Source organism: Lissotriton helveticus, chromosome 6 (assembly GCF_964261635.1).
Source record: "Lissotriton helveticus chromosome 6, aLisHel1.1, whole genome shotgun sequence".
Taxonomy (NCBI): Eukaryota; Metazoa; Chordata; class Amphibia; order Caudata; family Salamandridae; genus Lissotriton; species Lissotriton helveticus.
In genome coordinates, this window is record NC_136067.1 from 1,510,415,721 (window position 1) to 1,510,487,809 (window position 72,089).

Here is a 72,089-nt window from a genome sequence, read left to right on the forward strand (position 1 = left end):
AGGCTCTGCGCATTGGAATAATATCTTCAATAGTATAGATCTAGGGCAGAGGTTAACTAGGTCTTCTACTGACGATATTAGACTTAAAGTTTTTGGTTTTGCCAGCTAGCTCAGAGTGCACTAGAAACTTTCTCGAATAGACAAGGAGGAGTTTAACTTCCCTGGATAGACAAGAAGGGATTTAGTTTCTGACAACCATAGAACATGACAACTTTGCTCTCCCCCAATCAAGAGTGTATCTCTAGAGTCGTGTGAAAACAAAAGACAGCTTATTTTACTCAGTCAGTACGTGCATTCTTAGTTTCACCAGTTTGTAGAGAAAAGGAAGAGACGGGCGTGTTCAATAAAAGATGTTATTTATTGATCAGTCTCTTTTCTCGTACAAGAGAAATGAATCGATATTATTGCGATACTTATGGTTAAGTAAAGTGCATACAATAAAAGCAGAAGTATAAAATAATACTGCAGAAGCATTGATATGGTTTCTAAGCCATATGATAGTTAAAATTGATAAAATAGATACATACATATATACATTTGACTAATCGTACTCAACTGGTGCTTCTAACCACGCCTACCCCAGTGTACCTGACCTAAGCCTAATACGTGGGCGGGAGTAGATAAGTAGCAGTTTAAGTTAAGTTTGTTTTGCCAAGTGACTGACTCAAGAATTCTCTGCAAGGGGTTGTTCAGTTCTGTACCTGAGATCTAGAATGGTTGAGGGCTGGTATCTCTCGTCTCTGGTCTTGATATTCCAGCTGCCTGCGAGGGCTGCTTGGAAGCGCCGGAGCTGGATTTCTCGGCAGGAGAAAAACAGCGTCTCGTTCTCAGCGCGTCAGGAAGGCGGGGCAGCGCGTGTGGGCTTCGCTCTCTGCTGGGCTCCTCAGCGCGTCTCGCTGCTCCGATCTCGTCACCACCGCGTGTGTTTGCTTAAGGCAATGTCGGTAATATTTATACCTGTAAGGTGTCGAGATTGACGTAAGGCTGGACATGGATACGTCAATAAGGATGTCGTACGAACGGGCTTGTTCGCACATTCTTTTGCTGAAGTTCTCGGTGAAATCAAAACAATGGCCGCAGGGATTTTCCCAGGTTGTCATAGGTTTGATTTGTTTTGAGAACTCCGTATGCCTTATCAGGGGCTGGAGGAAGAGTGCTTGTCTAATTAGATGGCATGCGTTATTACCTAATCAGATAACACGTTTCTGTGCCGTGGTGTGGCTTAATCAGATAACGTTTTTTTGCACCGTGGGTCGGCTGCTAGTTAAGTATTAACCAGAACAGGGCCGGGAATAGGGGAATCGATACAGAACCTATAGGAATACATCACAGTGTCACTTCCTTCTTCTGTTCTTCCTTCTTCTCAGCTAATTTCTTTGTCTTGGAGGACCTGGTACCTGCTTTCTTTGGGCCCATCTTCTTCAGATGTCAGCAGCAGCACTCAGTTGCACAAGTTGCTGAGAATGATGTCTGGTCAGGTTAGTCACACCACACGTGACGTAGTACAGAAGGACTTCCGTCTGGCAGTAGAACAGGCGATGAATGATGACACCTCCTCTTCAGCACCTACAAGCAAATAAGGCAGAAGTTAGTTAACAACATCAGTCAAATGTGGATTTTTTTTAGCTTTAATTTTAAATACTACTAGAAGTATTAGTACAACCAGTAAGAGTAAGAATAGCAAAGAACTAAAAAGCTAATGTAGTGGAAGTGGAACTTGTTTATCCTTAATTTGTGCATCATTTCGGATGGATGCAGCATCAGTGACCTGCAGCAGATAGCAATGGGGATGTGAACAGTAGTAAGCCAACAGGAACAATGGCAAGACACAGGCCAATTTTTCAAAAACAAAACAGCACACTACTACTACCACCCCAGCTCCACATGGGCACTCTCATCACAGGTACATGGGTAAAGGGCAAAGGCCAGAAAACAATAAAGTCAAGCAGGCCTATATCCCTCCCTATATGGCCAGAAAAAGGAGGATGCCTGCATCACAGCTTAATGCAAAAAAGAAAATCCCCATGGCTACAAGGTTTGAAAGTTACACAACAACACAAACAACAAAGGCATTTAGAGTTTTTTTCACCCAAACAAATAACACCCCAAACACCACATTTGAAAATTCAATGCATTGCCACCCATGCCCTAAATGATGTTAAATTCAACAGACAAAATGGACAACGCTACATCAATCATCCTGCTGACTATCTCTGGGACTCTAGGCCTACTGGCAGAAAAAAATCACACAAGTTTGTAGGCCTGCGGCAAAAAAACTAAACCACGATGGAAGGTCACACAAAATGGCCGCCCCCACATGGCATGGCCACCCACAAAAACATGAAAAGAAAGAGAAGACAGACAATACATTCCTATGGCAAAAGGACAATGGTTGGCTGCTTGACAAAATGGCCACCAAGCCACCCACATGGTCAGGCCACCCTCAAATAATAACAAAGTACATAGAGGACAGAAACAGTAAGTGGTCCATGCTCCAAAAACTACAAGCAAATGACAACCTGGAGAGTTTCTTTTAGCGAAATGAACAGCATCTACATTTTCGGGAACGTTTTAGGCAACTCGGGAGATATAGCTCTCGAGAATGCAAATTCGGCGTGTTCGGCAGGGCGCACTGTACAAAACGTCTTTATCGCGTGCCCGAGCACGCACATTGGGCGCGCGAAGAAGACAAAAACTGTATGGTCGCGTTGTAGCACTGTGCAAAGTTACCAAAACTACGCGAGCTGAATTCTAGGGTTACCTAGTGTGCATATTATCCAACACACACTCAAAACCTGCAATTCAACACCAAAAAACATTTTGCTAATCAATCTAAAGCCATCCATGACCTATGATGTAACACTTACAATTTAAACACCCAAAATCAGTTGAACAACTTTCATGCACCCACATGATGAGGACTCTAGTAGTACCCTTGGGCCTACTGGCAGAGTAGGCCACAAGCTTGGAGGCCTATGGCTCCAAACACAAAATGGCCACCACCACCTGGCCAAGCCACCCACAGAAAGTAAATGAACTCAAGTAGGCCTACACTAACTACATGAACTACTAGGGTTACCTAATTTTAGAAAAAAATTAAATTCCACTACAACAGAGTATGCAATTAAATCCAATGCCACAGACACAACAGGACCCTTGGGTACCCCTAGGCGTACTGGATGAAATTTCAAACACATACAACTTGGCCCCTCATGAAAGTACAGGCCTCCCTCAATAATAATTTTTAAGAAAGATTGAGAAGCACAGAAAACTGTAGTTAAAAAAAAAAACCAAACCAAACAAACATTTACAGTACAGCAATTCTCAATTCTCAAACTTACTTGTAAAAGAAAAGTTCAAATCCAAAATTCCTCAATAAATCCAATTAAATGCTATGATGCAGCAGAGATACACAAGGAGTGATCCTTCCAGCTCTAAATCCAAATGAAAGTGAACAACACCACATGGACAAAGAACTGGGAGGAGCCTGGTGGACAGGAACAGGAAGTTGGAGACTCAGGGGTACTTCCTTTCTCTTGAATAAAAGAGTAGAAACAAAAAGAGGACTCCTAGCCAAAACAAATACAGCCAAATCACAATCTGAGGGGTTAAATAAACATTTTTGAGAAGATTTTAACATGCTCGGTAGATATTCTGTGCCAGATTGCAGTTTCTGCGTGTTCGGAAACGCGATCTTACCAACATGGCGCTGCAAGGAGGCTTGCACGTCCCAATGACATGTTCGCGCGTCCAAATGACGTATTCGCGTTCTCAAAGTCGCATGGGATTGTGCGGCCGGATTCCAAACATCGTAGCGAACGCGACGGGAGAGAAAAGCGAGAAAGCGACCGGAGAACCACGGTAAGTCATTACCGCGCACGCGAGAATGCTATTGAGCGTGCGAGGTAGAAAAACGACTACGCTACGCTGTTGATTGCGAAGTAGTCGACAACTTCGCGCTCGCCACGAAGTGCGAAGTTGCAGAAAATTCGCAAACTCCGCGAACGGAGCGTAGTTCTCCGCCCAGGGTTACTCTAGACCAAGGTGCTATTTGGGTTTTTTGGGCTACTGAGGGGATGGAGTGCATGGTGTTAGTGGATTCTGTGTTGGAGTTGGCTGGCCAGCAGTTCAGGATAGTTTCTGGGCTGTTTCTGTCTTGTCTTCAGAATGGAGGACTGTGAGAGTGAAGAGGTCAGTTGAGGGACGAAGTTATATAGAGGGTTTACATTTTTCTGAGAAGTAAGTGGATAGTTGAGTGCAGTGTTCCAGTGGGGGGGGTGACATGGTCATGAATCTGGCAAGGAGGAATGAGAATCCTTTCCCCATAGTAAAGATTTCATTGCTGGAGTTGGAGCGGTGGTGAATCCGTTCAATGAGGGCTAGGTGTTTAGTAGTTTTGAGGCACTTCTGGTAGATCTGAAGGCCAAATTTATAGATGTCTTGTTTGGTGTTGTGAAGTGCATACAGCAAGCAACCCTGGAGCTTACAGTGACAAGATATGTGATGCCCGGGAGCATCCCACAACAACCTTGATCATTCAGCATCAAGTAACTCCCATTCGAAAGCAACTTGAACACCGGAATAATCATGGCAGCTAGGTATCCTTTCAATTGACAGGATAAGTTAGCAACTGAACCATTACAGGCCCTGTGAAGTATGATATCCTGGCATATGAGAGATCCACTTAAGGAATTCTCGCAGTTGGTACCGCTAAGAAACACTTATGGGTCCCCATTCCTGCATCAAAATCTGTAAAGCAATTCCCAAGATTCCGAGATTAATTCCCTACCTATCGCTTCATATCTGCCCGCTGTTGTTGTTCTAGGCAATATTGAAACTTAAAAGTTGTGATCGGTAGTGTTATATGGCCATGGATTAACCATTCTGTGGATGGTGACACTGCCACAGTAAAAGGTAACTTGTCTAGTTTTTCAATACGTACCATTCTATATTTTGCTCCTCTTTGTGCCATCGTAACCTGTTTTTCTGTTAGATTGTATGCAGAAAATAAGGACACACTGTTCATGAATCGCCAAGGCACATAACCAGCGTGCAATGATTGCAGCGCCTAGTGTGGTAACATAATAGAACATAGTTAAGATTGTCTCTGTTATGGAAGGGACAAGTCCTGTTCTAGTATATCAATAGCAAAAGATACAATGTTGCCCAGTGATTAAAGCCTGGATGTTAATGTAGTCATACCATTGTCAACTACAGCTAACGCATTTTCTAAGTTAATTCTATCTATTTCACAAAGTCTCTCCGCAGCTTCTTGTTGAGAGTTTTTTCACATTTAATTATAGACAGCGTAATAGAAATGTATCTGATGTGGCTTTTGGGGATGTAGTAAAAAATCCCTTATAATCCACCTTCTCTGAGAGTAAGGATAAGTGCTGTTTCACCTGGGACAGTGTCAAAGTTTTTAGCCAATCAACGCACAACTTCCCAACATTGTATGATGTCACTACCCAGGATGTTCTCTTTATCTATAGCGTTGGTCTGGCCTATGGATACTAAAACCTTCGTTGGTACCCCTGAATCTTGACTGTCTGTGGGCCGAAATTACCACCCCTTCCAATTGGGGTCTGAAGTATTGTACTGCATGATGTCATCTATTGTATCTCCTTCATGTGATGTAAAATTGATGTGTGAAGGTGTGGGAATTCGAGGTGTGTTCAAATTCTTGTTCTTGGCTAGTTCAAGACAGGAAGTCTGTTGCACAGTTTCATTCAGAAATATTATCTGTTGTGGAATGAGGCACACTCTAAATAGTGCTTCTGTTCCCTGAACTTGCCATTCCTTTGAACCACACACTGATTTTGTGTCTATAGTGTCATTCCATAAGCCAAAACCAACCCTGTTCAGACAGTTGGGCAATAAAGGATGCAGAATAAATCTGTTTGGTGTTAGTCAGCCTATTTTTCAGTGCAGTTGTAGGTGCAACTGTATAGTAATGAGGTCGGGGCATACGTGTTAAACCCTGAAAATATGAACATTTCTGTGCAAACGTTTTTGAACTACCTTTTGGTGGTATTGGGCAATGTTCCCATTGGTGGTATGTGAAGCCATTATGTGGGATACTTTATTTGTGTAAAAAGTCATGACCATAATGGTGGTAACAGTACATGCTTTTTTAAGTCAGATGTGACCTCTAACATTTCATTGTTTGAAAATGCACCAGATTTTTTTCAAATCAGACAACGTATTATTTAATGTTTAAAGTCCCAATCATCAGAAAATGTACTGGAGGTAATGATATCATTCAGAAATATCTTAAATAAATGTGGTATTTTCAAAAGTTCAGTGGGCCAAATACATCATAATCAACCTTGTCCCATCAGGAATTGGAACAGCTGTAATGTGCACAGAAAACAAGCCTCTTTGCTCACAAATAGATGATGTATAGGTTTCAGAACCAAGTACACAATTGATACTGGAGAGCATTCTGGGAGATATTTTCCATTCACAAGTAAGCAAAATACAGTTACTAGGCCAATCCAGAGTAGAAAAATCAATATTCCAGTTATGATCCATACATAACTGGAGCCAAGGTGATAAGTACGTTTGTTTATTCAGAAAAGTGTAGAATTCACAAATTTGTTGCTTATGGGAAACTGGAGCTGGCGTTGTTTCAGGTTCACTGGGATCAAGAGAGAAGGTATCAAAATCGATGAAGTAGCCAGATGCAGTTCAATCAATCTTTGGTAGATCAGCAGATTTTGTTGAAGTGGCAGGTGTCTCTTCTTGAGGCATATTGATGTAGACTTCGGTGGTAGGCCGAATTGATATTTGTCTTTCACTTGTAGTTTGAAGTTCTGTTTCCAGAGGAATGAGTTCCATTTCATTGATGGAAATTCCATCATTTCGAATTGGTGACTCTTCGAATGTTATGAGTCTTTCTATCTTAACTTCCTGTATGGTATTGAGAGGAAAGCGGCGGCTACCCAGGAGCCCATGAGGCCTACTATACAGTATTGGCCACATTGTGGTTTGATCAGATCAATGGAGACAAATCTCTTTTCTTTTTTGCTCCTAGAATTTGAGTATACGGAATGTTATTTGCATCTAACTTGTAGGAGTACTTGAGTGGAAAGCCTTTTGGTAAGGCTGTGCTGTTTTTCTATGAAGCAATGACAATTACCATTATCTGTCCATCTATTCTAATTTTTTAACAAAATAATGCAGCTACGGTAGCAGTGCATAATGCCCCCTTCACAGCTTCATCATCCACTGAATTCCCTTCAACGTGAACATGATCACGTTGATGACTCAGCATGTGTATCACGTGAGCTCTTGGTAGTTCCTCTTTCAACTCAGCTAGCTGTTCCCCCATAGCATTTTATGATTAATTGTGCTACCTTTTGAGTCTTTTAACCCATTCTGACCCCAGTAGTGGAGATATTTGATGTATGACTGGACACAAGAAAAAGTATCGCACACAATCAGTGTGGGGAATTCTCGATCAGTATTTATTAGTGCCAGTAATAGGGCTTTTAGTTCTGCCAGCTGAGCCGGGCAGTCTCCTAGAGACTGTGTCTTCATATCACTGGGATGGAATTTGCCATCCCGCATATGACCTTTGCCAATTGCACAAGTGGCACTGTATTTGCTGGTTACTTCCTTTGGCCAGCTGAGCAGAGCCGTCAGTGTAAATGATATATTCATACTGATCTAGAGGCATTATTTCATTTGGTAGAGGATATTCTTGTTCATGTTGCAGGAATGCTTGTGTTTTTAGCCTTGGGTCATATCTGTATTCTACATTTGTTGCAGTCAGTGAATAAGCCCATTGTATCCATCTTGAATGTAAGGCTTTAGCATTAGGAACGCTTGCCTTTGTAGCAGCCTCTAAGGCTAGTACCGGAGTTACTACTATTATTCTTTTCACCAGATCCAGTGCTCTTTCTCTCACTACAGCAGTCTGTACTGTTGTCAGGATTTTCTATATAGAAGCAAAGCACATTTCAGCGTTTGTGTACAAATGTGATTTGCATGCTAAGGGTACTGTTTCTCCTTCTTTGAAGGTTAAGTAAGTGTACCCAGATTGACCCGATATAATGCGGATCACTAGATTGCGTACATTTATGTGTCTCTGCAAGTGTTTTGAAGCTATCATGTCAGCTTGTAGGGAATGGATGATATCTGTGTGTTCCTGTGTCCGATGCATAACTGAGTAATCAGGTCTGATCAAGTTGTAGAAAGGTTTTACTTTTTCTGCATAATCCAAATGTATGTTCAGACCAAACTTATAAATCCCAATATGGATATTAAGTTCTTTAAAGATTTAGGAGGTTGGAGCAGCGCACACTTTTCTAAAAAGTTAGCTGCCAGGATTTTTCCTTCATTTGATAGCTAGAATCCTAAAAATAGGGCACTGAGGTGGTTTAATTTTGATTTTTAAAGTTACATTTGTAGCCCTCAGAGGCAAACCCCAAAATTATGGGGCTCACCCTGGTCAAGTGATCCTGTAAATCATCATCCGTCAGATAAGTATCACATCACCTAAATAGGACTCTGCCTCTTCATCCAAATTCTGAAGTAACTCTGTTACCTTTGCAGAAAACAACCCTTGGCTATTCTTATGCACTTGGGGGAGCCGACAAAATTGACAATGAGAACCTAGCGTGGAAAATGCGGTTAGATACCTGCTTTCAGACGCTATATTTTGGAAGTAGAAATATCTAGTGTTGTTTTGTATTTTTTCCGCACAATGTTACTCATTAATGCGGCAGTGTGTGCATTCTGTACGGCAAATGTTTTTGTCCGTGTGTTCAGATGTCGGTGGTCTTAAACTAGACGATATGAATTATAGGGTTTCATTATGGGAAACAAAGGATTATACATTGGAGAGGTGAAAACGTCTATTACACCCTGGTATTCAAGTTGATCTAAGATCTCCCTGACTTGTTTTTTCGCTTCTTGTTTTATTGGGTACTGTCTCTGTGGAGTTGGAGTAGTTTTTACTGGGATTACATTTTGTGGTAACTCAGCATCCTACCCAACATGGTTGTGATATAGGGCCAAAGCAAGTGCTACCTCCCACTCCCATGCGTATGTGTGTTTTAAGTATATTGGAACATGGTAGGAAAAGGCTGGTAAAATTACCATTTCTCCCTTTGGGCAAGTCATAACAATTTCAGGCGGCCAATCTTTTTCAGCTAAAAGGATGTCTTAGTCATAAGTCAAGTTCTCCCAAAAGAGACCTATAACTTTTCTGGGTTTGTCCCCCTTCATTTGGAGTGTTATCTCATGTAACCTTTGTGGGACACTTACCCTCGTATCAGGTGTTTTCACCGTGATATGCTCATTCAACTCTGCTGTTACCAGAAATTCCATCAGGTTCTGGCGCGCTACTGTTACTTCTGCTGTGCTGTCTAGCATCATCAGAGCCCATTCCCTGATCAGTAGTTGAGTCCTCAGAATTCTGGGCCTGTCTAACTTTAAGACCTGCTACGTTCTCCTTTTTAAATTGAGGTTTGTTTGGCTTGTCTTCTTTTTTAGAAGTATATTCTGAAGTGCGTTGCATTTCTTTGGACTTTGTATGTACGCTCTTCTTGACTGTGTTCTAACCGTCCTTGTCTCTCAGAGTTTCTTGGTGAACCCTGAAAGGAGCAAGAGGAACGTGTATCTCTATCCTGATCCCTGTTAGTTTTTCTAATGTTATCTCTATTCCTAATGTTGCATCTCTTTTTGGAGGGCTCCTGTTGAGGAGACCCACTCCTAGATAGAGATCTACTTTCTCTAAATGTTTGGTTTTTGTTGTTATTATCCCATTTCTTCTTGGAAGAATCAGGGACTTGATTGGTGTTATCCTTTGTGAGTTGAGGTGTTGTTGCTCTAGCTCCCAAACTTTCTCTACTTAACTCAGCATAGCTGTCTGTGATAATTTTAGGTAATTCACGTTCCTGTTGTAAAGGAGAGAAATCCTTCAGGCGTTGGCGTATTGCCACTGCTGCTGCCTCCCCTTTTATATTTGCTAATATTATAGATGATACCTGGGCAAAATGACCTGATAATTTCATCCCTAAGTTCAGAGCAGGTTCTGCGCCATACTCAGTTTGTATTTGTCTTACTACGTCTGGTATTACTGCTAATGATGGGAAACCATGTGTTCTGGTATATATGGCAGTGAAAACTGTACCCCAAGTGGTACAATCCTCTATCTGGGGAGCTATCCTCATTGGCAAGCAGATTGGTAGCATTCTGTGTATTTCTTGTGGGCTTGTGTGTGGAAATTCTGTCTCTAGCTGTGTTATTTTTTTAGCTATCCAGAATGGCATTTGCTCACATTTAGTGGGCATTTTATCCATAACTGCGTATAGCATTTGTGGTGTAATTTTAGTTGTAGAACCCTGAATTTGACTAGTTTGTGTGGCTCTTATTGGCTAAAGTGTGAAAGTTCTCATCACAAAATTTGTCCGGTTCCTGTAAAGTTTTATAATTTCTTTCTGAAGTGGACGTAAGTCTGCTACTGGCATTGAGTCAATGTCTGGATGCAGTGTGTAAGCTGCAAGGACTGGCCAAGTGGCTCTGTCTCTTCCGAGCAGACCTAGTCTTACTTTGTCTTTTGTATTGGGGAGGGCGCGGTTAAACCCGTTTATGTACTCCTGGTAGGTGAGCGGAATCTCAATTTCTTCATACGGACACTAGTCATTTGGTGTTTCATCTTCAGTGTAAGAATGAAATCGATTTGATTGTGCATCTGCTTGTGGGAATTTAACCCATGAATAAAATACCTCGGTTCTCTAGGATTCGTGTGCCTCAATCATGAAAGTTACTGTCTCATGCCTAGCCGTGACTCCATAGTCTATTAGCTTTTCAGTAAGGGCATTTCTAACATTTTCTGAAATGTTGATTTCACCTTCCTCTTCTTCTTCCCTGACTGCATCAGGCTGTGCTCGCCCAGCTGCATTTTCACCAGCCATTTGTTGACAAATGTTTTCTCAAGGAAGAGTTTCAAGGAAACTGAGATAAGGTTTATGCACAATAGGAACCATTTGTACTTTAAGCTTGATAAAACTACAGCCAATAAACAGGAAGTTTGCCACTCAGTTGTGGCGGATAGTTCCCTTCCCACTCCAGACGTCTCTGAAGAAATGTGAGTAGGTGTCTCTGAGAAAGCCCAACTGAACTACTCAGATTTGACTGTTAAATAAGTACCAAACCAACGTTGGTGAAATTGAAATTGAAATTGAAATACTTATAAAGCGCACGTTCACCATGCGGTTTCTTGGCGCTAGGAGCACAGACCATCGGACAGTGGGGAGGACGAACTACTGGTGAGGGAAAGCTTGGGCAAAAAGAAAAGTTTTCAGAGCTTTACGGAACTCAAAATAGTGGGAGGAAGACCTGAGGGGAAGGGGAAGGGTGATCCAGAAGGTGGGTGCAAGTGTAGAAAATTTTGCACCACCTGACCTCTTCTTCTTAAAGCGAGGAACAATCAGAAGGGATTGTGAGGAAGAACGCAGGTCCCTGCTAGGGTGATATGCCTTAATCTCAGAAGAGATAAAGCCCGGGGCCGTCCCCGCCCTCGCCTGGAAGGTGATACAACCCATTTTGAACAACGCTCGTTCCCGGACAGGCAACCAGTGCAGAGCTTTGAGCAGCGGGGTGACATGGTGAGATTTAGACAGATTATACACAAGTCGGGCTGCCTGGTTCTGCACCAGTTGAAGTCTCCGAAGGTTATACGCAGGGACACCGGTATACAAGATGTTTCCGTAGTCTAAACGGGAGATCACCATCGCAGACAGAATGAGTTTGAGGGCACTGAAAGAAAAAAAACGGGACACCTTACGGATAGTGCGAAGAGTGAGAAAGCAGGAGGAAACAACTGAGCTAATCTGAGAGTGTAGAGTGAGATGAGCATTAAGTTTGATTCCTAAGGTTTTAACTGAAAACGAGGGGTCGGGAGGGGAACCCAGGGAAGGCGGCCAAAAGGAAGAATTCCAGGGACTGGAGGTACCACCCGTCAGAACCAACTCGGTTTTGTCGGAGTTGAGTTTTAGATGGTTAACACTCATCCAGTCCCTGATGAAAAGCATAGTGGAGTGAAAATTGTGAATGGATTCTGAAGAGGAAGATAAATTAAAAACCAGTTGAAGATCGTCGGCATAATTGTAAATACTGACATCCATCTGCTGAAGTGCAAAAATAAGAGGGGAGACATACAAATTAAACAGGAAGGGAGACAATGAAGATCCTTGTGGGACTCCACAGTGAACCCTTTGAGAGGGAGCGGAGAAGTCGGCCAGATGGACGGCCTGGGTGCGGTCCCTCAGAAAGGAAGCCAGCCAGACCAGGGCGGTCCCCCGATGCCAGCCACCTTGACATGGGAAAGGAGGATGGAATGGTCTACCGTGTCAAAGGCGGCGGACAAATCAAGGAAAACCAGCGCCTGGGGCCGGCTGGCATCCATGCGTTCTCTGAGGTTGTCCATCACCGAGAGGACTACGGACTCCGTGGAATGTGCCGGGCGGAAACCCGCCTGGTGAGAGGCTAAACAGCCGTTTTCCTCCACAAAGGCACTGAGAGTACGGGTGATATGACGCTCCAGGATTTTGCTTAGGAAAGGGAGAAGGGAGATGGGACGGTAATTAACAAGTAAAGATGGGTCTGCACCAGGCTTTTTCAAAATGGGGATAATATCAGCAGATTTGTGGGGCTGGGGGACAATGCCATGGGCCAGGGAATTGTTAAGGAAAGTGAGCGGAGGGGAGGGACAGGCTGAGTAAATTTGTTTTAGAATATGTGCAGGGCAGATGTCTGATGGGGAACCTGACTTTACCGTTGAAAGAAGGGCACGAAAAGATTCTTCAGTCAAAGAGGGGAAGTGGTCGAGATGTATTCGGGGAGAGAAGGGCTGAGGATCCAAGAAAGAAGGGGAAGGGGGGGCAACATTAGACTTAATGACAGCAATTTTCTCTATAAATTGACTGTTGAGTGAGTCACATAGAGTCTGGAATGGGGAAGGTTTAAGAGTGACTCTATCCGAGAAAGCTAAATCATGCACAACAGAGAATATCCCTCTCGGCTGATTCTCGGCGAGCAACATTTTGGATGAGAAATATTCTGTTTTGGTACGGAGAATGGATTTTTTATATTTATTTAAAAGCGTGAAATATTGAGTTTTAAGAAGAGGGCAGTAGGCGCGGCGCCAGGCACGCTCTGCTTGCCGGAGAACCAGTTTTTCCTCTTTAAGTGTGGCATTAAACCACCTATTGGCGTCGTAATTGCGCCTGGCGGTGACTCGTGTAAGTTGAGCCACCTGGTCGCAGCCACTGCTGAGCCAATTATTTAAAGAGTCCATTTGAGAATGAAAAGGGAAATCAAGAAAATCGGGACAAGAGACAGAAAGGGAGGAACAAAGAGATGTCGTGTCCACATGAGTCCAGTTGCGGGCCCAAACGTTCCTGGGAAGGGTTTGTTTTTTTAACAAGGCTGGGAGAAATAGAAAAAGAAATAAAAAAATGATCAGACCATACACATGGGGAAACCACCGGGGGAGAGACGGGACAATTGAGCGACCAAACCTGGTCTAAGATATGACCGTGAACGTGAGTGGGGGTATGAACATGAGATACGAAATTGAGGGAACAAAGAGAGTCAGAAAATTCTTTGGAGGAAAAGTCCTCAGCCGGATCAGAGGACCAATAGTTGAAATCTCCAAGTACCAGGATGGAGGTATTGTTCACTGCCAAGGTGGCCAGCAGGTCTTGGAAAGCGGGGAGGAAGTGCGAAGCAGATTGTGGGGGACGGTACATAAGCAAGCAAGTGAGAGGTGGCGAAAAAGATGCAGATCGGACCAATAAATAGTCGGCTGTTGCAATAGGAGAGGTTGGAAGTGACTGAAAATCAATATCGGCACGGGCAATGATGGCAACACCGCCACCCGCCTTACCACCCGGTCTGTCGGCGCGGATGGCATAATAAGGGGAGGGAAGGGCAGCCAAAAGAGTAGGAAGTGAGTCTAAACAGAACCAAGTCTCCGTAAGGAATAATAGATCAGGTTGACGCGTGTCTAACAGAACAAAAAGTTAATGAAAATGCTTTACCGCCGATCTGGTATTCAAAAGGAGGACGGAGGTTACAGGGGTCACAGGACAAGAGAGGGGCGGCTCAAAGGGGCCACAGGCAAGAGGAACCGAGGCCAGACTATGGGGGTAAGGGCAGACGGCATGAGGCCGAATTTAGAGATTTTGGCAATGATGGAATCTGCCAAAGTCCACGGGCCCTGCAAGGAGTAGAGTTGGGCGGGTGTGAAAGTTAAAAATTGGGCAGAGTGGAGTGCCCCTGGCCCCGGCCGGCCGCGGACGGGCGCAGACGGGCTTGCCTTCGGCGCGCCTTTGGCGCACCCGCTGCGCGCGTCCGCTGCGCGTGCGCATGGGGCATTCCTTTTGAGGAAAAGGGAGCGCGAAGGCTGCAGCGCTCACCTGTAGCCCACCACTGCCCCACCAAAGATGGAGCCCGCAACCCCGTCAGCCCTCCGGAAACAAGCGGCACTCAGCCGTGCCGGACCGGGGCTAGGGGAGCGGGGAAGGCGGCAACAGATGGCGGCAGGAAATGAGGCACACAAACAGCAAAAGAGTAAGTTTTAAAAGTTTTTAAAAATGAAACATAAGCCAGGCGAGCCCAAGCACCGCCAGCGTCCGCAAACCCACTGCCACTGGGCTAGAGCGTCTGCTGCGCGTGCGCATGGGGCGTCCCTTTTGAGGAAAAGGGAGCGCAAAGGCTGCAGCGCTCACCTGTAGCCCACCACTGCCCCACCAAAGATGGAGCCCGCAACCCCATCAGCCCTCCGGAAACAAGCGGCACTCAGCCGTGCCGGACCGGGGCTAGGGCAGTGGGGAAGGCGGCAACAGATGGTGGCGGAAAATGAGGCACACAAACAGCAAAATAGTAAGTTTTAAAAGTTTTTAAAAATGAAACATAAGCCAAGCGAGCCCTAGCGCCGCCAGCGTCCGCAAACCCACTGCCACTGGGCTAGAGCGTCCGCTGCACGTGCGCCTGGGGCGTCCCTTTTGAGGAAAAGGGAGCGCGAAGGCTGCAGCGCTCACCTGTAGCCCACCACTGCCCCACCAAAGATGGCACCATGTTGTGTAGTTCCTAAAAACCTATATAGGATCTGCACGTTTAGACAACATACACTTTAGGATTGGTGTCCGGACTGATTCTAGACACCCCTACCAGGTTTGTTAGCCTGTATACCAGCTAGCTCACAGTGCAACAAGGAACCCCTCTTACCAAGGAGAGAATAGTTCTTGGCAACTATCGAACATGACAATCCTGATCCCTCAGAATCGTGGAAACAGTGTACTACTTTTCGCTCAGTCACTCGTACTCACTTCGTCTCAGAGAGATACAAAGAATAAGCGGTGGGGAAGTTTTTCAATAAGCATTTATTGAACCAGTGTCATTCTAGTGTAAAATAGGTGTGCTGAAACAACCATTAGACAGTAACAGATATAAATGATTATAAGCACTAACAGAGTAAAAGGATGGTAGATTTCTACCATTGTGCTAAAACAAGGAATGTATAAAATCCATGACAGTAAAATGCATACTCCAACTGGAGCCAAGGTAATAAGTAAGTTTGTTTATTCAGAAAAGTGTAGAATTCACAAATTTGTTGCTTATGGGACACTGGAGCTGGCGTTGTTTCAGGTTCACTGGGATCAAGAGAGAAGGTATCAAAATCGATGAAGTAGCCAGATGCAGTTCAATCAATCTTTAGTAGATCAGCAGATTTTGTTGAAGTGGCAGGTGTCTCTTCTTGAGGCATATTGATGTAGACTTCGGTGGTAGGCCGAATTGATATTTGTCTTTCACTTGTAGTTTGAAGTTCTGTTTCCAGAGGAACGAGTTCCATTTCATTGATGGAAATTCCATCATTTCGAATTGGTGACTCTTCGAATGTTGTGAGTCTTTCTATCTTAACTTCCTGTATGGTATTGAGAGGAAAGCAGCAGCTACCCAGGAGCCCATGAGGCCTACTATTCAGTATTGGCCACATTGTGGTTTGATCAGATCAATGGAGACAAATCTCTTTTCTTTTTTGCTCCTAGAATTTGAGTATACGGAATGTTATTTGCATCTAACTTGTAGGAGTACTTGAGTGGAAAGCCTTTTGGTAAGGCTGTGCTATTTTTCTATGAAGCAATGACAATTACCATTATCTGTCCATCTATTCTCATTTTTTAACAAAATAATGCAGCTACGGCAGCAGTGCATAATGCCCCCTTCACAGCTTCATCAGCCAATGAATTCCCTTCAACGTGAAAAGGATCACGTTGATGACTCAGCATGTGTATCACGTGAGCTCTTGGTAGTTCCTCTTTCAACTCAGCTAGCTGTTCCCCCATAGCATTTTTTGCTTAATTGTGCTACCTTTTGAGTCTTTTAACCCATTCTGACCCCAGCAGTGGAGATATTTGATGTATGACTGGACACAAGAAAAAGTATCGCACACAATCAGTGTGGGGAATTATCGATCAGTATTAATTAGTGCTAGTAATAGGGCTTTTAGTTCTGCCAGCTGAGCCGGGCAGTCTCCTACAGACTGTTCATATCACTGGGATGGAATTTGCCATCCCGCATATGACCTTTGCCAATTGCACAAGTGGCACTGTATTTGCTGATTACTTCCTTTGGCCAGCTGAGCAGAGCCGTCAGTGTAAATGATATATTCATACTGATCCAGAGGCATTATTTCATTTGGTAGAGGATATTCTTTTTCATGTTGCAGGAATACTTGTGTTTTTAGCCTTGGGTCATATCTGTATTCTACATTTGTTGCAGTTAGGGAATAAGCCCATTGTATCCATCTTGAATGTAAGGCTTTAGCATTAGGAACGCTTGCCTTTGTAGCAGGCTCTAAGGCTGGTACCGGAGTTACTACTATTATTCTTTTCACCAGATCCAGTGCTCTTTCTCTCACTACAGCAGTCTGTACTGTTGTCAGGATTTTCTATGTAGAAGCAAAGCACATTTCAGCGTTTGTGTACAAATGTGATTTGCATGCTAAGGGTACTATTTCTCCTTCTTTGAAGGTTAAGTAAGTGTACCCAGATTGACCCGATATAATGCGGATCACTAGATTGCGTACGTTTATGTGTCTCTGCAAGTGTTTTGAAGCTATCATGTCAGCTTGTAGGGAATGGATGATATCTGTGTGTTCCTGTGTCCGATGCATAACTGAGAAATCAGGTCTGATCAAGTTGTGGAAAGGTTTTACTTTTTCTGCGTAATCCAAAATGTATGTTCAGACCAAACTTAAAAATCCCAATATTGATATTAAGTTCTTTAAAGATTTAGGAGGTTCATTTGATAGCTAGAATCCTAAAAATAGGGCACTGAGGTGGTTTGATTTTGATTTTTAAAGTTACATTTGTAGCCCTCAGAGGCAAACCGCAAAATTATGGGGCTCACCCTGGTCAAGTGATCCTGTAAATCATCATCCGTCAGATAAGTATCACATCACCTACATAGGACTCTGCCTCTTCATCCAAATTCTGAAGTAACTCTGTTACCCTTGCAGAAAACAACCCTTGGCTATTCTTATGCCCTTGGGGGAGCCGACAAAATTGACAATGAGAACCTAGCGTGGAAAATGCGGTTAGATACCTGCTTTCAGACGCTATATTTTGGCCGTAGAAATATCTAGTGTTGTTTTGTATTTTTTCCGCACAATGTTACTCATTAATGCGGCAGTGTGTGCATTCTGTACTGCAAATGTTTTTGTCCGTGTGTTCAGATGTCGGTGGTCTTAAACTAGACGATATGAATTATAGGGTTTCATTATGGGAAACATTGGAGAGGTGCAAACGTCTATTACACCCTGGTATTCAAGTTGATCTAAGATCTCCCTGACCTGTTTTTTCGCTTCTTGTTTTATTGGGTACTGTCTCTGTGGAGTTGGAGTAGTTTTTACTGGGATTACATGGTGTGGTAACTCAGCATCCTACCCAACATGGTTGTGATATAGGGCCGAAGCAAGTGCTACTGCCCACTCCCATGCGTATGTGTGTTTTAAGTATATTGGAACATGGTAGGAAAAGGCTGGTAAAATTACCATTTCTCCCTTTGAGCAAGTCATAACAATTTCAGGCGGCCAATCTTTTTCAGCTAAAAGGATGTCTTAGTCATAAGTCAAGTTCTCCCAAAAGAGACCTACAACTTTTCTGGGTTTGTCCCCCTTCATTTGGAGTGTTATCTCATGTAACCTTTGTGGGACACTTACCCTCGTATCAGGTGTTTTCACCGTGATATGCTCATTCAACTCTGCTGTTACCAGAAATTCCATCAGGTTCTGGCGCGCTACTGTTACTTCTGCTGTGCTGTCTAGCATCATCAGAGCCCATTCCCTGATCAGTAGTTGAGTCCTCAGAATTCTGGGCCTGTCTAACTTTAAGACCTGCTATGTTCTCCTTTTTAAATTGAGGTTTTGTTTTTGGCTTGTCTTCATTTTTAGAAGTATAGTCTGAAGTGCGTTGCATTTCTTTGGACTTTGTATGTACGCTCTTCTTGACTGTGTTCTAACCGTCCTTGTCTCTCAGAGTTTCTTGGTGAACCCTGAAAGGAGCAAGAGGAACGTGTATCTGTATCCTAATCCCTGTTAGTTTTTCTAATGGGATCTCTATTCCTAATGTTGCATCTCTTTTTGGAGGGCTCCTCTTGAGGAGACCCACTCCTAGATAGAGATCTACTTTCTCTAAATGTTTGGTTTTTGTTGTTATTATCCCATTTCTTCTTGGAAGAATCAGGGACTTGATTGGTGTTATCCTTTTAAGGACCACCCGTGGGTTGAGGTTTTGTTGCTCTAGCTCCCAAACTTTATCTACCTAATTCATCATAGCTGTCTGTGATAAATTAAGGTAATTCACGTTCCTGTTGTAAAGGAGAGAAATCCTTCAGGCGTTGGCGTATTGCCACTGCTGCTGCCTCCCCTTTTATATTTGCTAATGTTATAGATGATACCTGGGCAAAATGACCTAATAATTTCATCCCTAAGTTCAGAGCAGGTTCTGCTCCATACTCAGTTTGTATTTTCTTACTACGTCTGGTATTACTGCTAATGACAGGAAACCATGTGTTCTGGTATATATGGCAGTGAAAACTGTACCCCAAGTGGTACAATCCTCTATCTGGGGAGCTATCCTCATTGGCAAGCAGATTGGTAGCATTCTGTGTATTTCTTGTTGGCTTGTGTGTGGAAATTCTGTCTCTAGCTGTGTTATTTTTTTAGCTATCCAGAATGGCATTTGCTCATATTTAGTGGGCATTTTATCCATAACTGCGTATAGCATTTGTGGTGTAATTTTAGTTGCAGAACCCTGAATTTGACTAGTTTGTGTGGCTCTTATTGGCTGAAGTGTGAAAGTTCTCATCACAAATTGTGTCCGGTTCCTGTAAAGTTTTATAATTTCTTTCTGAAGTGGACGTAAGTCTGCTACTGGCATTGAGTCAATGTCTGGATGCAGTGTGTAAGCTGCAAGGACTGGCCAAGTGGCTCTGTCTCTTCCGAGGAGACCTAGTCTTACTTTGTCTTTTGTATTGGGGAGGGCGCGTTTAAACCCGTTTATGTACTCCTGGTAGGTGAGCGGAATCTCAATTTCTTCATACGGACACTAGTCATTTGGTGTTTCATCTTCAGTGTAAGAATGAAATGTATTTGATTGTGCATCTGCTTGTGGGAATTTAACCCATGAATAAAATACCTCTGTTCTCTAGGATTCGTGTGCCTCAATCACGAAAGTTACTGTCTCATGCCTAGCTGTGACTCCGTAGTCTATTAGCTTTTCAGTAAGGGCATTTCTAAAATTTTCTTAAATGTTGATTTCACCTTCCTCTTCTTCTTCCCTGACTGCATCAGGCTGTGCTCGCCCAGCTGCATTTTCACCAGCCATTTGTTGACAAATGTTTTCTCAAGGAAGAGTTTCAAGGAAACTGAGATAAGGTTTATGCACAATAGGAACCATTTGTACTTTAAGCTTGATAAAACTACAGCCAATAAACAGGAAGTTTGCCACTCAGTTGTGGCGGATAGTTCCCTTCCCACTCCAGACGTCTCTGAAGAAATGTGAGTAGGTGTCTCTGAGAAAGCCCAACTGAACTACTCAGATTTGACTGTTAAATAAGTACCAAACCAACGTTGGTGGCACCATGTTGTGTAGTTCCTACAAACCTATATAGGATCTGCACGTTTAGACAACATACACTTTAGGATTGGTGTCCGGACTGATTCTAGACACCCCTACCAGGTTTGTTAGCCTGTTTACCAGCTAGCTCACAGTGCCACATGGAACCCCTCTTACCAAGGAGAGAATAGTACTTGGCAACTATCGAACATGACAATCCTGATCCCTCGGAATCGTGGAAACAGTGTACTACTTTTCGCTCAGTCACTCGTACTCACTTCGTCTCAGAGAGATACAAAGAATAAACGGTGGGGAAGTTTTTCAATAAGCATTTACTGAACCAGTGTCATTCTAGTGTAAAATAGGTGTGCTGAAACAACCATTAGACAGTAACAGATATAAATGTTATAAGCACTAACAGAGTAAAAGGATGGTAGATTTCTACACCCAACACTGCAGTAAAGAAATTATGAACTCATAAAGAAGCCCTAAGTGAATTTAACTAAGGACGCTAAGTACTATACTTGCGCAATCAGAGCACACCAGTCCTTTGCCTGTTTTTAATGTATTGTTTAAATATAATGCTTGAAAAACTACGTATCCCATAATGCCACCTTATGGCTAAGATGGGGCAGTATATAAACAAAAAGCAAAAAGGGACGTGCTGACCGTGAAAAAAGCCGTGAGGCTGAAACGCGTCGGTGGGGTGTTTGTGTAATAAAAGCTTCTAAATAAGTATCCAGTTGTGCCGCCCTCCTTGTGTTCAAAACATATATATATATATATATATATATATATATATATATATATATATATATATATATATATATATATATACATATACATATACACATATACATATATATATATATATATCCAAATTGGTATCCCTTGAGGTTATACCTTGCTGTGTCATGTCGGATTAGGATGACGGAAGGAATGACCCTCATACATAGTTATTATGCAGGAGCTGATAGGCCTTTTTTCCTGCTGTGATCCCAAGAATCCTCATGCATAATGAATGAGGATTAGGCTTTTCGGAGAAAACCCCATGGCCTCTTTGGACATTACCATAACTAGGTAAAAGCTCAGTAATACGAATTGTTATGTAGTGTAATGGTAGGGGAGAATATAGGTGAAAGGTTAAGTGAGTAATTGAGGCTATATTGGGGTACCTATATGGAACATAACAGTCGACTGGAAGCCAGTGGAGGTCTCTGCGATGTTTGGATATATGACTGCGGTTTGGTTGGTTGAGTATGAGTCTGGCATTTGTGTTCTGTACTACTTGGAGTCTTTTGGTGATCTGGCCTGTTATGCCTACATAGATGTTTTTGCAGTAGTCATGCCTGCTGGTGATGAGGGTTTCTGTGACAGAACTCCAGTGTCCACAGGAAGCCATTTGATTATTTTTCGAGGCAGATTGTGGAAGCAGGTAGATGCAACCCTATTGACCTGGTTGGGCAAAGAGATTTTGCTGCTAATCATAATACCCAAGTTCCTCGTGGCATTGAAGGGGCAGGGAGTAAGTCCTAACTCAGAGGGACACCAGGCTGGGGACCAGAGTGACAGATATTTGCCAAAGAGAACCACTTTAATTGTGTTGCTTTTGAGTTTGAGACAGTTCATTCTCAACCAATCTGATACCAAGGACTTGCATTTGCTCGGTGGTGAGAATGGTTTCTGATGGGGAGCGGATGAGCTGTGTGCTATTAGCGTAGGAGATGAGGGTGATTCAGTTAGAATGTAGAGTGCTGCAGAGGTGGGCTATGTAGATGATAATCAGAGTAGGGCTCACAGAGCACCTTTGGGATGCAGCATATCATATTGATTGTGTCAGACAGGTACTGCCCAGACTAACTGACTGGCTGCATCTTGGAAGAAAGGAGAGGGTCCATCATGGCTCTGGACCACAAATTCCGGCTTCATGGAGACATTGGATGAAAGCTGCAGAAAGGTCTAGCAGAATGAGGGCTCCTGTTTCACCTTTGTACATAATGAGACAGATGTCGTTATTAACAGCAATGAGGTCTGTCTCAGTGCTGTGATTGGGTCGAAAGCCAGATTGTGAAAGGTCCAGGCAGTGGCTTGTTTTGAGGTGGGTGTTGAAGAGCTTCTCCAGGATCTCGCTGTGTAAGAAAGGAGGGATATGTGCCTGTAGTTAGCTATTCAACAAGTGATGGATGGATTGAATACTAATGCTGGGATTAATATCTGCAACTGGCAATCGCTCAGGGCTGCATCGCAGTCCATTGTTTTCTGCCCACCATGCCACTCTAGACCAAGGTGCTATTTCGTTTTTTTGGGCTACTGAGGGGATGGAGTGCATGGTGTTAGTGGATTCTGTGATGGAGTTGGCTGGCCAGCAGTTCAGGATAGTTTCTGGGCTGTTTCTGTCTTGTCTTCAGAATGGAGGACTGTGAGAGTGGAGAGGTCAGTTGAGGGACGAAGTTATATAGAGGGTTTACATTTTTTTGAGAAGTAGGTGAATAGGTGAGTGCAGCGTTCCAGTGGGGGGGGTGACATGGTCATGAATCTGGCAAGGAGGAATGAGAATCCTTTCACCATAGTAAAGATTTCATTGCTGGAGTTGGAGCGGTGGTGAATCCGTTCAATGAGGGCTAGGTGTTTAGTAGTTTTGAGGCACTTCTGGTAGATCTGAAGGCCAAATTTATAGATGTCTTGTTTGGTGTTGTGAAGTGTGGGGGAGCGTCTCAGGGGAGCCAGGGAGTCCATGCAGGCGGTGATCCACATGTTGAGGTTCACAATGATATCCATTAGGTTACTGTAGTGGTGGACCATTAAATTAGAGCTCAGAGATCCAAATGCCCTAGGGGATTTTCTTCCAGTGGCGTCGGATGGTCTATGTGTTGATGGTTCTGGGTTGTATGGGCATGTGCATGTGGAAGCAGGTGAAGGAGTGGTCTGTCTAGGTGAGAGGGATGGTTTTGTCTTCTGTGATGTGTGTGTGTATGAGTATGAATGTGGATTTTGTGCACATTTGCATGTTTATGTGTCTGCTTGGATATGTAATAACCCTGACATGTCTTTGCACATTTTTGACTTATGGAGGGCATCCATAGTAAAATGGTGTCCACCCCAACCAAATGCTAGCACAGGTATATTAATGGCAATTCATGTCATATGGAAACATCCATGTCATGAACATGCCCTCCAGTATAGAAATGCTGGAAATGGACATACTGGTGGGTGGTAATTCTTGTCAACTGGGGGATGTCCAGGGCATATTTCTTCCCACTTCTGGCAAAATGCTGGCATTGGCGCATACTTAACAGTTCTTGTCATCTGGGAGTATCCTTGTTATGATGGTGCCCAGCCCTTGAAAAAGCTGTCCATATGTGGGCAAGTAAGGCAGGATGGATCGATTTGTGGCAGCAGTACCTGTGAGTATATGATCAAATGATAAATTGATGTTAGGGTACCAACCATTGCTTTACTAAAATTGAATATGCTAAGCGTTTGTCTGTGGAAATTCAGTTTAATTTTCTAAAAATAAAACATCTGAACTTGAAAGCAAAGTTTGTGTGAAGTCTAAAGCAAATATGTGTGTGAACATTATTGGCACTGTTTGAAATCCTAATCTGTAAAAGTAGTGCTAACGGTCTGCCTACAACATGTAAGCAGTCAGATAGTACTTTCACTACCAGAGCGACAGTACTAGTTCAGTACTTGAGTGACAGCACTATTATATGATCCTGTACATTATGTTTGGCCCTACTGTACTCCTCAAAAATAGATTATATGTCATAGGAGAGAGAATTACAATTAATTTCAAAAACTTTATTTTGGTCATTTTAGATCAGAAAAGTACATATTTTAAAAATATAAAATTCATTACAAATGTACAGAAACATTTCAGATGCTATGTACAAATCTGATATTGAAATTCATAGTTATAGGGGGTTAAAAAAAGTTCATGATCAAATCTAAAAACAGTTATCAACAGGCCCCAAAAAACATAATTAATACACAAATAATTTAACATCAGTATATCATAATAATGTTCAATGTCAAATCAAAACACTAACCTCATTCAATAAAACAGCAACGAGTTGCAAAGGCTAATAGTACATTTTAAAAAGTAACAAACCGTAATAAAGTCTTCCTCTGTGCATTAGGACTACAAAAAAATCAGTGCTGCTCTGCATTTATTTTTCTGTAGCTTCATTAAAATTGGAAACAAAAGGCCACTCATCAAATCTTTATCATATTTGCAAAAAAATACAAAATGGAGCCAGGTTTGGTGGGAGGTTTAATCACAAGGACAACAGTATACTCTATCAACATCATACTGGCCAAGGGGAAAGCAAAGTCTCCACCTGATTGACCTCAGATGAAACCTAGTGAGTAACATTCTTTCCCAGGGATAGCTAACCCATTCCAGGTAAGTCTGCAATGCAGGGCTCATTTGGATCAATGTAAACTCTTTGAAGGAGTGCATTGCAGGCTCAATCTGTTCCCTATCTTTCACCCTATTCATCAGAAATGTATTCTTGACCTATGCTTTATTCTACTTTATAATGGATCTCAGATTTGAAAAAGATTGAGTCTACCCAGCTTTAGAAACTTTGACTGTATATTTTTGAACCAAGGTATCATGGGATCAAAAGCACATGCCAAGAAGTCTTGAATAATATCTCTATTAAATGTGGCCTGGTCATTTGTCCAAATAGATCACCAAAGAAGGAAAGGTGTCAATTTAATATAAACCTCTTAATAATCCAGACTAATTCTTCAAGCACCAAAAAATTGTGACTACTTCGTGGGACCCTCACAATTCTTCTAAACACCCTCTATTCTTCCGTCTGCAGGTTTTTAACTTTACAATAACCCTATACCCCTGCACCATTTGTGAGAACGGGGATGCACCTTTGTTTGTAGATCTCAACACACAGGTGAATGGGCTTGTTCCGTAAACTACAGGAGAAACCAGTGATCGTGCCAACAGCCATGAGAAACAAACACTCCTACACGAAAGACAGGTAGCCCAAGTATTATTTGGCTCAAAGGTTACATCCAGATAAGGTAAGAAATTAACTCTCTCCAAACGCTCTCTCTTAATAGTAAGAGTACGAGAGTTTATGTTTTTGGGTAACACTCCAAAACATAAGTTTTAGACCTGTTGGTTTCTAAGTTCAAGTTCTCCATGAAACCCACATACCCATCTGCAAGGGCCTTAAGCCCATTTGGACCTCTAGCCAACAAAACTACGTCATCAGCATAAAAAAGCACAGGCAGTTCTTCACTACTGGCACATCCTTCCCCACTTCCAAAAGGACAGTCTCTAGTTTGCTGATGTACAATAGGAAAAGAATAGGAGCCAGGGCACAACCCAGATGGAGTGCACGTTATATACTGAAGGAATAAGTACACTCTCCATTATTCCCAAATCTCCTGGAGGTGGAAAGGTCAAAATGCAGCACCCACAGGAAGTGCACCAACCCCTCCTAAACCCCCATGGAGGTCAGCAGTTCACAGAGCTTTGATCTAGTCTCACTGTCAAATGCACTAGAGAGGTCAATAAAAGCAAGATGAATAGAACTGGGCTTGGCCAATTTATACTCACATGTAGGTTAAGACATTGTTTTATTATCCTAAATCCTCATTGAAAACCATACTGCACCTCAGACAGGATGTCATTGTCAGAAATCCAAGTTACCAATCTAGCCAAAATAATTCGTCCCAATGACTTAACTGAAGAGTTTAACAGATAAATAGGACAGTAACAGTACTGGTACGGCCGGTGCCATTTTTTAAACACCAGCACAATAATCAATGTCTGACATGACTTAGGAAATCCAACCATACAGAGTGGTTAAACAAATTTGTGAGAAGAGGGGCACAGAATTCAACATTGTCCTTATAAAAGTACAATGGGACACCATCACGGTCAGGAACATTACTAGATGGACTTATCACAATGGTTGTTGTTACCTCTTCCAAAGAGAAGGAAACATTAATTGGAAACCAGCGGGGATCAGGATCAGACCCTACTGACCCATTCTCCACTGAATATATGGCATATGCTATATAAATGAGTCATCCATGCTTCCGGGGCAAATGTTACAATTCAGTGCCAACTTGGGTGAGTCAGGTAGGGAATCGTTATTAACAATATTTCAAACCGTCGCAGTATCTGTAGTCATACAAGCATGTGCCTTATTTTCCCAGTACCCAGTCCTTACCTCACCTTTTTCTTTTTGCAAGAGACTATTTATACTCCCTCCTAAGGGTTATAATTTCATCCCTATTCCTTGAGGATTTGATTAAAGCATGATGCAGTTTCCGGTCTTTCTACATGCTTTATTAAACCAAAGGGAAACCGTAGGCTCAACAGGCCGTACGTTTTTGTAAGTAACTTCTTTATGGCATCTCCCAAAAACACGAAAGAGGCAACTACAATCTTGCTACCTATCTCATTAGAGAGGCACGTTAAAATAATATTCAAGTTGCTTGCTACAGGTTTACAATAAACTAGGGGTCTATTAGCATTTTTCCAGGCCCGCCTGCTCACATTCTCCTTAGCAGATAGTGAGGAGTGGCCCACCATTGCCCCACTCTTTACTTTCTTTGGGAGATTATGCAAAAAAGGTGAAGGGACTATGGAAATGACCGCCACATCAAGGATCAAATTATACAGACTCCTAGTTACAAAACATAGTCGATTATAGAACACTGACCCCTTCCAGTAAACATAGCTAGCTAGTGACGCCAGAACCCAAGAGCTTAAAAGCATTACACAGATCATCGTTAGCTAACAAAGAAAACAGCACAGAGCCCCTGGCATCTCGATTCTGTCAAAGATGTAAAGAACTGGTCACATCATAGGGGTTTCGCTACAAAAGACACGAGGTATCACCCAGCTTGGCATTAAAATCTACAGCTAACAGCAGATTAAAACAACCTCCCATGAGAATTGGAATATTGTATAAAGTATTAATGAAAGAAAAAGGAGAACAGAAGTTGTTATTGGTGCGACCAGAGAAGTCATCCATGTAAACAATGACTATAAATAACCTCAAAATTCAAAGCACAGCTTAAATAACCATTTGGAATAGCTTGCTACCAGTATCAATAGGAGTGACCACACAATCTAAGGTTACTTTAAACCAGGCTAAGAGTCCATCTCTAGCACACCCCGAAGGTGATGGTAGGGCATACTGTCACTCACAAAGCGAACACGAAATACATCTTCTTCAGCTATATGCTATATTCCAAAGGAGATGTTTAATGCTATGCTGGTTTGACGACGGATTATTAATAGAGTTTCCATCACCTCTCCCTCCTAAAATTGTTGACAAGATGGTCATTGTGAGGCTAGTATCAGGTAAGGCTGCAATGAACCAAAATATAAAAGCTAGTTGTGAGATATACTACTCAACACAGACTTTCTAGGTGCAGACTCCACCACTTATACCAACTCTGTCAATTTTGAAAGCACCTCAAAATGATTCAATATAGTAATCCCTGCACCTTGTGCTGTGTTGATAGGGCGTGTCCCAGGGAAAGTATAACCATCCCAGGCTTGATTCAGATGATTATAGGAAAAAAATAATGGTAGAAGTTGAATCACTTCTAACTTAATAAGGCCCAGATTAGCCTGGTGAATCAGACTAGCCACTGCCCTCAGGCAATTAAAATTGACAATACAATTACCGTGGAAAATTTTTAAGCGGGAGCCCACCCATTTAGCTCTAAGAAATAACTGGACTGGAAATAATTCTAGGATTACTACTAAGTCAATGGGTAACCTTGATTTTCAACTGCTGCGTAGTCCCCACTGTCCCTGGTCACAATACTGGGACGTTAGTTAATACAACCACATATGGACAGGTGGCAGGTGTAAAGTATATTCTCCCTCTACCCATGTTTGAGGTGACCTCGCAGTTGTTTCCCTAATTCAGCCAGCGCCAGAGGCAGCACTTTCCCTTGTCAGAGCAACACTCCCTCTCTTCAGGCATCCCCCCTCACCAAATATCTTGTGAGGCCGTGAAGATTTGCAGGTAAAATGCAATATCCAGTATTAGCGTTACTACAATTTCTAGAGGCCAAATTTACAAGTTCATATGACTCCCCCAGGGTAGGTCCAATAGACCTCACAACATTTTACTCAAGTCATTTTTCCAAACTTAGGGGCTTATTTAAACGCCCCTTGCGCCGCCAGTACATCACTTTTTCCCATGGTAAAAGTGATGCATCGGTGGCACAAGGGGATTGTAAATAAGCCCATAAGTTCAAATGCTGTCAGCCTAATATTGACGGAGTTGATTTTTTGATCTAGAATGGCATTAAGCCTAGCGGTAAATAGTTCAACAAGTTCTTCAACGTGGATCTAAATAGTTTACTGTGAACCACTTGTCTGGGTCTCAGTACTTGAAAATAGTCACCTTGCCCCTTGCTTTGATGGGTTTCTTCGAACACTTTGCCACTGGGCTCATCCTAGGAGATGGAAAGATTTCCTGTGAGATTCCACATGCCAAGTTTGACATCTCATGTTGCCGGAGATCTGGCTGGAGTGTATCCATGGTGGCTCGGGTGGCTCCAGCAGCTAAATGGATAAGTGAGGAATGTTACTGAGAAATTGACACAGGCAAGGGATTTGAGGGTTTGATCCATCAAAGAAGGTCAACGCTGAGTAATCTCAATTTCTTTTGATAAGACCCGCTCTGCTCGTACCAGAAACTCATATATGGTGGAAACTCTCAAGGAAAGGGGTTGGGGCTGAGAGGGAGCAGCCTTGTATTTTCCTATTTCTCTGAACAATTAATAAAACAACTACTCTGGTAAAGAAAAACAAAGGAACCAGCCTGCACACAGGAAGCAAGAAGCAAGGGTTTGCCCCATCCAACCTCTGCAAGGCAATGACAGGCGAAGATGGGCCTGCTCTTGGCCTGGGATTCACTTGAGCAGTGGCCGGGTGCATCCGGCAGGTAGCCCACGCTGGGGGGAAGATGAAATACTTAAATGACACCCAACCGGCGTGCTGCAGAGCCTCCCGCCTCCTGCAGGGCTGGGGCTGTTTGTCCTTGCCCCCCTCCTTTAGTGCTTTGATGATTTGTTTGAGCGTGGTAGGATGGAAACATGAAAGTTAGTTAAATGTAGAATTGTAAACAGATTGCATGGGACCAATAGGCCATGCAAAAGTGCATAACTGCCTCTATTACCTATGCCATTTATGGCATTAATAGCGACGTTAAGCTGAAAAGGCATGCATTTGCCAGCATTTTCTCCAAAATATTTTAGAGTGGGCAAATCTTTCATACTAATAAGTGCCATTTCAGAAACCATGCTTTTTAAAAAAAATATGTGAAAATTATGCTATAAAATGCATAAATAAGTGGAATGTTTCCAAATGTTTTGCCTCTGGCAACCACAGAACTTCCCATGCCGGTGGAGTTCACTGACTCACAGCAATTCCAGGCACATAATATGCACCACCACTGTCAAAGATCACCAGCTGCGACATATACAAAGTGGGATTTTCTAGACATACTGCAGTTTTTACAGCAGTTAGTCTAGGAGACTATCACAGGGTACATTAGCATTAGCCCACTTTTTGACTCGGGGTATAAACAAAAGATTGAGGTAGCTCTATCACAGTGGTTTAGAGCAACCAGTAGTGCAATGAAAGCTTGAAAAACTAACCTTGGACTACAGAACCAATATCTGACTTCACTCTTGTATTTACACTTGAAACTAGTATTGTGCTAATTAACATTTATTGTGCTTCCATGGATAGTTTGATGGTCAAAGAATGGGAGCAGCTCAGCAGGGATCCTGACTCCTTAGCAGATAGGGATGGCTGAGTAACATATCATCCTGTTTGGCGTGGTTACTGTGTATTCTGTCCTCCCAGCCACCTCTAGGAAATCACTGGTGGCGCATTTCACTTCCTGTGTTAGGAGCCCATGCCACAAATCCTGGCCTCTTCTACTACAGGTGGCAAGTTGTGGTAGAATGTGCCTCTTTGTTTAGGCTTTTGTCTTCTTTCCTAATTAATTGAAGTGGTTATTAGTGATATTGTGGTCGTCTAAATTCACTGTCTGAAGACAATAATCCCCGCAGTACTAAAATCACTAAATACTCCCTAGGCCTTATTTGGAGTTTGGCAGATGTGGAACACCCTCCAAAAAAAACCATAATGTGTCCCATCTGCCCTTTTTAAAGTTTATGGGGACAACAAGTGCTCTAAGTGGGGCAGACAGAACACCCCCTGCTTTTTGGTGCAATGTCCTGGAGCAAACTCTAAATAAGATTGATGATAAGTGATGGTGGTCAGAGTATTTGTCTTGTTACTGACAACTGTGATTCTGTTAATTCTGCCATTTTAAATACTGCACTGATATGTGTGCCATTGACGGCCATTGATGTCATTCATCGGCTGAAGTTGCAGCATGCTTCCCGGTCGTGTTGGTGGAAGTAGCACCAGTCCTTATAGGCGGCAGTCACTAGCAATGTGTGCAAAAGCAATGTTAGGTCTTGATGCGATATTGTAGTGGTACTAGTGATAGTAGCTGCTTTCCTTTTTGTTCTGAAGCCCAGGTGTTCTTTACAGTAGCCGTATCACCTTACTAATGTTGCAGTAATTAGCACTAGTAGTGCAGTGTAGTGCCTTTAATAGCTGTGGTCCTCTCGTTTTTTTGTGTGTTTTTTTGTGTCACAATTTTTTATTGGAGATTGAAAAATACAATTTCACACAACAAAATACAAATACAATACAGTATTATAAATCATAGAGATGTGTGAGACAAGTAAGATATACAAGTGAAGAGGAAAAAAGGAGAACATTATAATTAAGAGGGAAAGAGGAGAAAAAGAAGAAAAAGGGAAAGGTAGAAAAATAATTAATGACATGGAGTTAATTATGGAAACTGCAGCAAAAGTAACAATGGTGGTATTGCTGTGCACAGGATGCTTTCAGTTTGTCTCAATAGTTAGATATTAGTATGAGTAGCCAGGCTGCCCAGTGGCGTAACACAAAATGAAGCCAGCCCCTCAGCAAAATATGATGAGGGGTCCCATCGCCTCCCAGATTGTACAGATATTAATTGGTCTTGGGCTCTATGGGGTCCCAAGCGCTGGGATGCTCCCGAGTGGCCACGCGCTATAGAAGAACCTAATAATAATAATAATAATAATAACGAAGGGTTGGGCACCCCTATGCGGCAGGTTGCCTGCTTGGGAAAGCAGAGCGACTTTACCAAGTGTTTACCTATTTCTTAGTACATGCCTTTATGCGCATTCTGCAAGGCATGCAATACCATGGCTTTGGGAGGTGAGGGGACCGCAACAAAACAAGGAACCGGGTTCCCTCCTCATTGTGGGGCTGCAGTGGCCTCAGTTATGCTCCTGAGGCTGCCTGTCAATTCAAATATTAATCATACAATGGAGTAAAGAGTGATATTTTCAATAGACCTATCTGTAGTAAGGTGATGAGCTAATCTTTTGGGTTGATTCTTTCATGAAAGCCGCAATGCACACTCGTAACTCTTTGTGCCCCCCCCACCCCCGACCCCCACCACTGAATCATGCTTATTTCATCCTGTTTTTAACCTCATTTTAACTTTTGGTAGACTAACACTGATTTTTTTTTTCATCATGTTTCCCTTTATGTGTATTGTACCACTGGTGGACCAGTTTTAATTGGAATTTTGCAATGCCTCTTCTGCTGTTGGATACATTTTATTGTACATGTTGTTGTCTGTCTGTACTTTTATGGATATATATCTGTATCCGAATGAAGATATTGAATTGAATTGAATAGACCTATACGAGGTAGCAGTAGCCAAAGCATGAGATTACAAAACTGATGTCATGCCTCTTTAATATGTTTTCAAATAATTCAAGGTGGGTTCAGGACTGGATCCAGTGGTATCCTCGCACATTTTCAGAACTATGCTTGGTGTTCAGTAGCATTCAGTCCCAGACAATCAACCTAGCACAAATATGTTACTTCTCCCGATGCCTGAGACTATGGTCCTCCGGAAGTATGACATGGCAGCACGTTTAACACCCACAAGGGCCACATAGGTCCTCCCGCATATGCTTCCAATGCATCTTTGTCCATCCTTCCTCCAGCATATTTATACGTCTCCATCAGCTATAGAAACTAAGATAAAATTATTATAGCATCTCTCCATCCAGTACATGGCAGTACAATAGGCTCAGAATGAGTCTTCCTGGTGCTGTTACTTAGGAACCAAGGATTCTGCCTTTGCTCAGTGTTCTAGTATCCATCACCATGGCTAATTTGTTGCACACACTTAGTGGCAGGCAATAAGACAACAATAACCAAATGATGCCTTTTTGGAGTTATTTGGACACAACTTTATCAGAAAAATGCTGTGTTATCTTTTTCGTAAGTGAAAGCATGACAGAAAGACTGATTATGTGCTGCAATTTTATTTTTCGATGCCCTCTCTTTGTTTTTTCACTTTCTTGGTAGGGCTTGCTTCCCACCGCACTCTGACCTCCCTTAAGTGCCATTTCTTCCCCCTCACTTCCAGACAACCTCCCGGGATGGAAAATGTCGCCACTGTGTCCAAGATGTGGGCCTGTCATGATCCCGTGCTTCTGCGTCCTAGGGTGCCTTTTATAATACAAAAGCCACTTACTATAAACCACGTCATGAATTTGCAGTATTTTGAGATTGCTATTCATGAGCAATTCATAACATTTGACAGGTCCCTGTCATGGAATTCCTCTGCGGCAGTGGCGGCTGGTGACATTTGAAAGTGGTGAGGCGGAAGCTGATAATCATACTGCACCGTAGCGAGGGAGCGTAGCGAGCGACCCCCTAAGGAGGGTGAAAAAATAGTGGAAAAATGGTGCATTTTCAAGCAAATTTGAGAAAGCAGGAAGGTTATTAAAACAATTGTGAAAGTGCAGGTATTACATTATTAAAGAGCTGTCATATAACATAGGTAGCTGCTTATTGAGTATAACCACTAAGCTTCATAACAGACTTCAAGATACAATGCTGAGAACCTCACAGATTGTTTTTATTTAAACTGCAAACAACGAAACAAACAACTTTTTTGATTTAAACTGCAAACAACAAAAGAACCAACTAAACAGGTCACAAACTATCACCATTCAACATATTTACTTTTTGTATCTAAATTCAGCACGTCTGTCTTTAAGCGCAGCAAATTTTTCAATTACTTGAACGTTAAAGTCAGCAATATTTTGATCAAGCTTGCTCTCTATGGAAAGCATTGCCAACGCATTGAGTCTTTCATGAAGCATGGTGTTCCTCAAGAATGTCTTAATCTTCTTTAAGGCGGAAAAAGATCGTTCTGCCTCTGAGGTTGTCATAGGAGTTGTAATGACAATTTTTAGTAAAGCTATTGTCTCTGTAAATGTCTTTTCCATATTAAGTTCATGAATTAAAGACAGCAAAGACCTGGCATCTTTGGCCTTCTGGTGCACAGGCATTGAGTACATTACTGTCAACTCACTTTTCAGGTCCTCTTTGTTGAGCATCGGATAAGCTTCCACAGCCTCATGCAGAGCATGCTCAGGGAAGGATTCATTATATTTTTCAAAGTATTTACTTTCCAATAATGCCGCACTCTCCAAATGTTTTGTGAAAGCAAAACGCTCTTGTGCATGCACAATTACAATGTCACATATCTCTTTTGCACTTCGGACCAGAGTGGTGATGTTTTTCCTGTGGTTTAAAAAAGTTGAAGCCGCTGGCAGTTGGCTGTCTAAATTGTCAGCCTCATCTCTCACTTTGTTTATGCTTGCAAGAGCAAGTGTTGCATGGCTAAACATTTATAAGGCCCCAAAGGCGCGACCTGTAGGCTATGGCAATGCTTGTTCTGTTCTTTACACTGGCAATCCAGTGCAAAAGGAAGACTCACGACATTGGAACTTATTCCTAGAGTAATCTGTTCTCAATCTCACAATGCCAGGATTAAGGCGTTAACGCTGGATAATTTTTAATGGCGCTGCCCTTTCTTTAATGGGGCTGTGAGCGTCCCACTGGGGTCCCACTGTGACTATCTGCCTGTGTGTTTATTTTGGTGTTTGTGTGAGTGTTGTATGAGTGTGTGTGTACCTGTGACTGGAGTCCCTGAGGCTGGGGCAATCATGGTTTTGCCACCTACCCACCACTGCAGGGGGTTTGGAGAGGATAGTTTGCATTGGGAGGATGTACCTCCCCCCGGACAACAGGGTGTAATATGACCTGCAGCTCCACAGACACTAAAAGTATACAAAAGTAGAGACACTAGTACCATCAAGTGTTTTACAATGGCCACTGATACATGATATTATTCTGTAAAAGACAAATCATAATAAAGTTATTTAGCTCTCCAAAGCAATCATTTTTAATACAATTGTAGAGGGTTTTTTGTACGAACATTTTAATAGTGCACCTAGTAACATACAAGTGCATACCTCTATTGGTCTATTTATCAAGAGAGAGATAATAACTCTATATGTCAATTAAAACCAATATACAGTTTCTAAAGCAAATTAATGCTACTTAGAATACAAATGAATAGTATGTATGGCTTAAAACGTCAGGTCCTTGTTTTCCCTCAATATACCCACCGCAAACAAGTATGTGCTCAAGGAGGACACAATTTATTTATTCGGGCCCAGCACCTGCCACTTGCTTCCAGACTGCTATGCAGCACATTAGGCATCAAGAATATATTTTTTTTATTTACCAATCCAAGTGGCGTCCATTTCAGATATGTATATTTAAAAAGGCAAATGGCTCCTGCATTATGAATGAATGCCTTTTTTTTATGGTGCACAGCTACTTGAAGTGTGTCCCGGTGCTCAGCATAGAAGACCCTGCCTGCGAGTTACACTCGTCGGGGCTTGCTTGCTTGTTGTGGGTGCACGGCACAGCCACCCGGGGCCTCGCTGAAAAGGACTCAGCAATGCTTCTGTTGTGCCCTATGACCATTGATAACGTAACGTAAACGTACATATAAACTCAATGGATTGGTCATAACTTATGTGGGGGGCGCGGTCCGGTCATGCTACTCGATGTCACATCACTGCTGCACACAAAGCAAGGCAGGCTGCTTAAGCAGGTCCAGGCAGGCGGTCCGAGTCCGACCTAGGCACGCACACATACACACATGCAGTACTGGTCACGACGAGTCCGGCAACAATAATGAGTAGTCACTCAGTCACGCGCCCACTGACTCTCTATGACTCATCATGATCCTCGACTACTTCTACTTTCACTTACTGGTGTTGTTGTTGTGGCATGATTCCAGCACGCGCAGTGACGTCATACAAATGGCCAATCACCGATGACAATGGCTCAGAGCAGCCAACACCCACGCGCGGCCCCATCCTGCTGCAGCAGCCAATCCTGGTGCAGCGTTAGCAGCGCCACTGAGCCAGGATTGGCTAAGAGCAGACTACTATCTGCCCATTTTGAGACCGGGGCCCCGTGTCCATGCCTATGTCCAGTAGTAGTAGGGGGGGGTCTAAACTGTGCGCATGCGCGGGCCAGTCGAAATCTGGACTACTCCAGCATTTTACATGCGCAGTCAGTCTCAGTCACCCCTCTGCCTGTGCGTTGCCTGCCTGTCACTCTCTGCCACAGCCCCACCCCCCACGGCCCACTTCCTTATGGATGCCCGATCCTGTCGGGCTTCTCCCGGGGCCTTAGTGCGCTCGTCTCAGATTCATTTTTTAATTTTAAATAGTTATTTATTCTTCATCATGTTGGCAGTGCGGTCGTCCAGGCTAGTGGGGCAACGCCCCAACGCCCCCAATGGACGCACTGCCACTGTTCTGCGGCACTCCATTGGAGGTCTGCAGTGCAGTCGAAGTGGCAATATCACACCTGGAATTATTGATACCACGGGGGATGGTAATTATTACGTGCAGAATCTTCTCTCCATTATTGGAGAGAAGGATATCTGTGGGAATTAGTGTTTGCGTGGTAGTTGCTCAGATTTCCCATTTATCCCAAACATGTTTCTACTGGAGAAATGTATCCAGGATAAAACCTGGCGGGAAGGGGTATGCCACAATGATCCCGATTCCTTATTCGAGCTGAATCAGAATGAGGACAGGACTGACTATTTGTTCCACCGAGCATTTCTCTAGAGGGTTGGAGCCAATGGCGGCTGCTTTTTAAAGTCCCGGGCCACTGCTTTTTGTCACATTGTCAACTTCCTGAGGATGACTACAGGTGGCATTCAGAACACAGGGAGAGGAGGGAGAAACAGGGAATGGAATGGATGGATTAAAACAGAGTGGATGAAGGGAATGGAGCTGGTTTAAACGCTTTTTGCCATGGCTGCTTCAAGCTCCCAGTCCTGTCCAGGCCAGGATTACCTTTAAACCTTTGATTAGTCCATAAGTATGATTAGAACATCATCATGACATCCAATTTCGAGACTGGAGTGTAAATAAACACAGAAACAAGAACTGCATTTGGGATCGTAAACATTATCGGAAAAACCTGATGCCTTTCCATATACTTCAAATTCAAATTTGAAGGCATTTATTTTACAAATATACACAGTTAATTATATTTTGAGCTGGAGGACCGAAGTGTGTAGCTCAAGAATGTGTCGTGAAGTCGCGCTCCATGACTCGCTTCACAACTCAGCTGTCATTTATCCGTCAAAAGGACTGCATAACAGTGTTGAACTAAGCAATAATATAAGTTCATGTAACCATAAAATTGTCATTGATCTGTGAATTAATATGAGGTCAGGTTGTTCCCTTCAAGGGAATAACCAAGTGTTTCAAAGGTGTATTGTACATTAATTAATGGTGCGTTCGAAATAAATGCCTTTGAAAATATGACTGCATTGTAATGTCACCAAGCCTACTTTGACTGGCATGCTACATTGCAGTTCAAGAATTAGTATTGATCAGCTGTTTGTTGTGTTTGACAGTATACTGCGTCAAGTAATCACAATTAAGGAACTCGTTCTCCAACCTCAATTTTTAGCTAAATTGCATTTGTAAATGTGTATTGTTTTACCTGACAGCCTTAGGGTGGTCTTCCCGCAAACTTTTTACCTGCTTGCCTCCAATTTTGCTGAATTCGTTTTGTAGGCCTTGACACTCTGAGCACTTTACCACTTCCAGCCAGTGCTAAAGTGCATGGACTTCTCCCCTAAAACATGATTTGATTGACTTATTCACAATTGGCATATTTAATTTATCTATAAGCCAGAGCAGAGTGCATTACATGTGCATGGGGCTTGTAAATTAAATGCTAATAGTGGGCATGGTGCAATGAGCTAAAAAACGGTGATGGATCAAGCCCTGATCTGTTGACTGGGTAGGAGTGTTCTGATTAACTCAGATACTCTGTCCATCACCACCCCCTTTTTGTAATTATTTTGGCCACCATGAGTGTGGAAGGGTATGCTCAGACATGAGTCCCTTGCTCATTGCACCATCAGGATTCAAGCAAGCCGGGCCGAAGACGGCTGTAATGCCAGAAACCGGTCCCCGGAAGCTTGTTTCCTTTCCAGTGAAGAATTGGCTTGGTAGTTTGGTCTGCCCTGTTCCCATGATGCACTGGGCCAGGGACAGACTAATTTGCATATAGCCAGGTTCTGAACTGGGATGGTGCAATGAGCTAAAAAACGGTGATGGATCAAGCCCTGATCTGTTGACTGGGTAGGAGTGTTCTGATTAACTCAGATACTCTGTCCATCACCACCCCCTTTTTGTAATTATTTTGGCCACCATGAGTGTGGAAGGGTATGCTCAGACATGAGTCCCTTGCTCATTGCACCATCAGGATTCAAGCAAGCCGGGCCGAAGACGGCTGTAATGCCAGAAACCGGTCCCCGGAAGCTTGTTTCCTTTCCAGTGAAGAATTGGCTTGGTAGTTTGGTCTGCCCTGTTCCCATGATGCACTGGGCCAGGGACAGACTAATTTGCATATAGCCAGGTTCTGAACTGGGATGGTGCAATGAGCTAAAAAACGGTGATGGATCAAGCCCTGATCTGTTGACTGGGTAGGAGTGTTCTGATTAACTCAGATACTCTGTCCATCACCACCCCCTTTTTGTAATTATTTTGGCCACCATGAGTGTGGAAGGGTATGCTCAGACAAGAGTCCCTTGCTCATTGCACCATCAGGATTCAAGCAAGCCGGGCCGAAGACGGCTGTAATGCCAGAAACCGGTCCCCGGAAGCTTGTTTCCTTTCCAGTGAAGAATTGGCTTGGTAGTTTGGTCTGCCCTGTTCCCATGATGCACTGGGCCAGGGACAGACTAATTTGCATATAGCCAGGTTCTGAACTGGGATGGTGCAATGAGCTAAAAAACGGTGATGGATCAAGCCCTGATCTGTTGACTGGGTAGGAGTGTTCTGATTAACTCAGATACTCTGTCCATCACCACCCCCTTTTTGTAATTATTTTGGCCACCATGAGTGTGGAAGGGTATGCTCAGACATGAGTCCCTTGCTCATTGCACCATCAGGATTCAAGCAAGCCGGGCCGAAGACGGCTGTAATGCCAGAAACCGGTCCCCGGAAGCTTGTTTCCTTTCCAGTGAAGAATTGGCTTGGTAGTTTCGTCTGCCCTGTTCCCATGATGCACTGGGCCAGGGACAGACTAATTTGCATATAGCCAGGTCCTGAACTGGGATGGTGCAATGAGCTAAAAAACGGTGATGGATCAAGCCCTGATCTGTTGACTGGGTAGGAGTGTTCTGATTAACTCAGATACTCTGTCCATCACCACCCCCTTTTTGTAATTAATAGTGGGCCTGTAGCACTGATTGCTCCACCCACACAAGTGCCACTTTAAACAACTCAGGCTTGCCACTGCAGAGTCCCTGTGTGCAGTTTACACTGCCTTTTCGACTTAGCATTTACATCCCCTTGCTAAGCCTTAAACTCCCTTTTATTACGTATGTCATCCCTAAGGTAGGCCCTAGTAAGTCCGTATGGCAGGGTGCTGTGTGATCAAAAGGTATGCTATGTACTTTTAAGTTTTGCATGTCCTGGTAGTGAAAAACACCGACATTTGTTTTCCACTACTGTGATGCCTACCCCTCTCATAGGAAAACATTGGAAATTCCTTATTACAGTTATAACCTGTAATTGTGAAGGAATAGATCCATCCAGTTCATATCATTGAAATGGTAAAGATAAATCCTCTTTACTGGTAAAGAAGAATGTATTACTACTCTTTTAAAAATGCAAAATGACACTTTTTGAAAATGTAATTTTTCTGCTCTCAACTATATGTGCCTGCAGCCTATCTCCAATACATGTCTGGGGTGGGTGACAGCTAAACCATTTGGGCATTCCTTTAAGACAGCCACACAAAAAGGGAGCTTAGGTGTGACTCAGTGACCATTCACATCCTGACTGGCCATCCTGGGCAGGATGGGAGGGAGGAGCTGACACTTACACCTGAATAGACTGTGTCCTGTCCCCGCCCAAAGGGCTGTATGCTCCACTGTAGTGCATCTGGAGCCAGAGCTCAAAGGGAGTACCTCTGTGCACTTCAAAACCCCTCTTTGAAGTCACCTCCTTTTCAAAGGCAAAACTGGGTGTAAGTACTTGTCTCTGACCCCACCAAATCAGACACTACTGGACCTGTGAAGAGTTCTGCCATTCTGCTGTGTTGCTACAAGGACTGTCAATCTGCTGGACTGCTGCTTTGGAACAACTACTTTTATGCTGTGCCACCCTGCTGCCTGCTACCCTATTCCTTGATGAGACAGGACTGGACCCATGTCACGGTCACTCCAAGGGCATGCTGGATTTTCCCCTGTTCTAAGTCTCAGGGACATCAGACTTCTCATCAACCTGTAACAACACCGGGTCTTTGCTTGCTGCAAGTCTTGCCTCGTCAAATGGAGCCAATCCAGACCCTGGACCTTTGGAAGTGGGTATAAAGTGCTGCAAGTGCTAAAATAGCTGCAGTTTTCTTGTGGCGCATCTTCGATTTGCACAGCTCGATAATGAGACATAGCCTTTGATCAAGCAGTTCAACGCCAACGCTTTGCTTATTAGCTTCTCCCAGCTCGACTCCGTTGACAATGCATCCCAGGTACTTTTCAGTGGCTTAAAGCTGGTCCCTGTATCCGACCCGTGTTCGATCACGGCCAGATATTCCCAGTTGGCACTGTAAGCTTTTAAGCACTATATCTTCATTTATTGTTTAAAGATTCAGAACTCCAGTCATAATTATTGTATTTTTTTATGTTAGTTTTGATTTGTTCGTAAAAATATAAGCTATTTTCTAAACTAGTGTGGAATTTGTTTGTGGGGTTTTCACTATGTTACTGTTTGAAGTGTTGCACATCTTGCCTCTTAAGTTAAGCTAACGAAGGGTGAGCACAGGCTAATTTATGTTATGTATCTAACTCACACTGACTAGGATTGGGGTTCCTGCTTGGAGAGGGTGCATACCTCTTCTACCCAGAAACCCAATTTCAGCAAGTATGGAAAGCACTTTGTTCATATAATATACAAGGGCGTAGTTTTGGCAAGATGGCTCAGTGAGTTTGACATTTACTGCTAATATCTGCTAAGATTTGCTAATCATCAATTCACATTCTAGCAAGAGCAACTCAGATTTATATTGTCCTGAGGTTTACAAGGTGAGCACTGTTAAATTGGAAAGTAGCACAGGGCACTGAAAAATGGGAAGGGTGTCTTATGATGTGCAATATGAAGACATATATGATTGCTATAGGTTCCATATAAATTGAGGTTTCTGGCTATATGTTGGAATGAATTGGTAAGCCATGTTGCGCTTGCAACGCAGGTTAAGTACCATCACTCAGGGTTGCTTTACCTTACAAATCTTTGTATTTTGTGTGGAGGATGTATTCTGCTTTTACATCCTCATTTTACATTGTAGACAGTGTGATTTTCATCGGGAAAACATGAGGATAAAATGTGTATGGACTTCACACCTTTTCCTCCTTTTTCAACTATGACTGCAGTGGTGGTGAAGGGGAGGTAAAGCGTCTCTTAAACAGATGGTCACAGTTTCGCATGTGTTCCTTGACTAACTTACAACTTATTTTTCTTACATTGTTCACTAATGCAAACTTTATGCATGAGCGGGTAATGATTGTGTGCAATATTTAGAGAAAAAAAAGATCTTTATGGAAAGATGTAGTTTTGTGACAGATTATTGAGCTGTACCTATATGAGCCCAGCCTGCAGGGGGCACTAGGTCTCCCAGCGTTGCTTTGGGCCCTCTAGCTCATTCCCTGTCAATAACTGTCTTGGAATGCTCTCCTCCTTGGCTATTATTGGCTAATTATTTTATATGCCAGCATGTTTTCTTTCAACAATTGACTAAAGCATTATATCACTGAAATTATCCTTGTATCTTCCCTGTATATCTGTAACTTTCTTGACAGTGCTTGATGAAAGCCATATCATGATTAACATTGGTTAAAAAAAAAGTAAAAGCTAAGTGACTTAGTCCTTCTTAAGTTTGAGCTATTTGTGATTATATCAACAAATACACCACTAACCTTAAGTGAACTTTGCAAAAGTAATGGCTTCTGAAGAGCTCCTTCATATGTGGTTCTTTCATAGAGAAGACTATCTCATTGCTGAAGAAGCATTTCAGGTTCCTGTTTTGCAGCGAGGGGAACAGAATAGAAGCCATGCAAGGGTCACTCTGGTGGATGCCACTTAAATAATAACCTTTAGTCATAACTAACAAAACTTCTTTCTCATTCCATTTGCTTTCAAAGTCCAAAGCAGCAGCTCTAAGGAAGTAAGATAACCTTTTGTCTGAGATTACTTCAGCGTTTTTGCCAAAGGGCGCTGACTCAGAGGAGCTGTTCTAGAACCAGCATTTATATATGTCCAAAGTGCCCAACGTGGTCACACCAATTTCAATTAAAATTTCAAAATTATAATCAAGACAGTAAGCAAAAGCCTAGAGATTGGAAGTATATGGACAATACACCAACACCATGACGAATAATTAAAAAGATGGGAAGTCACAGACCAAAAACTCTGATGCACTTTCACATGAGGCACTAACAAACACCCTTTGTTATTCCTTAATGTGGCGTTTTGCTTACTTGGTTATGCAGTTTGCAGGGAGGTAGCTATAGGGAGGTGATGGAGGCCCCAGCCAGTCTACATTTTGTTGGTGTCCCCCCCACCCCTTAAACAATTGGCCTCAAATATCTATATTCATTTATTTTAGCCTTTTTTTGTGAAACCACAATATACTGATGCAAGTCTGAGCTTCATGAAGGCTGTTCCAATTAGGACTGAGTGGTAGGAAATATAATATAATGCACACACCTTAAAGTAAAATTAAATGTAAGTTAAACTAATCTGTATAAAATGCATTGTAGCAAGAAACCTCATGTGGGTAATGCAATCACTTCTGATGTCTGCATGAGAAACAGGAGGGTCAGTGATTTGATTGCTGGTCAGTGTACTGGGGAAATATTAAGATGTATATTTATAGTGCTATGACTTCCCTACATGTGAAGGTAATCACTGGTTATATGTGTCAGTAATTTTAAAAGGAAGTGGACACAGTATAAAATAGGCTGCTACACTTTGAAAAAAGTAGTGCACACGGTATAGGATACACGGTGCATAGTATAAGATAGGCAGGCAGAAAATGTGCAGAAACACGTGGGGTCGAACATATCAAAATTTAACACAACGCAGGAACCAAGTTGCTGCATTGTTTTATGTCAAAGGAGGGAGCAGACCAGCATCTACTAAGATAGGCTACTTTTTCTCTCTACTCCTACGCTAGCGCACTTTTTCCTGCTGTATGCCACACACACTCAACGTTGCACTACAGTGCAAGGGTTTGTGCATGATGTCTGGTATAGGTATTGTACTCTGCTCCAAAACAGTGAATGCAGCAAATAATCTAAAAGAACTCAAATTCTTAAGATAAATTAAATCATTTGCTCTATCTTGGTGGTTTCTTTGGGCATTCATTAAGATTTAGAACCTACATAAAAATTGCCCTTTTTTGGCTTTGAGAAATAACTTAATCTTAAGACAGATATACAGTTTTGGTCTCCAAACAATTCACACGTACAAAATATTGTATGTTGGCACAAGGGTATTACATTAAAGTGAGCTCCACCACAAAAATATCATGTATTTCAGTAATGGATAATTCATTCGTCCAAACATTTAAAAAATCCATTTCCTGGTACTTCTGGGTCTGACATCAGACAGCATCACCATGCCCTCTGCTTTGTGTGCACATTTCGGATTTGTTCCATATACAGAAGTGTAAAGAATTCAGCAACAAAGTATCGTTTTGTGGTATCGGTGAACTCAAAGTAGCAAAAAAGTTGTAAGATGATTCAGTTCTCAGTAAAACCATTGTGTTGACTTTTACGATACCTCAGTAGGTGAATGGAAAACTGCATGATTTACTCTACTTCTGCAGCTGGTGAGAGTGACTGTTTTTGTGACGCATACAACCACATTGAATACAGATGTATTGTTATGCTGCTTGTGGCAGAAATTCTGAAATGCGAGAATTACATTCCTTATAAATAGTGTGATGGGTTTATTCAAACAAACTGGATCAGACACAGAGTTGAGGGCCATAGTCCAGTTTGACTTGTACCATCATGAGAGGTGAGGTGCAGCGGCCAGCTGACTTCGGCGCAAAGGGTTCACGGTTCAATCCTGGGTTCTGGTGGCAGCTCAGCACCATGTGACTCTGGGCAATAGCTCACTTAATTTCCACAACGGCCCTCAGTGTCTTGAGACCCGTAAGGGTGAGTAGTTTGCGCTTTACAAATACGGATTTACATGATGTGAACACAGTATGTGGCATCTGTATTCAGTTTGGTAATGAATCAGGCAGCTAAAGAAACACCTGGCTTATTCTACTAGTCATCGTGACAGCTGATTGGTAGTGCACTGGCTTAGGATAGGCAGTATCACAAACTATTATGAACCTGTACCCTAGAGTTGTCACTTGTACACAGCGGCAGCTCGCAGAGGGAGTGCTGTGGGATGGTGAACAAAGCAAAACCAAAGGGGATGATGGACGGAGTGTTAAACAATGCAAGCACTCACCCCCAGTCAACTGATCTGGGTTTAATACATCATCATTCTTTAGCTCACTCCGCCACCCCAGTTCAGACAAAGGCCATATGCAAATCAGTCTGACCCTGTGCCTCATGGGAACAGTCCAGCCCGAACAGCCAAGCCATGTCTTCCCTGGACCTGATACCAGCATCCTGGGAACGGTTCCTGGCTAATCACCCATCATCAGCCAGGTTAGCTCGAGGCGGGCGGGGGAGGGGCTGGGTGGAGGGTAGTGGAGTCGTACATACAACAGCCAGGAGTAAAGCAAGTAAATATATAAATATAACTATTTACCTTGCGCTCGCTGCATCGCCGAGTAAAAAGTGCAGATGTAAGAAGATTGAACATTAAAATGATGTAATGTAATGTAATGTAAGCACACATTTATATAGCGCAACTATCGCTTCAAGGAGCATCTTGGCGCTCAACACCCAACCCCGCTGGAATAGGTTGGTGGACAGAAGGCAATTTCACGCATTACAAGCTTTACACTAATGCTCTGCAAGCCGCGTCGGAGAGTGAGAAGATCCATGTCTTCAGAGACTTCCTAAATTCGCTCTCCTTGACTATACGCCGAAGCTGAGCTGGCAATTTATTCCAAGCTCTTGAGCCTAGTACAAAAAGAGATTTCCCCCCTTTCGCGGCCAATCTGACTCTGGGAATCACCAAAAGATTTTGATTGACAGACCTCAGGCAGCGTACTGGCACATAGCGTTTAAAGCCATTCAATAGATATCTCAGGCCTTGTGACTGAAAGGCTCTAAAGGTGATAACAAGGACCTTAAATAGGACACGCTTGTGGATGGGCAGCCAGTGTAAGATCTTAAGCGCCGCCGAGGCAGATGACCTTCTCGGCCAGCGAAGTACCAGGCGAGCAGCAGCATGCTGGACCATCTGCAGCCTGTGCAGCACTGCTTTATTGGTGCCTGCATAAAGACTATTGCAGTAGTCCAATCTAGATGTTATAAGTGCTACTGCTACCGTCTTCCTGGCTGCCAGAGGAAGAAGATCAAAAAACTTCCTCAATGATTTGATGATCTGGAAACACGAGCTAGCTACGCCTACCACTTGCTGCTTGAATGAAAGTTGGTCATCAAATTTAATACCCAGATTTTGAGCAGAAGAAATAGTATTAGGAGGAGCTTCTGCATCCTCAGGCCACCATTGTTTAGGGGAAAACAGATTTTGGGGTGCAAAGGGCAATATTTCTGTCTTCCCTGAGTTACATTTGAGGTGATTGTTATTCATCCACTCAAATGTAGCCGTGAGACAGTTCATCAAATTTTCTTCAGCCCCAGGCAGCTCCCTATCCAACACTAGGATCAGCTGCGTATCGTCAGCGTACGATATGACTTCAATCGGGTAGGATACAATCAGCTCAATCAGGGGAACCATGTAGAGATTAAAAAGAACAGGACTCAAACTAGCGCCCTGTGGGACCTCTGAGCTGATGACCTTTTTTTCAGATTTGTGGTCACCTAGTACTATTACCTGACGTCTCTCAGAAAGGAAATTAGTAAGCCATGCCAGCACCATTCCTCCTATACCTGCGTTTTCCAAACGGTCAATCAAGATGGAGTGTGAGACCGTATCGAAGGCCGCCGATATATCGTGTAAAATCAGGACGGCCTTCTTCCCTTGGTCCAATGCCATTCGTAAAGTCTCTGCTGTAAACAAAAGAGCAGACTCAGTCGAATGTTTGGACCGAAACCCTGATTGATTGGAGTGCAGGATGTTATTCTCCTCCAGAAAACTCGTAAGTTGATAATTAACGAATTTCTCCGTCAATTTAAACACCGCAGGGAATAGGGAAATGGGACGCAGGTTAGACAGAGTAGTTGGATCTGGCAGGGCTTTTTTCTGTAGTGGCATAACCGCTGCATATTTCCAATCACCTGGAATTACTGCTGTAGCCAATGAGGAAGTGATGATACTGTTAATAGTTGGGTTTAACTCCTCAACCAAGGTTCGCAGGACCATGAGCGGGCAGAGATCAAATGGGGACCCAGATTTTATGGCTAAAATAGCCTGATGTGAATCCTCCAGGGAGATATGCGTGAATGAGTCAAAGCGAGAAGTGTTAGTTGTCGTAACGCCTATCCTCATTGTTTCCGAATTTGTCGAAATAGATGGCATGGATGGAAAATCCTTAACAATATCAGAGATTTTCTTTTCAAAATGGTTGGCTATTGCATTGCAAGCGGGAGGGAAGGTGGAATCTCCTGAGAGAGTGCAGTGGGATTAGTAAAACTCTTGACTATCTTAAAGATCTCTTTCTGTCCCTTATCAGAAGAAGAGATAACCTCTAAGTAGTATGTTTTTTTGCCAGCTTAATTGCGGCATGGTAATTCCTACGTGCAGATTTATATAAATCACGGGCAGACAGCTCATAATTCCTTTGCCACCTACGCTCCAAAGATCTTACTGCGCCCAATTCGGTTTTTAAAGCTAATGAAAACCATGGGGCACTCTTTTTATTTGTAGGACAGCGTAAATTTCTTTGCTTCTTCCTTATGTCCAAGGATGACCCAAATGTTGCCAGCCACTCACAGTATTGGTAATTATCTGTTAGAGTGCGACCTGTTAGAACAGGTTTACTAGCTCTCAACTTCTCCAGAAGATCAGGCCGTGAGAAGGCAGTTATCCAGTCCGGCTTACGACTGACAGAGTTTAAATTTGCGCTTATCACCGGAGCCTTCTGTTTCACCAAAAGATGAAATGGAATAAGTTTATGGTCTGACCAGGTTAAAATGTGTGGAGATTTAACTAACAGGCCATCAACATTAGAACAAATACAATCCAAAACATGGCCTGCTGTGTGAGTGGGTTCTAGCGTTAACAGAGTAAGGCAAAGTATATTGATAATATCCATAAACCCACTAGTGCCTGGTTCCTTGGGGGAATCTAAATGGAGATTGAGATCTCCCATCACCGTGCAGTGTGCGAACCTGAGAGTAAGCTCGCTCAGCGCATCTCCAATGCTTTCCAAAAAATCAGCCGATGGGCCAGGTGGACGGTAAATCAAAGCACCAGAGAAGGAGAAGGAATCATGGATGGCAAGGCAGAATGCCATAGCCTCCGCTCCTTTGATGTCTGGCAACTCAAACGTAGTGCATTTGATAGCGCTACGATGAATAATTGCCAGCCCACCTCCCCGCTGTAAAGGTCTATCTTATCGCTGAATTGAGAGAGCATGTGGAAGAGCCACAGCTAGGTCCGGGTTGCACCATGGACGAAGCCAGGTTTCCGTGACAAATAACCAATCTAGATCCATTTCAATAATCAGGTCGTGAATATGCTGTGCATTTTTGCACAACGCCCTGGCGTTAGTAAGTCCCCCCCCCCCGGAGTACAACTGAATGAGAATTGGGCCCCCTCACTCACAAGGGAAACCAATCTCCCGTGAGCCAAACCCTGCGTTCATTCTGTCATTACTATGGGCCTTGCCCCTGAAACAAAAACTCCAGGAGATGGTTCTGGAAGTTTGTGATGAATAAGGTTAAGGGGTTATCTGTCTGATTTCAGGCAAGTCTGCATAACTAGGTCCGATGTTTCCATGATAAAAGATTAGTGTGAGCTTCCAAATATCGGTTTTAAAAGCTGTACAGTCAGAGAAAGTTTAAAGGTTGAAAGCAGAAATGTGCATTGTGCATGTAACATTTCAAAATATTTTGTATGCCCAAGCATTTTCTGGGAGGGTCCAATACAACATTTCTGTTTACATAGCAATAACATCCACAGAGTTACAAGAGGAAGATAACTTTTATAAATGGAGACAATAAATTAGAATAAATATCAACGAACCAACAATAATATTTTTTTTTAATCAGTGTCACAGCACACTTTTCTCACCCTCCCTATACACGCTTTGCAGTTCATTGTAATATCATGTATTTTATTTTATTACGTTGTAACTTCATAATGTGTCACATTTTCAGCCTGGCACAATTAAACCCTTTTCTCTCTACAAACATCTCAAGATCTGTATCTTTGCATTCATATCACTTTTACATAAAATTGTTCCCTGGTTGACAGTGAAAACGCAAAAATTGCCTTAACCTTTTTAATTCTGTAGAGCAATATTTGTATATGTATATTTCTTATTATAAGAAATCTATCTGGTTTGTTTTATTCGTTTGTAATGTTGAAAACAGAGCAATAAAATCACTGGGTTTACCGATGGAGTAATAAAGAGGCTTGCGCAATTGCAGCAGTGCGCTTAATTTGAATGTTACATCTCCATTGGCAAACAGTGAATGTTTATATTTTATGAGAAAGGGCACAAATGGGATTGTTATTGTCTTGTTCGAACATTTCGTATCACAAAACTTTGAGTCAAACCCCAGTGACACAGGCATTCAAATACCGCTTTCAGATACAATATTGACTTATAAAACAGAGGCAAACTCCTGAAAGGCTTCCCTGATGGATACAGAAGATCTTCACTTCTTGAGAAATAACTTTTATATTCTAACAATTTATATTAGACATTCAGCAACCATAAAAAAGGCACTATCATGGTCTTGCCAATATGGACGATTATTTTGCGGGAGGCCCGGATAGAGCAAGTGACATCATGTACACTTTGAGAGCCAATGACGTCTCAGATTTGGCATCCTCCCACAGTTAGTTACTCAACTGTCCAAAAGAGGTAAGAGGAATGGCAACAAGTGAAAACTACAGAAAGTAAGCAAGGTTCTTTGTGCCTGATTTAGTAATGGAGCGGATGCTTGGTGACTATTTGCGATGGATGCTATTAGGTCATGTCACAAAATCTCCAGTGGATTGCAGAATGACCTCCCTAACGTATACTTATCGTGAAGGTTGCAATTTGGAAGCCACTGTGATACGCTACAAACCCAGTGATGGTGGCCTGCAAGGAACAGCAGACTACCATCCCTGTGTTTCCATTCCTGAAGAGGAAACTTTTTTTTAAAGCATCCTAGAAAGGCAGGGGCCGGCATCGGACACGTCGCATGTATGGCGGTCGTGCCGGCCCCCGACGACGCCACGAGGAGGTGGGCCAGGTCGTGTACAACATAGTTTGAGTAGGATCTTGCGCCAGTCATTGACCTTGACGTGGGCTCAAATAGGGATACGCAGAAAGATAACGTTATTTGATTATTGTATGCTTAGATTAGGATACGAATATTTATGTATTAGAAATATGTTAAGGATATTAAACAATACATATGTACCTATCAATGTAATCAATGTAATGTACTGGACTTTCTGCTTATTGTGTACATAATGTCTAAAAAAAAAAGAAAAACAATGTTTTGATTATTCATTTTTTATAAATACGGCCTGGGTTTAATGACCCCTAATCTAAAAATCCCTTGTGATAAATGTCTTGCCGCCTTAGGGGTAACTGAGAGGCGGGCAACTCTGGCACCAGGAGGCGGCCACTCATCAGGGGTGTAAGTCAAAGGAAGAGGGGTTCTAGGTAGTACCTGGCCATATGTGTTCTCTAAAGGAACCTGTGCTTATTTAAAAACATTGTTTCCCATTGGAAAGACACCAAGGGAAGCAGGGCACAGTTCAACGGCTTGCAAACCCTGTGATCTTGAGAATCATAAGGTTTGCAACTGCAAAATACTTTAGTACATTGGCCCCTAAGTCCCCTCTTTCCTTTCCTTTCCTGCAATTGCCCTCTTTGACCTATGAGACCAAAAGCAGCAGGGGCTTTTTTCAAGGCTACCAAAGGGCTTGCCAGGGGTAGAAACGGCTCCCTCTGGATACCCCTAAGTGACATCAATGATAGCCATGGTTTCAGGGGGCACTACAGAGACTGCTGAATGATATGACTTCAAAGGGAATGTATGTAAACCTCAATTTACCATGAACGACTTCAAGTTCAGATGTGTGGTCTCAGCGTAATTCTCTCAGTTGAATCGATTTGGAAAATACTGTGATTATGAGAATGAATGTGCTTTGTAATCAATATGGGTACACGCCCTTGATTGGGTACGTGTTCCCTTGTTGGAAGCATGTATCTTTGGGCAGTGAGACAGAAAAAGTAAACCAACAAAGGTCTGGCTAATATTTACTCAAATCTACATTTTTCGTTTGCAGCATCTACTCTGCGTGCCCAAAGGTTAGGTTGAATATTTTAAAAATTAGTTCCAATGGAGCGGAATAAAAAAACAACAATTATTGTATTCATTAGTAACTCTTTTGGTAGACACGATTGGACGATAAAATCGGAGGTGTGGAATGTGTATCAATTATTATGATTTCAGTTACTTGGGTACATCGCACTCTCAGAATGCAACTTGTACTTCCGTCCGACGCCTTCTTTGCGCTAGTCCTTCGGCTCACCAGGTCTCTGAGTGGCATTGCTCCCGGCACATTTTTAAAGAGTATCATTGTTGTACTTAAGCCACCTCCAGCACCAAATACAATAGACACTTAGCAGCCCTTCCTATATGTCTCTTAAGGGAATATTTTCGTTAATTGCAAATATTTGATTGACAAACACGGGATGCAATTAATAGGCAGGCACAGTAGGAGTGTGCAGTGAACTGAATCTCTGAACCAACAGATCTCAATCCTCCCAGCTTCATAATGAGTAGAAGAGAATATTTAAACCATATGTTCACCTCAAACTTCCATGCGTCCGTAGGGCATCTTGGCTTCCCCGAAGACGACTCTTCAGACTTCCAAGCTCACCCGAAGCCACGTGAAATGCTGACAGTTTTGTGTCAGGGAATTCAAATCTGCTTCTCGTGGGCGCGAGCACAGTGCTAGGTGTCTGTCTCATTAAAGTAGTTCACGTCACGTGCCATAAAGAGAGAAACCGTTGTACTATTATAAACGTTGGGAGAAATAATCTAGCAACGAGCTTGCAGTCCCCTTCAGAACTGGGGAGTATGGGGCTGCAAAATAAATAAATAAATGCATACATAAATAGATACACAAATAACATAATACATCATAAAATAGACGTGAGGTATTCAAAAGAACATACATAATAAAATAGGCATAATGGTATTGAAAAGTATGAAAGCAACGTGAAGTTCATACACGTTTTCAATTGTTTGCCTGTAGAAAATTAAACAGCAAATGAAAAATGTTATATTGTTATAATATGAAGCACTGCCAACAGGTGCATCCGTTTCTATAACCCAATATACTGCGACTGAAGAAGGTTACGCTTATTGGACCTGCCAAGTTTCCAAACTATCAGGTTAAGGTTGCTTTGAGAATGCAGCAGCAGGCACTAGACATTATGCACGGTCTACTGTTCTTCGGTTGGCTTACTTGGGCCAGATCAAAAAACACTGTTGCTATTTTATGTACGTCGGTAGCACTTTAAGGAGGTGCTTTGTGAAAATATATTTTCCCATTGTATTCTGAAAGGATGTTTCTGGAGGTGGTAGAGTATGACAAGAAAATGTGTGTGTAATTTTTGTGATGATGATGTGGGGCATATGATAAGCCTGGTAGTTTGACAAGGACTATTTTTTCTTTTGGGTGGTAAGTTAAGGCATTTCTTGGTGCAAACACATTTTACGTCTGAGTTTTGAAACCAGATTTCTGAACGTGATAATGTGTGACATGAATATGTTTGCATATTTGAATTGTGGCATTTTATGTTGGTGATATGTTCAGTTGTCTTTTGTGCTGCTGTATTTTTGTGTTACATTATTGCGATGTGGTTGTTTCTTTTGCATTTAGTTTTGAATGTTTTATTGTGTTGTGCACTGTAACTGTGCTGTAATGTTGATTTTCAATGTTATTGTATTATGTTCTTTTGTTTACTTTTAATATGACAACATCTGCAGCTACATTTCCAGCCAAAAGCATCAGTTCCCATGACAAGCAAGTTTAACACTGTCTAAGGTGATAAGAGTGTGCTGCTCAGCACTTCAGCTGTTCAATTGTTTAAAACACATAGGAAAACACAAAATATTTTTCCCAGACACTATTTCATGTCCTTGGTGGTAAGTTAAGGCAGTGCTTGGTTCAAAAACCTTTTACCACCTTATTATCAAAACAGCATTCTGAAGGTGGTAATGTGTGACAAGAATATTTTAGCATATTTGTAGCGTGGTGGTGATGTGCTATTTTTTGTGCTGCCATGTATTTGTGCTTCATTATTACAATGACATTTTGTTGTGTTGTACTGCTGTTGTGTTGCTTTCTGTTTTAACTGTTTTGTTGTCTTGAGCCCTGTTACTTTGAATGCTATTGTATTATGTCTGTTGTTTACTTTAGATATGTCAACAAATGTTGCTACATTTCCTGCAAAAGCAGCACATGTCTCAGCAGTTCCTGTGACAAACAACCATTTACCACTGTTTAAGGTGATAAAATAGCGCTGCTGTACAAAAATTGTGACGGAGACTGTGCATTAACTTAGCACGTGCAGTGTTCACTTGATGTGATACAACCCCAGTGTGTTCAAAACTGCAAAAGAGACCGTGTCTTAGGTTAGATAGGGCCATATGTATCAAGCAAATTCGCATTCGCAAAGGCCGAAATTCGCAGAATTTCGGCCTTTGCGAATGCGAATTTGCTCAATGGTATGTATGAATGCAAAATGAATTGGATTTAAGGAATCGCTAAAAATGTGATTTCTTATCTTGCGAATTTGGCCAATCGGCGATTAATCTGCGAGTTTCTACATTTGCGAGTTTTCAGTTAGCGAAATTCGCAAACGGAAAAGCGCTAATGTAGGGAATCGCTGATTAATCGCAGATTGGCCAAATTCGCAAGATAAGGAATCGCAATGATATGTATGAAAAAATCGCAATTAGCGAATTTCATAAATTCGCAATTTACAGAATCGCAATTACCACCAAGTAGGAGCAGGTGGTAACCAGGTGCAAACTATTTAAGCAGCAACTGAATTCCACAAACTGTTTACCACAATGGCGGGGCTTTACCTCATAGCTAGGAGGATGCGCCTGAGAGCTGCTGCACAGAGGAGGCTACGCCAGGAGAAGATATTCCGTTTGCGCATCAGCATCTCCCAGCGCCTTGAGGATGAGCTCTACACCCATTACAGGCTGGAGGAAGATAGCATTAATGATTTAATTGCAGAACTCAGACCCTACCTTCAACACCCCACACGCAGGACAAATGCCATCTCCACTGAAATACAGGTCCTGTGTTCATTGCACCTGTTGGCCTCTGGAAGTTTTCAGGGGGTGATTGCTTCAGCAGGAGGGGTGTCACAAAGTGCCCTTTTGCGATTCTTCCATGCCTTCCTAGATGCCATGGTTCAGAGGATGTCACATCACATTTACTTCCCCAGCACACCACAGGCAATAGCACAGACAAAGCAGGACTTTTATCAAATCTCGCATTTCCCACACGTGATAGGATGCATAGATGGCACACATGTTGCTATATCCCCCCCTCAAGCAATGAATACATCTTTAGGAACCGGAAATGTAACCACTCAATGAACATTCAGGTGGTGTGTGATGCCAAACACATCATTACTGACATTGTAGCAAAGTACCCTGGCAGCACACATGACACATTCATCTTCTGTCACAGTGGGATATACCGTAGACTCTCAAGAGGAGAGTTTGGCGAGGGATACCTACTCGGTAAATACCTTCAGACATAGGGATAATTTGTAACAACTACCATGTGCATTTCACAGACTAACCTTTTATTTCAAACCCACAGGTGACTGTGCTTATGCAGTACGGGATTTCATCTTGACTCCCTACCTCAATCCCACCAATGCTAGTGAGCGCAGGTACAACAGGGCACACATTGCAACCAGAGGCACCATCGAACGGACATTTGGGATCCTGAAAAGCAGATTTTGGTGCCTCCATAAAAGTGGAGGTGCACTCCAATACAGCCCCAATACGTGTTGCAAAATAGTGGTGGCTTGTGCCATGCTGCATAATATTGCCACAAGAAAAGGGACACCAGTGGAGCTGAGTGACTCAGGATCCTCTGACGTTGAGGGGCCTGGACCTGGACGTATGGTAGCTGGTAGAGCTGTTGCAGCGGCTGGCCGCCAGAGGCGTGATGAGATTACGCGCAACTATTTCTAGGTAAGAAAAAAAGACACAATGCCTAATCATGTACGTGTGAATGTGGTTTTTTAATCCTTACTTGCAGGATATATATTAACAGAAAATGTTCAGGCATAGTAGCCATACTACATATGTGTGGCACATGTTTCAGTCACAGTGCTCAGAAGAAAAAAGGAGTGACTTTAGAGTGAGATGATGCACAGCTTGATGCTAATTTGAAGGAGTAGGCCTATTGGTCCTGCCACTACGGCGCCTCTCTAAGGTGGGTGGTGGGGTGGTGCTGCTCCGACCTGACTGCATATCCTCTTCACTTGGAGTTAGTACTGCAGGCCCTGTTGTGCGTACTTGGCGCAACTCATCCACAGCAGTTGTTACTTGCAAAAGTGCATTTGCAATGGCCTGTGCAGCATGTGTGAATTGCCGCTGCATCTCAATGCTGCACCTGGCCTGGATGCTTGTTGTAGCTGCCAAGCGGTTGATGGCCCGGGTATACCTATCTTGGCGTTGCAAAGCTCTGCGCCTAGCAGCACCCTCTGTGCGCAATTCCTCACATACCGCCTGTAGGCCATCCCTCAGGTCATTCCTAAGTCCCCTGAAGCCTTCCCTCACCTCCCTTTGTAATAGTTTAATGTTTTTGGCTTGCAGGCGCTGCACCTGCAACATATTGAGTTCCAGGCCGGCAAAAACAGAATCCTCGCCTCGCCCTTCAACATTGTTGGTCGTGCGCCGTCTGCGCCTGGCTGCACTTCGTGGGACATGCTGGTCTGTTGCAGGTCCCTCCTGCTGTGGCTGTATGTCATCATTGGTAACATTTTCAACACTTGCATCTGCATCATCCTGTATTGGCGCAAGTGGTCTTACAATGTGTCTCCTCTTTTGCCTGTGAGTGGTCACGGGGCTGTCCTCCCCATCAGTGTTCACATCTTGGCCGGCATCTCCTGAGTCAAAACTCTCAACGACTGTCCCACTGCCTGAGGGCTGTGTTGATGATGGTGCTGTGGACAGAACAGCACACGTTAATTGACTGGACTAACTTGCACTGTATAAATACATTTTTAACACCTATTTAATTTACATTGGTGTATTGTTTCCCTGTCATGACCTGCAGAATATATATTGGACTATTTTAGCACCAATTTTTGCACTTTGATTTACATGTGACTACATCTCCCATGATGCATTGCTATGTCTGCCTGTGTGCCTGCTCTGGACTACCTATCTTGTTTCCTGACCCTTGGTCACTGCTGGGGGGTGTTGGGGGGTATAAGGGGTGTGAGGGCATGCTTCTTACCTTTTCCAGATGCTGGCTGGTCAGAGCTGTCAAGATCAGCCACTCCTCCCACACTTTCTGGTTGCAGGGTCCCCTCCACCAGTTCCTCAAGGGGTGTGGACTCAGAAACAGATGAGGTCCACCACCTGTTATCCTGGACTGCTCCAGCCTGGCAGCTAGTTTTTCTTTGGAGCGCAGGCGCAGGTCATACCAGCGCTTTCTGAGGTCCTCCACACTCCGGGGTGTCACACCCACAGCATTCTCCTTATGCTGGATTTCTTCCCAAATTCTCCTTTTGCGGCTCTCTGGCACCTCCCTGGATTTTTTCCCAAATAATAATTCATGGTTTTACACCATTTCATGTATCAAAGCCTCCAGTTCTGCCTCAGAAAATTTTTGCTTTCTTTTCCTGGAGCTTTCACTCTCCTGCTGCTGGGATTCCTGCCTGGGCGTGTCTCCACTTTCAGCCATGTTTCTCCAGGAACACAGTACACTCTCCCAAACACACCTTCACTCTGCCTCTGAATCAGGAACTCAGGTGCAGCATGGGTAGTCAATCACTTCCTGATTGTGATATCATCATGCTGCACCAGAGTCCCTGATTGGCTTCATTGCGAAATTTGCGATTTTTCTGTGCGATTTTGCAATTTTGGCGATTCCTTAAGGTTAAGGAATCGCACTAGGGAAGATCGCTAATAAATAGCGATTTCTAAGGAATCGCTAAATATTTGCAATTTCTTTCATACATACCGATTTGCGAATCTGAATGTGCGATTCTGTAAAAATCGCAAATAAAGATTCGCAAATCGGTACTTTCATACATATGGCCCTAAGTACTTCCAGTGCTCACTTTTTGCGATAAGCCGGCTAGGGTCATAAACGGAAATGTCTGATAGAAATTTCAGGGAGTTACATGTTTTTAATGGTGCTGAGGGTGCAGGGCATCAATTTTACCTCATTAAAGTCACAAAGATTGGGAATAATCCAAGTGTGACTCAAAGAGTGAACATAGCGAGCAGGTAGAACAGTAGCAACAGGCTACCCAGGAAGAGAAGTGGTGTCCAGCGGTGCTTTCAGGAGCACATTTTTGCATTATTTTGCTAAAGGTCTATGAGTTAGGGTAGTGGGATTTACAAAGAGCACATTCCTGAAACACCTACTGACTGCCAACTCAGTTTAGATTGGGGACTGGAAATATCTTAAACCAATAGTATGAATTAATGACAGACCTGGGGATATGAGGAACTGTGGCATCCGAACATGAACTGGCACTCTTCTGTGAGCCTTCCAACTCCAAGGTAAAAGGTTCCAGCCTGACCTCCTGAATTTTACTAGGCCATACCAATATGTTTAATAAGAAAATGTTCAAGTCCGATTTATGGTTTACGATTGCTGTTCTCTGCCTTTTAGGATTGGGATGTCCATCATATAAACTTCCTCAGTAGTCTGGAAATAACAGAAAACGTATTGTGCATCAGAGCTGACAGACTCTCTCTTTCCCTTTTCCTCTCTTTGTGCTACTGTTACAAGAAAAGTGATACAAATTACATAATTCTGTTGATGGTGTAATAGTACTTAGTCATACTATCAGGTCCCTCTCCAGTCTGCACACAACGTCACCGTAAAATATAAAAAATAAGAGAGATTACTTAACTTTGATTGAAAATTTGAATACTTTTCACGTAAGTGTCCCAACTGTCCCTTGGCGTGAAAAACAGTTTGTGTCTGGTTTGCGCTATTTTAAAATCGGCCTAATTCTAAAACATTGAGAGACATCAGACATAATGACCATCCTATGCATTGTGTCAGGGGAAGTAAGGACATCAAAAAGACAGTTATCTTGTAAGATTATAAACCAAAAGAAAGCCTATTGAGACAGATACATTTTCCCACCAGAAGTACCACGTGTCCAGGTGAAACAACCAGCCTTTGTGCTCCCCAGAATTAAAAAGTAAACTCTCTATACTGTACCACGAATTTGTGCTTCTTCAATTAGTGGGGAATGTCTAAGCTTACAAAATACTATGCTAAATTTAAAGTGCAAAATAGACAGTTTTATTGCGTTTGCTATGCCCATATTATGTCCCTATAGGTTGCAAGATTGTACCATGCTGTCAGGATACCATGATGCCATTAGTTGCTTTTAGAAATCCCTGATTACATTGGAAACACATGAGGAATGTGGCTCATTGAATTGTTTTATATTAAATATTAGCAAAACTGAAACAATGGTGCTTTACTTAGCTCAAGTGATGATAGAACCCTATCCTTAGCCCTAAAAATGAAGTCACACTTCCTAAACGTTTCACTGAATGATCAGCAGTAGAGTCTTAACCAACGGTTGAGGACAAGTTATTTTCAGAATACTGTTATCATTGAAAGAACCTGCTATGAGCAGCTAACAATATCTGAAGGAAGGGCGAATAAATACCCAATATTAAAACAGAAAATAGAGTGAACCTTATGGAATGACCTAGATGCCAAGATTAAAAGAAAATCAATGGTGCTTGTTAAAAATGGTGTCTCTAGTTGGTAGAGGTTATGTTATGTTATGTTATGTTAATTATTTATTTCTATAGCGCGCGGCTACTCAGAAAGAGTGTCCCGGCGCTTTATTGGAGAAGGAAACAAAACTGCAACATACTAACATAACACCTAATAAAAAGACTAACAGAAGAGTGGGCCAAAGATTCACAGAAGACCGGCTACTGAATGAACAGCCAAGTTTTAAGGCTTTTCCTAAAAGCCAATAGACTGGTGGCTCCCCGCAGGGCCAGTGGTAAGGAATTCCACAACTGAGATGCCAACAGTCCAAAAGAGCGGCCTCCGAGGCGCGCTTTCTTTACCCGGGGAACAACAGCAAGATACAGGGCTTCCGACCTCAGAGACCTGGTCGGATGATAAAAGACCAGCCTCTTTTGGAGGTACTTGGCTCCCTCCTTGTGAAGAGCCTTGTAGGCCAAGGTCAGCGCCTTAAAGGCGATCCTCTTGCGGATAGGAAGCCAATGTAAAGTTGCCAGCAGGCCCGAGGCCCTAGAGCGCCTACCAAGGCCAAAGATTGCCCTGGCAGCGGCGTTCTGTGCCACTTGGAGCCGCTGCAGCAAGTACTCTGGAAGGCCCAGGTAGAGGACGTTGGAATAATCCAACCTGGACCCAATCAGAGCCTGAACTGTCAGCGTCCTATGTTCCACGGATAACAGAGGGAGGAACCTCCGCAGCATCCTGAGGATGCCAAAGCAAATGCCCGACACCCCCAGGATCTGGGATTTCAAGGTAAGCCTGTTATCCATCTTCACCCCCAGATTCTTAGCAACCTGAGAGGAGCAGGACGGAGGGAACATATCCAGTGGCCACCAGGTCTGCCAATCTGGCTCTGCGTCGCACCCAAAGAAAAGTACTTCGGACTTGTCGGAATTGCACTTAAGGCTGTTTAGATGGAACCAATGAAAAACAGCCCCAAGGCAATCCCGAATACTCTCCCCATCAAAGTCGCCTCCTCTCTTACAAGAGAAGAGGAGCTGGGTGTCGTCCGCATAGGATACGATCTGGGCACCGTGCGACTCCACCAATGCCGCCAAAGGGGTCATAATGATGTTAAAGAGGGTCGGGCTCAAAATAGAGCCCTGAGGGACCCCGACTCCCAAAGGCGGCATCACGGCGGAATCAGGCGGGGCCCAGATCGATTGCCGGCGGCCGGCTAGGAAAGAGGAAAACCAGTCGAACACCGTCCCACGTAAGCCTATCTCGAAAAGTCTAGCGAGAAGACCATCATGTGGAACGGTGTCGAACGCCGCCGACAGGTCTAACATCACCAGCATGACTTTGCCCCCAGAGTCCAGAACCCCTTTAATGGTTTCCGAGACCTCCAGGAGCGCTGTCTCAGTACTGAAATGGGGACGAAAGCCCGATTGGGTGGCATGCAGGATCTCATTAGATTCAAGAAAGTTGGAGAGCACGCCATGGACGTGCTTTTCCAGAATCTTCGTGAGGGCCGGCAGCAGAGAGATAGGCCTATAATTAACAGGGGCCTTCGGGTCTAGACCAGGTTTCTTGAGCAAGGGGATCACCATCGCCTGCTTCCAGGTTCGCGGGACCACACCAAGCCTCAGCGAAAGATTTAAGAGTGGATTAGCCAGCGGGTTGATCACCTCCGCGACTTTCGCTAGAAATTTAGCAGGACAAGGGTCAAGGGGAGAACCCGATTTTAAATTGCCCATAAGAGCCAGGGAGTCCAGAGCAGAGATTGGAGGAAACACACTCAACGTCGCCCCTGGCCCGGCCTGTGGCAGTGTGGTGATGTCGGGCTCGGTCTGGCCCGCAGACGCTGGTACCAGGAATGACTCCTGGATGCGTTGGATCTTGCTCGTGAAGAAGTCAGCAAGGTCCGTGGCCCAGGTACCAGATGGTTTTTGGTCCGAGGTGTTAGACCAAGGTGAGGTGAATTCTCTCACAATGGAGAAAATCTCCTTGCAGGAGTTGGAGGCAGCATCAATTCTCCTGGCTAGATAAGCTTTTTTCTCCAGGCGGATGTCCCGGTGATAAGCCTTAACCACCGTTTGGTATGTCAACTTGGCAACAGTATCATATTGTGCCCGCCAGGCTCTTTCGGCTACCTTGCACTGCTGCCGCGTAGCCGACAGTGCAGCGGTAAACCAAGGCGCAGAGATCCGTTTCGGTGTCGGGCGAGATGTTACTTCCGGGGCAAGATCGTTTAGCCTGTCCACTAACCAGTCTTGCATGGTCTGCAGATCCCTGTCTAGATCACCTGAAAGAAGGCAGGGGTGGGCCTCAGCTGCCTGGGCCAGCATCTCCGGGGTTACTCGATGGAAAGCCCTATGGACACGACCCTGTTGATGTGCCTGGATAGGCACTGATTTAACTATGCCCTTGATCACAAATTTGGCAAGAAAATGGTCAGACCATAGGACAGGAGTGATCTCTATACCCTCGAGAGGAACAGACGAGAAGACCTGGTCAAGGGTATGCCCTTTCTCATGCGTAGGCTCCTGAAAGTAGGGGATGAGCCCAAGCGGGGTCAGCGCCTCCGAGAGTTTGGCGGCAGCCGGATCGGAAGAATCATCCATCCGGAAGTTAAAATCGCCAGCCACGATGAAATGTTCGGCTTTCAGGGCCAACTCCACCAGCACCGTATCCAGATCTTCAAAAAAGGTGCCGGGAGTACCAGGTGGCCTATATACGAGCAATGCCTTAAAGGATTGGTGGGGCGAAAGAGTGATAGAGAAGGCTAGGGTCTCCGAGCCTCGGATGTCAGTAGCTGGCAGGATCTCACAGGGGGTTCCTTTCCGGACCACTAGCGCTACTCCACCTCCCCTTCCCTTGACTCTATCCTTTCTAAAGACATTGTAGTCAGGCGGAATTGCCAAGGCGACGTCAGGGTTAGAAGAGTCACCCCACCATGTCTCAGTAAGCATGAGACATAGTGGTTTATCTATATCGAGCAGCTCATAGATGTCCTGCGCATGTTTGCAAGCTGACCTGGTGTTCAATAACATGCACCCGAAGCCCATACTGGAGATGTTATTGCTCGGCCGTACAAAGAGCGAGCGGGTCGGGCGCCAGCCACAACCCGGGCAACGGGATTTCCCATGGTACCGGCCAGGAAAAACAGTGCGGCAGCCAGAGCCATGAGGATAGAGGTATGCCCCCTGTCCAAGTAGGGGCCACATCTCTAGTCAGGGTAAGTCAGATACACAGGCTAAATTAATTAGTGATCACCCTCTGGTAGCTTGCAACAAAGCAGTTAAGCTTAACTTAGGAGGCAATGTGTAAAGTAGTCGTGCAACACTTAAATTACAGTAACACAGTGAAATCACCACAGAAAAGACTTCACACCAGTTTAGAAAACAGAGAATACTTATTTGACTAAAACAAGATGAACATGACAAACATCCAATAAGTAGAACTCGAGATATACAAAGATAAAAAGTGAAAACAGTGCTTAGAAGTCCCTAGCAATCAAAAGGTTACTTGAGGTCTTGAGGGACTGATGCAAATTCAAAGTTCTGGCTGACAACGAATGACGGAAGGTCACCTACAGGATACAGAGAGGTCCCACTAGCAAAGTACTTTGGAAGGAGAAAAGCGTTGAAGTCATTAACTCCGACAAGGAGGCGCCACATTGTTGTCAATCCGTGTATGGAAGTGAGCGTTGGCACTGATCTGCGCAGTTGATGGAAACTTCGGTGTTGTTCCTCTTTTCGATGCAGATGCTGAGTCAATGTTTAGCTGTGCCACCAGTCATTATTGAGTGGCTTTGGCCGTATGGTCGCTGTCTTCATCAAGTCGCAACAGTGCTGGATATGCTGTCCTTGAGCAGCCGCTGCGTCGGTGTTGAAAAGTGATGCATTGGCACCCGTTGGTGCAAAGTCGTTGGTGCGTTGAAGTCGAGGGTTAAAACAACAGCAAAGGCCACTTCTGAGTTACAGGACTGGAGGCAGCACCGGGAAAGTTGCAAGAAGTCTTTTGTGTTCCTGAGACTTCAGAAGAGCAGGAGGCAAGCCCTTAGAGATTCTTGGGTTCAAGGATGTAGAGAGCATATCCAGTCCGTCTCACTCGCAGGCAAGAAGCAGTAGGCAGCAGACCTACACAGCAGGGCAAGTAACAAAGTGGTAGTCCCTCCTACATCATAGCAACTCTTATTCTAGGCAGAATGTCCTTGGTTCCAGTAGAGTTTTGATTTGGTGGTGTCAGGGGTCCAGTACTCATAACAAAATGTGCTTTGAAGTGAGTGAGACATTAAAGAGGTCGTTGAAGATCTCAAGGTCCCTGCCTTTCCTGCCCTGGCTCCAGACACACTACAGGATGATATGCAGTTCTTTGTGTTGAGACAGACACAGCCCTATTCAGGTGCAAGTGTCAGCTCCTCCCTCCCACTCTATCTCAGGAAGGCCCATCAGCCTGGTTGTGGGCTATCAGGATGCAAAGATCACGCAAATGAAGTGGGTGGCTCAATCAGTGCTGCAGGCCCATTAGTAGCATTTAACATACAGGCCCCGGGCACATAGTGCACTTTACTAGGGACTTACAAGTAAATTAAATATGCCAGTTGTGGATAAGCCAATGTTACTATGTTTATAGTACAGAGCATATGCACTTTAGCACTGGTTAGCAGTTTTAAAGTGCCCAGAATCCTAAAGCCAGCAAAAATGAAGTCAGCAAAACAGGTGGTCATGAGGCAAAAACTCAGGGAAACCATGCCAAGGATGCCAGGTCTAACAGTGCTCTTTTATACCATGTGCTAAATATTAAGAACGAGACAGAAAACTGTTATCCTGGATATTATCATCCTTATTTAGTAATACCAGACAAAAATGAAACATGGCATGTTTGTGCACTTTTAAATCTGACATTAACCACAGCATTTTACTGGTGGATATGTGATATAATATTTGCATGCTATGATGCAGTTTTATGAGATAGATTAAAACTACATGTAGTTTTACTAGATAGAGTAACATTTTACCACAAAATCAATCTTACTGATAAATTTAAAGAGCACACAAATAGTAATACTTACTGCAATTAGACCTTCCCACACGACGTTTGAACTGCAAAACAAGCTCTAATCACTCTACGGATAAAGAAAAAGCAGTGGACAACCCAGAGAAATGAGTACATTATACACTGAACATCAGCCTACCTTTGGTGAGCAAGCTCATACAATGAGACATTGCATGGCAACATCAAGAATGTATGGAACATAACTTAGTACTTCATGACAGACAATTTGGGTTGATTCTAGGGAGAGGGGTGAACACTACCATCACTAAAATCAGAGAAGACAATCCATCCTCCTTCGATATGGGTGACTTAATCATACCAATCCTTCTTGACCTATCTGCACCTATGAAGTTGGAGATCACCAAACACTTTTGGAATGCTTAGAATAATGGGCCAGTATCTCTGGAATGGTACTTAATTGGTGTGAGGTTTTTCCTAAATTAAAGCCAGCATAAAGCTGGTTTTTCTTCATAACGTATTTTTTTATTTTTTATTTTACAGAGTTTTATGTAGCATGAACTTGACCCGAATCGGGTATCAGAGCTCTTTACATAGCACCAGTTGAATTACATGAGGATACATTTATTTCTTTTTTTGTTAGGCACGTAACCATCAGTAGTCTCGTACTTTATTCAACTCATGAATGACACTGCTGGCCAGGCTGATTTGACAATACCAGTATGATGATATGCAACTGCAACCCTGAGAGGTTAGGCACAAGGAGCACTATCTCTGTCCTGGGTAGGTCATAAATTGAAATCCTGCAATCTAGAGATTCTCCTGGAATACAAATCAACTTTTCAACTCAGACTATTCTTTTGATAGTATGGTATCAGAAGGCTTGGAAGAGTTGAAGAGAGATCTGTGAGTCAACCAAAGTGTTTTTTGGTCAGGTGACATCAGGAGTACTGTTCCATTTCCATTTCTTAACTTAGCTTTGTGTAATGCCCCTCTGAGAGTTTGAATGTTCCATACCTGAAATGGCTTAGATTTAGAAGATAAGGGTTCCTGTGGTGTTTGAGTTTCACATAGGTTTATCAGGGCTGTTTTGTAGTTAATGATGAATATATTCACCTGCTGAATGCCGGTGGAAACTCAAAAGGTTGCTGAGTTTATTTAGCAGGGCGTCTGTAGACCAATGTTTGTAGGAGTGAGAGGATTATATTTCTACTTTCAGTTGCTCATCTTGCCAAGGTGTGATGCAGAAGATGTAGAATGGGAATAGAATAGTTTTTCATCAAGTCGAGTTGTGTGAGGGACTTGCTATCAACTGAGTTAGCAACTTTGATGTTGAGGTCAAGGTGGTTGCCTTTAAGGTCATTGAGGTTGGTGATTAGATGCTTGATGACTAAATTGTTGAGAGCGTGTCAAAAGATTCTTTACTAAGATGAAGTGATGTTGTCTGATATTTCATTAGTTATGTTCTTGTTGGACCATCAGGTTCTGTAGAGTATGTGTGTAATGCTTGGAGAGGGATGTAGCAGGTAAAGAGCTCAAATGATTTAGGGGATACCCTTTCAGTGAGACTGCTGTGCCAGGTAAATGTGTGAATGATGACTAATGTCTACCCTCTTCCTCGTTTGTTTGTATGGTCTTTGTGTTGAATACTGCAGGAATGATGATATTAACGATGTGTGGTAGTGTTGAGGGTGAGCTCCATGATTCTGTGATGAAGGGTGCATGAAGTCTGTGTTGGGTCATCATGTCTGCTATGTGAAGAGCATGGGTGTCGGCTGTGTGTGTGTTGGTGAACATGAAGGAATTTTTTAGAAGTTTTGTGTACATGTTAGTGATAAGGATATGGATTAAGTTTTCAGTGCTTGCTGAGCAGTGGTGATGTTTGCATTATTTGCCTATCATTGTGGATATGGGCAATGTAAAGTGTGTGTGAGGAAGATCATATAAAGGGGCATGAGTTCTGGCCCTATACCATTCTTGATCAAATTAGGCCCTAAAAGGTGATGCCATTATCTTCTGATGAACTTTGCTGAAGATAACCTGATGATGTGACACTCTGAGGGTCAGGCAGAAATAGAACATAGTATTGAATCTTTTGCAGATCTTCCAGTGCAAACGAACTTGAACGGTGTGAAACAAAAGATATGCAAAGACAGATTAGCCGTAGCCTAATCTCTGAGCTCTGGGGATAGTGCTGGACCCAGTCATTCAAATCATAAGTTGGAGTCACCTGTCCCTATGCTCAATCTGAAGGGGAGGAATTTTCCAGGGCAGCAAGCATGGAGGTCCTCTTCATCTACATTTGGCCCAGGCAATTCTTTCCTCTGAGTGGATAGATCAGGGTATTATAAAGGCTAAAACCATTGCAAACCAGAATTCATTTCTGATCCTAACCTCTTACTGAGCCTGACCACAGTACTCTGGGGCATATTATCAAGAAAGGGCGTTACATTATCGCCGCTTTTATCGGCAGGAAACTGCTGATAAAGAGGCGATAATGTGCTTGATAATATGCTCTATGAATTCCAATCGAAGCCCATGTTAGATGTGAAGACATCTAACATGGGCTTCGATTGGAATTCCATAGAGCATATTATTAAACACATTATCGCCGCTTTATTGGCAGTTTCCTGCCGATAAAAGCGGTGATAATGTAACGCCCTTTCTTGATAATATGCCCCTCTGTTCCTGTCCTACAGACTTAAAGGAGCTATCCTACAATAGTTATCCAGAAGTGTATGTAAAATTAGAATATCTAGGGCTGATGAAGTCTCCTCCGTATTTTATTTCTTTTTTTGCAGCTTTATACAACAAAAACTCCACCCAGTGGTATTAGAGAACTTTACATTGGCACCAGTTACATTACACATGGTCACATACAGTTTTTAGGCACAGGGATATTAAGTGATCTGCACAGAATCACAGGATGTTGAGCCAATGCCGGAACTAGAACCTGGTTCCTAAGTCTGCAGCTTTGACAGTAACACCACATCCTCTACCTTGTTGATTTCACTTTGTTTTGTCAGCTGCTATTCCTAGCTTGAGAGAGCTGTGAACTAGACATAATGTGAAATGAAACCTAGCAAGGCTGTAACAAATGCAAATGACTGGATTTGTGACTTAAATAAATTTAAAAGTGGAGACCTTGCAGTTCTTTTTAATCCATCCACTTGTTACCAAATGATCATGGAATACTTTGTGTTAGTACAAATCGTGCGGAAGGTACAAAACTGTCTTTCAATTCGTAAAAATGTATGAATGCCCACAGACTCATGAGTCTGTGATCATTCAAAGATTATTCTCCACTCCGTTCCAGTTTCAGCCCGTGGAGGGAGTTGCGGTGCAGGCCACGCTACGAAATTCGTTTTTTAATTAAATTGTTTACTTACCTCCAAGTATCCATATTCCAGTTTTTAGCACCCCCTCCTTGCCCTCCCGCCCGCCTTTCTGCCCCACCGCAACTCCCTCCACGGGCCACGGCTGCTCCGTTCTTAACCTCGAAAAGATGGTATATGATGCTTGTCAATGACAGATAAAAATCCCTTAAAGGGGTAAGTTGAAAGTTTGTGAGAATGCATAGAAGAAAGGTAAATATTTTTCTCATGGTAAAAAGAGAAATAATAAGTGAGTCAGGGGGGAGGCCACCGCCTACAAACGAGGCAACGACGGACAGAGCGGGGACCAGAAGAGGTGAGGCTTCACCCCCGGTCATTCTGGATGTGAGACTACTCCAGTATGATACGGAGCGAGCTGTTTATGGACTAATGTGTCCAACTATATCCTTTTTTAAGCACTTGTAGTTATATTAGTTTTCACTATAGCGGTAGCAAATTCTTATGAACAGAGGCCCTGAAGAAAGCCTGAGGAACCTCTTTTCTTAGTGGCTGAAACATGTTGGCCTTTATTCGAGACGGTTGATATTTGTTTAGGACTGTCTCGCCTTTTGCACTGTTCTTGGTTTTAATCAGAGGTTGAAACTACCATTTAAAATAAAATTGATCGATTTGTTTTCACCACTCTGTTTTAAGTCACCACCTATTCACACATTTTTGCACTGCACTTATTCCCATACTTACCATCTAATTCATGGTCTACATAGTGATGTGGGTTGGACTCACTGAGACGTTTTTGCTACTGGGTGTGTATGTGGTCCCAATGACCAAGTGACAGATCACCCCGGTTTCTTTGAATGACCAGATGAGAAGATAGATCTACAAGAGATTTTTTATGGGAATTCATGATTGTGAGTCTCACTGACAACCACTTGTGATCTTGTTTTGGCTACATAAGTGTATACCCTGTCGTTTCGCAGATCGTAGGGCGATCTAGAAACCACTTTTTGTAATTGACATTGTTTGCAATAGAATTAGTATATGTAGTACCTAATTCTCCTGTTTAAGACTCCTAGTTCTTTGTCTGTCGTTTCATGTCTTAGTTGGGGGATATGAACTATGGCAGGTCTTTAAACATCCCTCGGACCCTTCCTTTCCTCTGTGGTGTTTATTATAATATACATATTATTAACAGTATATGATCTCTAGGGGAAATACAATAACAATTGGAAGATGTCGACGTTGCTTGTAATGTAATTGTAAATGTTTAGGGTTTGCGCCGACGGGTCGCCAACACCTCTCAAGCGAAGTAGAGTGTCAACATTATAATATAGAAAGTCACAATATATAAGCTGAAAGGAGCCAGAAAAGGAGCAATGTTTGTTGTAATCTCTGTATTTCTGAAAACAAGCTGCTGACATTACAGAGAAAAAGCGAAAAACCTGCATAACATTTTTTTCTAGTAGATATAAATGTTTAAATATTGACAAATAGCCACAAATTATAACTAAGTACTATGCCTATGCCATATTGAAACAACTTACCACTCCGGAATATGTTTGTTGATGCAAAAGAAGAATCCGCTGCTAGAAAAGGGAACCTGCATCACAGTTTGGCGACTCAGAAATAACTCGCGAAAACGAAACTAATTGCACAGTAGGTGTGGTTTATATAGATTTTGGTTCTTTAATAGTCTATGGAAGGAAGATTTGCTCCGCCTATGTAGATGTCACGTTTTACAGTTTACACGTGCTGAGTTTTTAACTGTTTTACTTCTGCACATGTTGGGAAAAGTTACAAACTGTGAAGCTGTAAAGGTTTCGCTTTCCATAGTAACAAGTATAAGGTCATTATTATCTACATATGTTGGAGAGTTTAAACAATGTTACTCTGTAAACTGTGTTTTTTTGCATTCTCATGATTAAAAACATCTAAATAGAAGACATAAAAAGAATATTGTTTACAATAGAAGAAAACAATGGATTAATATTTGTTATTATTATGCGTCTTAATTAACAAAAATACCAGCATTTGTAAATTGTAAAGTTACCCTCGGAAAGGTGTGATGGCGCTTGGGGCATTGGGAAGATTAAGCAAGGTATTACTTACAGTGAGATATTGGTAGGCTAAGATGTCATAGTGTATAAAATGGGACATGGCTTGAGAACAGGTCTCTGCAACGCACCTGTATGGTATTGAATAGAAAGACATGCTTGGCTAGTAGAGACCAGGGATTTTCAGGATTAAAAGAGACTCAACATAAAATACGTCACAGAGTGTGTTTTCAAATACTCTTTCATATTTAGAAGGACAGGATACGTTACTGTGTGTAGCTTTTCTTCTCTATGTAAATATGTCCTCATTATACACAATACTTTGTGTTGAAGGAGCATTCTTTAGCTGTTGCTGTGAGTATTTTCGACTTATATAAGCAATGACTAATTTCTAATTGTGTTAAAAGGTGAGTACTGGAGAGGTCTTTAAGGATTGATGTGTGTAAAAACACATGAAGTATTCAAAAACCAGTGTGAGAATGGTACCTAAATACACACAGATTCACAGTGTTATTCTAGACAAGCAACAGTATCCTTTGCATTTTACTAAAACACATTTACTAGTTTGGAAGGGGTAAGGTGAATAGACATATTCTACATTTCTTAGTACTGCATTTTAGGATAAGAGCCTGAGTCATTTTCCATAGTCATAAGCAGTGACTGGTTTCGAATTTTACGAAAACTTAATTACAGGATATGTTTATAAGCAATTATATTTATATAACCTAATGAAGTACTAAAACTCTACTGTTGGAACGGTATTAGACAATGGTATTTACATAATATTGTTTTGGGGCCAAATTAGTTGATAAACCCACTTTTTTATTATGTACTAAGAAAACTATTAAAGTGAAGTGTTTATGTTTTTGTGCATAGACCTAGAACATAACAGATTTGTTATGGATAAAGAGGAGAATATGACCGAAGACACATTGAAAATGAGCAACAGTTTAAATGAAGTACAAAATCTACCTATAACAGGCAGCAAGATTGAATTAAAGGACATCAGTACTGCAGATATCACCTGTGATTTTGAAACTGAAAGCAATGACGCTGATGTTTTTGGAAGCACTGGAACACGTAGAGTTACTGGAAGCTATAAACTTTGAAATGGCAAACCAGCAGTATGATCTCAAAGAAGTACCAGATGAACTCCTTTTAGAAGCTGTGTTAAAACATGAGATGTCTGAAGAATAATTTTATTGTTTAATAATAATAAAGCATTGAGCACTATGTACTTATCCATTCACTGTACTAAAACTCAAGCACTTATAGATGAACTCAGACACTCTCTTTAAAGTATTCTATTGATTCAGTCAGTAGCCAGAACTTATGTAGGGAAGTAGGCCTTAGGACAAGGACTGCTTCAAAGCCGTATGCTGTATGCATACAGTCTTCTATCCACGTGCACACAAATTAGCATTTACAAAACCTATGAAATTCACTGAAAAAACCATAGGTTTCACACACGTTATAGTTAAGAATTAGCATTTAAAAAACCTTAGAAATTCACTGAAAAAAACATAGGTTTCAGCCACATTATAGTTAGGAATTAGCATTTAAAAAACCTTAGAAATTCACTGAAAAAACCATAGGTTTCACACATGTTATAGTTAGCTGGACCTTTCACTCATACAAAACCATTGAAATTCCCCCGTTATAGTTAGTTCAGCTGACTATAACTCGCGCGCCACAATCCACTGCTGATGATGTCACATATTACATCATTCATGACATGGTCAGCGACATCACTGATGACATCACTGATGACATCTCAAAAGACATCACTGATGACATCATTTACATTTTACATTTACATCATCCATGTGACAAACTAATACACTTTATCACACAATAGTATACCCTTTCAACACTCATTATAAAATATGAAGTACAATATTCAAAAACATTGACACACCAATACAAGTTTCTAAATACCCACTCAGTAATGCCTACATCTACACACATCTGAACACTTACATATAGTTTCACTCATACATGCTAACAAAGATCAATAGAACACTATTAAATATACTTATACACCTATATCTACATTACACACCAGCACATATCCTATTCCTTTATGCAGACATCCTACTCACTTATGCAAACAATTGATCATATTTATATTTACTAAGCTACTCACTTAAACAATCACCACTTCATTTATTCATATAGATAGTAACTCATACTTAGTGTGTTGTAAAATCAGTATTACAAGTATACATTATGCATACATCAATGATACAATCACTGAGTATTATGTATACTTATTTATATACGAAATAAACGCCTCCTCTTGAAGAAAGAAGCAGGAGCCTCAACGGGGATTTCAAAGACGAAGCTCTTTAATTCAAATAGATGGCAGATGCATTTCGGCCGGTGTGGCCTCTTCAGCGCCTACGGGGATGAAAACGGAAGTCCTAACGCTCTGCAGTTGAAATGCACCCCACCGCACTGGATAGGTGCAAATGTCAGCTCCGCCCCTTAGCAGCATAATCCTCAGGTGATGATGTGTAGGGTCCGAGGTGATCTACGGACTCCAATTCCCAGGATGCACGTGTGGCTCCCAGGTGAGTAGTGCTGGGGGACGGTATTGGAGAATCCACAGGAATAGCTGTAGGGGAGGTGCTCTGCAGAACGCACTTGATCCCGCAAAATGAAATAGAGAGTCTCGCCTTGGGTCCCCAAGACCCCATCAACCATAGATCCGAGCACAAGAATAGCGTGAGCAGGAGGTGCATACAACCCGCCCTGGCTGAGAAAATGTCTCGCTGTGTTGCTGCAAATGCTCGGACTGCCGGCGAGTCTGGAGATATTCAGTACACTGAAGAAACAAGAAATGCCGAGGCAGACTCCAGAATCTCCAGGCCACTTGTGATGGGGGGGCTTCTGAACCGCGCCTCTGGAAAGCGTGCAGTAATTATGAAATAAACGCCTCCTCTTGAAGAAAGAAGCAGGAGCCTCAACGGGGATTTCAAAGACAAAGCTCTTTAATACAAATAGATGGCGGATGCATTTCGGCCGGTGTGGCCTCTTGAGCGCCTACGGTGGTGAAAACGGAAGTCCTAACGCTCTGCAGTTGAAATGCACCCCACCGCACTGGATAGGTGCAAATGTCAGCTCCGCCCCTTAGCAGCATAATCCTCAGGTGATGATGTGTAGGGTCCGAGGTGATCTACGGACTCCAATTCCCAGGATGCACGTGTGGCTCCCAGGTGAGTAGTGCTGGGGGACGGTATTGGAGAATCCACAGGAATAGCTGTAGGGGAGGTGCTCTGCAGAACGCACTTGATCCCGCAAAATGAAATAGAGAGTCTCGCCTTGGGTCCCCAAGACCCCATCAACCATAGATCCGAGCACAAGAATAGCGTGAGCAGGAGGTGCATACAACCCGCCCTGGCTGAGAAAATGTCTCGCTGTGTCGCTGCAAATGCTCGGACTGCCGGCGAGTCTGGAGATATTCAGTACACTGAAGAAACAAGAAATGCCGAGGCAGACTCCAGAATCTCCAGGCCACTTGTGATGGGGGGGCTTCTGAACCGCGCCTCTGGAAAGCGCGCAGTAATTATGAAATAAACGCCTCCTCTTGAAGAAAGAAGCAGGAGCCTCAACGGGGATTTCAAAGACGAAGCTCTTTAATTCAAATAGATGGCGGATGCATTTCGTCCGGTGTGGCCTCTTCAGCGCCTACGGTGGTAAAAACGGAAGTCCTAACGCTCTGCAGTTGAAATGCACCCCACCGCACTGGATAGGTGCAA